At 42.4% G+C, this 72,089-nt stretch overlaps 3 protein-coding genes across 6 annotated transcripts in view; 1 reads left to right on the top strand and 2 right to left on the bottom strand.

The window, feature by feature from the left end:
• Positions 1-9,028, bottom strand: part of det1 (DET1 partner of COP1 E3 ubiquitin ligase) — an 18,570-nt gene extending 9,542 nt beyond the window's left edge. The window contains exons 1-3 of one of the 3 annotated variants that reach the window (XM_029757957.1): positions 8,742-9,028; positions 4,679-5,469; positions 4,191-4,544 (exon numbers count right to left, since the gene is read on the bottom strand). In XM_029757957.1, the coding sequence (XP_029613817.1) occupies positions 4,191-4,544; positions 4,679-5,407 (1,083 nt within the window). In that variant the 5' untranslated portion in view covers positions 5,408-5,469; positions 8,742-9,028. Of the gene's footprint in view, positions 1-4,190; positions 4,545-4,678; positions 5,470-7,782; positions 8,712-8,741 lie in introns of those variants that run through there. The other 2 variants (XM_029757955.1, XM_029757956.1) reach the window with 2 other exon arrangements.
• A 22,516-nt stretch (positions 9,029-31,544) lies between these two features.
• Positions 31,545-37,402, top strand: map1lc3b (microtubule-associated protein 1 light chain 3 beta). The gene is made up of 4 exons (XM_029757954.1): positions 31,545-31,858; positions 33,835-33,890; positions 35,041-35,147; positions 35,353-37,402. The coding sequence occupies exons 1-4, from the start codon at positions 31,819-31,821 to the stop codon at positions 35,525-35,527; spliced, it is 378 nt and encodes a 125-aa protein (XP_029613814.1). The 5' UTR covers positions 31,545-31,818; the 3' UTR covers positions 35,528-37,402.
• Positions 37,403-39,184: 1,782 nt separating this feature from the next.
• LOC115196925 (zinc finger CCHC domain-containing protein 14-like) lies at positions 39,185-69,488 on the bottom strand. Of its 2 annotated transcripts, none has more exons than XM_029757951.1 (13): positions 67,978-69,488; positions 65,275-65,401; positions 53,990-54,060; positions 53,808-53,879; positions 53,516-53,601; positions 51,113-51,210; positions 50,473-50,509; positions 48,845-49,124; positions 48,313-48,401; positions 44,797-44,921; positions 41,835-41,990; positions 40,566-41,729; positions 39,185-40,433 (listed from the first exon to the last, which is right to left on the bottom strand). In XM_029757951.1, the coding sequence occupies exons 1-13, from the start codon at positions 68,617-68,619 to the stop codon at positions 40,378-40,380; spliced, it is 3,003 nt and encodes a 1,000-aa protein (XP_029613811.1). In that variant the 5' UTR covers positions 68,620-69,488; the 3' UTR covers positions 39,185-40,377. The 2 variants fall into 2 exon arrangements, with proteins under 2 accessions (XP_029613811.1, XP_029613813.1); XM_029757953.1 differs by having other exon boundaries at positions 44,797-44,918.
• Positions 69,489-72,089: the final 2,601 nt, after the last annotated feature.

Below are 72,089 nucleotides of genomic sequence, written 5' to 3'. Positions count from 1 at the left end.
GATTCTGTTGAAAAACGTTTCTTAACCACGGATCAAACAAAACAGGGATAAAAATACCTGAATTTGTCCAATAGAAACTCTTGTTTGCCACTGTTGGACTAATGACTACACCCTAGATAAGCTAGATGCAGGCAAGAGAGTGTTATGCGGTATTGAATTTGTCACTGTCCATGTGTCTCTGTCTGTCATCTAAAAAAAATTCTCGACCTGTGTGCACCTACGTTGTAAACTTTCTTTCATAGGCTAGGTTGTAGTAACCTCATGATGGGCATAGAGAAAATTTGAGTATCATGTAGTACTCTAAACCTATCAATGTTACATTGAGCTGGGTAAATGGAATATGAATGACAGTCATCCAACATGCTGTAATAGAAATAAGTCCATGCTCATGGAAAAAAAATGTTTGTCCTCCCTCATAAACGGCACTGACTGACACGGGTCCACACACACCCACATAGTCGTGAAGAGGGCACAGCAGCGCCTCTACCCCCTAAGGAGGCTGAAAAGATTTGTCATGGGCCCTCGGATCCTCAAAAAGTTCTACAATTGCACCATTGAGAGCATCTTGACTGGCTGCATCCCCGCTTGGCATGGCAAATGCACCACCCTTAACTTCAAAGCGCTACAGAGGGTGGTTCGGACATCCCAGTACATCACTGGGGCCAAGCTCCCCTGCCATGCAGAACCTCTATATCAGGCAGTGTAAGGCCCGAAAAATTGACAAAGACTTCAGGCAACTAAGCCATACGTCCGGCAAATGGTACCGGAGCACCGGCTCTCAGACCAACAGGTTCCGAGACAGCTTCTACCCCAAAACATATGACTGCTAAATAGCCAGGTGGCTAAATAATCAATTAATGGTACCTGAACTATCTGCACTGACTATCTTGCACTGACCCTACGCACACTCACTAGACTATATATACACTATATACTAGAGGTCGACCGATTAAGATTTTTCAATGCCGATACCGATACTGATTATTGGAGGACCCCAAAAAAACGATACCGATTAAATCGGCTGATTTTTTTATTTATTTATTTTTAATAATGACAATTACAACAATACTGAATGAACACTTATTTTAACTTAATATAATACATCAATAAAATCAATTTAGTCTCAATTAAATAATGAAACATGTTCAATTTGGTTTAAATAATGCAAAAACAAAGTGTTGGAGAAGAAAGTAAAAGTGCAATATGTGCCATGTAAAAAAGCTAACGTTTAAGTTCCTTGCTCAGAACATGAGAACATATGAAAGCTGTTGTTCCTTTTAACATGAGTCTTCAATATTCCCAGGTAAGAAGTTTTAGGTTGTAGTTATTATAGGAATTAAAGGACTATTTCTCTCTATACGATTTGTATTTCATATACCTTTGACTATTGGATGTTCTTATAGGCACCTTAGTATTGCCAGTGTAACAGTATAGCTTTCGTCCCTCTCCTCGCTCCTACCTGGGCTCGAACCAGGAACACATCGACAACAGCCACCCTAGAAGCAGCGTTACCCATGTAGAGCAAGGGGAAAAACTACTCCAAGTCTCAGAGCGAGTGACGTTTGAAACGCTATTAGCGCGCACCCGGCTAACTAGCTAGCCATTTCACATCGGTTACACCAGCCTAATCTTGGGAGTTGACAGGCTTGAAGTCAAACAGCGCAATGCATTGCGAAGGGCTGCTGGCAAACGCACGAAAGTGCTGTTTGAATGAACGCTTACGAGCCTGCTGCTGCCTACCATCGCTCAGTCAGACTGCTCTATCAAATCATAGACTAAATTATAACATAATAACACACAGAAATACGAGCCTTAGGTCATTAATATGGTCGAATCCGGAAACTATCATCTCGAAAACAAAACGTTTTTCCTGTCAGTGAAATACGGAACCGTTCCGTATTTTATCTAACGGGTGGCATCCCTAAGTCTAAATATTCCTGTTACATTGCACAACCTTCAATGTTATGTCATAATTACGTAAAATTCTGGCAAATTAGTTCGCAACGAGCCAGGCGGCCCAAACTGTTGCATATACCCTGACTCTGCGTGCAATGAACGTTAGAGATGTGACACAATTTCATGTTAGCAGGCAATATTAACTAAATATGCAGGTTTAAAAATATATACTTGTTTATTGATTTTAAAGAAAGGCATTGATGTTTATGGTTAGGTACATTGGTGCAACGACAGTGCTTTTTTCGCAAATGCGCTTGTTAAATCAACACCCGTTTGGCGAAGTAGGCTATGATTCAATGATAAATTAACAGGCACCGCATTGATTATATGCAACGCAGGACATGTTAGATAAACTAGTAATATCATCAACCATGTGTAGTTAACTAGTGATTATGTTAAGATTGATACGTTTTTTATAAGATAAGTTTAATGCTAGCTAGAAACTTACCTTGGCTTCTTGCTGCCCTCGCGTAACAGGTAGTCAGCCTGCCAGGCAGGCTCCTCGTGGAGTGCAATGTAAGGCAGGTGGTTAGAGCGTTGGACTAGTAACCGTAAGGTTGCAAAAACGAATCCCCAAATCCCCCCTGAACAAGGCAGTTAACCCCCGTTCCTAGGCCGTCATTGAAAATAAGAATGTGTTCTTAATCTGACTTGCCTAGTTAAATAAAGGTGTAAAAAAAACATTTTTTTAAATTCAAATAAATTAAAATTAAAAATCGGCAAATCGGTGGCCAAAAATACCGATTCTTATGAAAACGTGAAATTGGCCCTAATTAATCGTCCATTCTGATTAATCGGTCGACCTCTACTATATACACACTCACTAGACTATATATACACACTATATACACACTCACTAGAATATATATACACACACTCACTAGACTATATATACACATACCATGAACACACTCACTAGACTATATATACACACACACACCATGAACACACTCACTAGACTATATATACACACACACCATGAACACACTCACTCACACACTACATTGACATAACACAAACGCATACCGACAACACACACATTACACACTTTTACACTCATAATTTGCTGTTGCTCTGCTGTTCTTTATTTAACTCTCATCTATCCTGATGCCTAGTCACTTTACCCTGCCTTCATCTACATATCTACCTCAAATACCTTATTATTATCTATCCTGATGCCTAGTCACTTTACCCTGCCTTCATCTACATATCTACCTCAAATACCTTATTATTATCTATCCTGATGCCTAGTCACTTTACCCTGCCTTCATGTACATATCTACCTCAAATACCTTATTATTATCTATCCTGATGCCTGGTCCCTTTACCCTGCCTTCATCTACATATCTACCTCAAATACCTTATTATTATCCATCCTGATGCCTGGTCCCTTTACCCTGCCTTCAGATACCTTATTATTATCCATCCTGATGCCTGGTCCCTTTACCCTGCCTTCAGATACCTTATTATTATCCATCCTGATGCCTAGTCACTTTACCCCGCCTTCATGTACATATCTACCTCACATACCTTATTATTATCTATCCTGATGCCTAGTCACTTTACCCTGTCTTCATGTACATATCTACCTCAAATACCTTATTATTATCTATCCTGATGCCTCGTCACTTTACCCTGCCTTCATGTACATATCTACCTCAAATACCTTGTACCTCTGCTTATTAATATGGTACTGGTACTTCCTGTACATAGCTCCATTCTTGTGTTTTTATTTTACGCTTCTTGTGTTAGTTTTTTTCCCCTCTGAATCGTTGGGAAGGACTCGTAAGCAAGCCTTTCACAGTAAAGTCTACACCAGTTGTATTCGGCATGTGACAAATAACATTTGATTTGGTTCCTATTCCACAGTCCCCTTATGTAGGATATAGAATAACTAATTCAATCAATCGCAGACAGTGGATTTCCAGATAGTGCTTTACACAGTTTCCTCTACCATTATACAGGTGGGACAGGCCCCCCTGCCTAGCTCTGTTATCCACTGCCTAGCTCTGTTATCCCCTGCCTAGCTCTGTTATCCCCTGCCTAGCTCTGTTATCCCCTGCCTAGCTCTGTTATCCCCTGCCTAGCTCTGTTATCCCCTGCCTAGCTCTGTTATCCCCTGCCTAGCTCTGTTATCCCCTGCCTAGCTCTGTTATCCACTGCCTAGCTCTGTTATCCACTGCCGAAAATAATTTGGTTGCAAATTACCACTAGAGATCCTTAATTAGGTGTACCTGGGAGGGGTCAGTGACTCGCAGGGTGACCACATCCTCGCTGGTGTATTTAATGAAGAGGTGGTGCTCATCCAGCAGCTGCATCTTCCACATCCTCAGCTGTCTCAGCTGGTCAAAGAACTGGAAGAAGCGTCGCTTGGCGGTGGCGCTGCCGTCCTTCTCAGCCTGTCTCCACAGGTAGACCAGTAGTCTGTGCTTCAGGGAGTTGATGGTCTTCTCCTTGTAGAGGCGGGAGAAGCCTGGCTGGCCCTCGGCCCGGGCCTCAGTGTACACCGCAGACAGAGTCAGGAGGTCGTCCTCGTAGCAGAACCGACCGATGGTCCGCACGTCCAGAAACAACCCCTCTGATGTCACCTACAGGATGACATTAGAACTATAAAAACATTCATTTAATTTCATAAAAGCATTCAATCAAGATGGTTTAACATAATAATCTCACTACCAGGTAAGCATAGGGTACAGAAGATGAGGCAGGCTGAAATATACACCTGAAAGACATGGATTGTCTGCTGCTGAACAGAAAGAACAGCCAGTATGTTACGGTAGAGGTAAAGTCCCTGGTTGTGCGAGAGGATGATCTTGTCACACTTGAAGGACCTGGTGTCACAAAGCCGGCCAGTGTGCAGGTCAATGACGTGCAGTGAGTAGTCCTCCAGAGGAGAGCGAGGGTTGGGAGTCACAGACTCGTTGTTGCGGTACACCTCAAAGAAGTGTGGAGAGGGCTCCTCGGGCACGTAGACCGCTGAACCCACGATCACATAGCGACAGTCATCAGTGAACAGGCTGCACTCTCGGTTCAGGTGCTCTCCATTGGAAGCCACGTTAGTGACGTGCAGGAGGGAAAAGAAGCGCTCAAAGAGGCGGCCGCAGATGTTGAGGGAGCGCTGGTCATTGCCGTTGGCCAGGGTCTCCCCATCCTGCCCCAGCAGCAGATCCTCCGCTGCATGGCAGCCCTGGTACTCATAGATCTCCAGGGAGGTCTGGTCAGAGGAGAAGGCTATGAAGCAGCGTCCATCTGGGGAGAACTTGCGTAGGAAGCAAGGAGGCTTCTCTACATTTACCACAGTGAAGTTTGGGAAAAGGTTCTGGTGGAAGCAGCGCCCGCGGTACCAGTGGGCTGCAGCCCGGCCAGAGAAGATCCGCCGCCGCTCCAGTCGATGGACCACATTCTGGTTCTGGATGCGCCTGGGTTTCAGAGTCGGGGAATCATCTTCCATTGTTTGATTGTTGCCAACTCCCACCAACTGGTAGCTACATCACAAATCTCTCTGTATGGCAACTAGTTAAAGAGGTAATACAAAACAATTAAATCAATACACAATTAATTTGAAAGTGCAACAGCTTATCAGCATTGTAACATCACACAGGTCATTTCTAACTCAAATTAGTTACATCAGGGGTGTATTCACTAGGATCCAATCGGAACCATCGGAAGCACACAGAAGCAAAGGAAAACGAAAAATGGAGGAACCTACCCCAATCTGTCCAATAGAAAAGGTTTCCATTGCAAATCATCTTGTTTTGGTGCAAAATGTTTTGCAATAGTGTCCGACTAATGAATACACCCCTGGGCTGCCCTTAGTTCGATTTAACGCTACGCTTCGTGACAGTTTGTAGTCCTGAATGACACATTTCCCCCAAACGGCATGTACCGTTTTTCAACAGCCTTTGAAATACATTTGCTCCCATTTGGTGGGTGTGGCAAGGTGTGGTCATTTGAAATTGCTAAACTCCTGGTCATTCTGTATAGTACTGTTTGTTTAATTAAACTTTGAATACCGTTCTGTCGTACTGAACGCACCCCAGGTGTAATGTTGTTCACTAGCTACAGATTGTATGCCTGATAATGTGATATAATCAAAGATTTGTGAGGTCCATTATTGGCTGTTACAGGAAAGCCCCATACAAACCACCTCCATAGATTTGTTTTAACTAACCTGTTCTTGGCGATACTTTTTTAAACGAATCGAGAATGAAGTATCTTAGAAATGTCAGTTTCCAATTGCAGGTGGTTCTACAAAACCAACAGAAAATTCAGAAAGATATTAAATCCATGTTTTTTATTGTGTGAGATATGTCTCTGGTATGTGTGTAGATATTTGTTTTGGTCGCATTGTGACGCGCAGTCATTTACTTCTACACATGGCTGTGACGCATAGAAACGACTACACCCTAGTTCCTGCAAAAAGCTGGGAAATGCTAGATGTGCAGCAGCTAAGATGGTGAGGAACCTCCTTGCACGGTACAAAACATGGATTTAATATCTTTGAGTTATCGCTGTTTTTTTTAAAGCTATAGCGGCCGTTTATAATAATCATTTGGTGGATGTTTATATTTATCCAACTACACATGTACAAGCGTGTATTATACATGTGTGAATTGGAAATGTGTTTCTGCATATCCCAACTCTCCTTGAGACACCCTTGGAGTGGGGTCACAGCCAGGGTCTGCCATTATCAATGGCGACTTTGGAGAAATTAGGGTTTAGGGCCTTGCTCAAGGACACATCAACAAATGTATCACATTGTCAGCGAGGAGATTCGAACTAGGAACCTTTCGGTTACTGGCCCAACGTTCTAACGCGCTAGGCTACCTGCCACCCAGTAATGGTCACCAAAAATATTTGGTTATTTCACATTATCTAGCGTACAATCTGTAGCTAGTCATTCACTAGCCCATTCATAGACACTAACTATACTAAACAAAATTATAAACGCAACATGTAAAGTGTTGGTCCCATGTTTCATGAGCTGGAATAAAAGATCCCAGAAATGTTCCATACGCACAAAAGCTTATTTCTCTCAAATGTTGTGCCCAAATTTGTTTAGTGTTAGTGAGCATTTCTGCTTTGCCAAGAAAATCCATCCACCTGACAGGTGTGGCATATCAAGAAGCTGATTAAACGCCATGATCATTACACAGGTGCACCTTGTGCTGGGGACAATAAAAGGCCATTCGAAAATTTGCAGTTTTGTTACACAACACAATGCCTCAGGTTTTGAGGGAGTGTGCAAATTGCATGCTGACTGCATGAATGTCCACCAGAGCAGTTGCCAGAGAATTGAATGTTCATTTCTCTACCATAACCCGCCTCCAACATATTTTTAGAGTATTTGTCAGTACCTCCTACTGGACTAAAAACCACATGTAACCATGCCAGCCCAGGACCTCCACATCCGGCTTCTTTACCTGCGGGATCATCTGATACCAACCACCCAGACAGCTGATGAAACAGGAGTATTTCTGTCTGTAATAAAGTCCTTTTGTGGCCTGGCTCCAATGTGGGTGGGCCTATGTCCTCCCAGGCCCACCCACTGGGGAGCCAGGTCATGTTCAATCCAGAGATTAGGGCCTAATTTATTTAAATTGACTGATTTTCTCATTAACTGTAAGTCAGTAAAATCTTGACATTTTTGCATTTATATTTTGGTTCAGACAGTTAGCGCCTATTGATGAAGGCATATATCTTCTTCCTGGCGGACTTTTGCTTGCGCTAAATGTTAACACGCATTGCTTGCGGTACGGTTTTGGAAACATAATATCTATCATATTAACGAGAAATAATAATAAAAAAGGTTAAATTACTACAAACCTTTACTAAAGGCTTTATAGGGTTAGTGTTCCCACACTGCCATATCTCCATGTTACAGCGTTTGTTTACGGAAGACTGCCGGAAGAGAGGTAACCACCTGTGCTAATTAGCTATCTACAGTGCTATATTGGCACACTCCACTTATCAAGACCCTTGTCAAATAAGGCGCGTCGTCGCCTGATTTTATAGTAAGCCTTGAGGTAGTACCATCCAGCACGTGTATGCCGCGTACAGAACAACTGAGAATTCGGGAAAATACGAGGTCAAAATCATGAAGTCAGTGATCTTCAGGTTGGAAAGTCGAGTTGGATGACCGTTCAAAACGATTTTCCCAGTCGGAGTTCGTTTTTTCCCGAGTTCCCAGTTGTGTTGAACGCGTCAGTAGAAGGTGTGTTTTTCATGCCGAACCCCTACCTTGAGATGACGTAGGCACCTTTTCGTGACTCTACGTCACGATTTCAATGGAAGAGTTGAACCACTAGGGGTAAAAATAGCTAGATTTACTCCTAAAATACCAAAATATATAACTTTTCCAAAACGAACTGTCAAAATAATGACCAGAATTAACGTGTTTCACTATAACTAAACCTAAAACATCTCGTGTTCGATTCAAAACGTTTTGAAATGCATAGTTATACATAATGAATATAACGGACGAATCATTTATTTGAATGGGTAAACCCGTTCAATTCATTATATTTCTATGCATTTAATCCTACCCGTTAGGCGAAATCGAGATAGATACAGTAACTTTTTTCAACTGGGCCCTTTTCTCCTTACAGTAACGTTACATACAAACTACCGTTAACTAAACAGTCTGAACTAGCTCGCTTGTGTTCCATATTTTATACCACGGCACAAGTTTCCCGAATCGCTAGCTAAACATCCATTCATTGGGAGCAAGTCATAGGCGGTTACAGAGCCAGCAGAATTCATTATCTAACAATAACGTTACTCACCTGTTGCTTGATGTGAATTTGTCAAGCCAGTAACATTATGCTATCTAGCTACAAAAACGATCAGATTATCAAATGCGGAAATAACGTTTGTTAGTTACAGTCTTGGGGCAGGCAGTAAAAATGCGACTATGTGGCAAGCTTGGAACATTTGTTCTGAACATGAATCGTGTTTTCTCAACACTGTTTCATGTTGTTAGCATTAGATAGATAGCTAGATAACAAGCTAAGAGAGAGCCAAGGGCAGCAAGAGATGTATCCTCTACAGTGGAACTGTTCCTCAATCCTCACAGCGCCACGGCAAACTCAGGTTGAAAATAGTATCGCATCACGTAGACGCCACACTTGACCAAAGGGGAGACTAAGGAAACTGACCTGCACAACGACTAATCAAAATCCAAAACGTACTTTAACCCTAACCTTAACCAAACCCTTAACCCTGACCCTAACCTAATTTTTACCAATTCTGAAATTAAATATTGGTTTGCAGGTCAGGAGTGTCTGTATTAAAAATATGAACTGGTAGTAAGCCTGTAGCTATTTAATGAAACAACCTCACTCACATATTCCTGATTAATTCTGTTTAGGAGTTTTCCTTGCCATGTGACCTGATCAATGACCTGATCAAAGTTTTTCTTGGTCTTGGTGCACTCCTGTCCATACTAGTAGGTCAAATCATCTGAACCCATTATAAAGTAGTGTATAGAGAGAAATTGGGCTTAATTATTAAATTGTCTACGAAACCCAAAAATGCATCTTGTTCTTAAGACTCCAATATTGGACAGAAAAAGCAGAAGGAAGGACAACAGAAGAAAGCCCTCATGCTTGACCTTGAGAGCATGATAATGGACTTATGTACAATTATCCCTAACCCACGTGTCTCGTAGATTACAAGTCGTTAATTTCCAGTAAGAGTGTGCGGTGAACACATAAAGATAGTGCTAAAAACAGTGGCAAGAAAAATTAAATAGTCCACTTTTCAAAGTACTGCAGTTTTTACCATGTAACGCAATGTAGGCCTTCTATGGTATTTTTTTGAATAGCCAAAAATAATAGCTGGTGCTCTACTACTCAGAGGGGATGTGTGTAGCCCATCAATAACTTCTTCAGGGAGAGTATCCTCTCCCACACTTTTCTTTTGAGTTTTTGTTTATCAACTCATTCATTTCTAATATCCCATACCCCTTTCACCTCAGCTTTTAGCAGCTGTTTGCAAAGTATGATTTGGGTTGAGAAAAGGACATGGCAGAAGGGGTATTCAAACGCTCTTGGGCTACTCTGGAGGAATACAGGGATAGAGCATACATATGTAGGATCTTAATTTGAGCCAGTTTGCTACAGCAGGAAAATTATCCTGCAACAAAAGGAATTATTATGTGAATTATTATGAGGATTATAATTAATGGCCATTTTTGTAGGTGTTGATACGTTTGTTGTTAGAGCAAATCAAGGCTAAAATTGATAGGAATTTTTCTGACCAGCAGGAAATGCAAACTCGTAGTGTATTTGAGTTTTAAAAAGGCTTATAAAGTTTGACATTTCCTGCTGGTCAGAAAAATTCCTATCAACAAAAGACTGATCAAATTAAGATCCTACAACTGTAGATCCATTTGCTTCCTTCATACACTTCACAGACACATGGAGGCTGTAATTCTGTGAGCGGACTGGGATAAGGACGAGAGACCTCAAGGGACCATTTCAGAGACTTATATTTACCAGCTAATGGAAAATAATCATATATAAAATAAATGTAGACCTGTAGAAGCATATAGTAGGCTAGTACTTTTGAAGGAAAATGACATGTTGATAGTTAATAATTGTGCATTTCTTGTGTCAATTAATCACTCTAAATAACATGTTTGCGAAATTCCTCTTGAAGCTGAAATAGCAGTTTGGAAAGGTTGCTCTTAGTACAAAGAACAGGCAGACATGCATTGTTTTACCATTTTTGTATGCCTATGTCACTAAAAGGTTTTATTTGACATTTTGGAAAAGCTTTTAACTTTACAAGGCACACTAAATTCACCGGCATTATAGAATGCTTTCTGCGTAACTCTACCCACCTGAACTTTTCAAGTCTTTGTGAATTTCTGCTTTTCAGAGAAGTTACGGCATCCTCATAGGTTAATTTCAATGCATCAACTTTCAGTAGTTTAACATGCAAAGAAATGAAGTAAAAGAGAATGTTACAAACTACATCAGTTACTTGGCATGCACACAGACAATCAGTTCCAATAGTGCAACTGTCTATTCATTTCATATAGGAGAGCATTACTTGGTTTTCAAAGGAAACACATTTTGTTGGATGGCTGTCATTATTGGATGATCATTAATAATTTGGAATGGAATGGAAAGCCTGCAGAATTTTCTTATGGAACAATTTGGTGTCAGGATAGTTGATAGTATTAATTGTTACATAATATGATCTATTTACAGTAGTTACAATATTTGATTATTTGGAATACAGTTATAAAATATTTATAATGAAATGGAATTCCAAATGTAATTTGTATGTGGTCACGTGTCCATGACATTTTAATATTCCTGAATTTCATTTCACCTATTTACGAAAGTACTTTCAGAACCTGCAGCTTCAATTTAACATTTTGTGTTTGATTGATTATTGAATGAAACTGCATCACAGGACATATTTATATTTCGGAATGTTTTTCAGAAGCCCATTTCCCGGCTGAACATAGTGTTTAGCCTCCAAGCTCCATCCTTGTTCTCGCATAATGGGTAACCCTACCGCTCAACATTCCACATTTTCCATTTTCTTCAAGTATGGCATGATTTAAAGGTTGGTTTACCACAGAAATCTCTCAATGATGAATTAATAATGTATTCAAAGTAAAGAGGAAGAGAAGGAGCACAGCCATATAGGATGTAGTCATGCCTTACTTGTTGTCACATTTATATGTGTGTTTGTGATTAGTATCATGTGTGTGCTCGTATGATTCATGCTATAATTAAGCAATTTGGCCCGAGGGGGTGTGGTATATTGCCAATATACCACGGCTAAGAGCTGTTTTTATGAATGACGCAACGCAGAGTGCCTGGATACAGCCCTTAGCTGTGTTATATTGGCCATATACCACAAACCCGGAGGTGCTATATTGCTATATAAACTGGTTACAAATGTAATTAGAACAGTAAAAATAAATGTTTTGTCATACCCGTGGTATATGGTCTGATATACCCCGACTTTCAGCCAATCAGCATTCAGGTTCAAACCACCCAGTTTATAATCTCAAACATGAAACTCTTTAGAGTGCTATTATATCCAGTTATAAGACTTTCCTGTTTTTCTTTATAGTTATATTTCTATCATTGATTTTCACTTTTACATCTCCCTATTATTAAGCTTTTAAGAAGCACATAAGGACTGTGTGAAGTGAAGAACACAACAGGCAAATGCCAATACTTTTATAGCAGGCCTTGGAGTTCAGGTCAGCTGGGGATGGATGAGAAGTTGGGGAAAGAAATTAGCCTTAAAAGGAGGCAGTGAGAGGTCAAGCAATAGTGCCTGGCCCTGGCTGAGCTACCCTCTTACCTCTCCTGGAAAGCTAAGCGGGCCTCAGTGAGGGACGTAACCGTTGCGCATGTCCGTGCCGCAACTTCTCCGTCGATTTAGAGGGTGGCAATTTTTGCCCTTTCTGAATACGGCTGAGAGAAGAGTGATGGCCACTTTTCTGTTACTACTTCTCTGCTGAGTGTAGGCTTGAAGACGCATTAGTGCAACTGGAACTTGTCCGTCTATTGCACACTTCCACTCTGACCCCAGCAAGAGTTTGATGTGACTATCCTGATTGTATACACTCTTTCCCTTTTTCTTTAAAAGTCCCCCTGTCTAAAAGTCTAGCAGTAGGCCCTGCTTTGCCAGAAAAATGATCCCTTGTTTGGAAGTATTAACCCGAGTCGAGGTCATTATCTGATGAGCACAGTTACCTGGAAAAGAGACACCTTGTGTCAGGTGTTCAGGGCTTCTTGGTGGGTCAGGGGTATGGATGAACAGATGCTCCGTCTCACTGAACACAATGAATTACTTATAGGCCGCTTAGGCAAACAAGGAATTGCTCTGCGCAGGTTTGCATAACACTGATATGGACATCTGCTAGTGCAACTTTTGAACTTGGCTGCTCTTTAGCGATAGATAACCGAACTCTTATCAGTTGTGCTGTAGTGCTGTACAGCTGATTAAAACCATTAGATGAAGACTAACCCCCTTTGAATAAAAAACAACATCCCAACAACCCCAAATTGACCCCTATGGCTTACTAAACCTTGTTGAATGGACATTATCCCTGGCGTGAAGACATTTCTATATTAAAACCATATTGTTGTTGTCAAACATGTTGTATCCTCATAACAGGAGCCCTGAAACCACACAGCACTCTGTTCCTGAAGTATTGGTTGTTGTATTTCATTATGTTAGAGGTGTACACATTCCACTCAGAATGATATGACCTTGTATCTGTAAGGGAAAACCACAACCACTAGTGTCTAATGGTCTGTTGACTAGACAGAAAACACTCCACTCAGGAGGGAAAAAAAGTGCTATCTAGAACATTAAAGGGTTCTTTGGCTGTCCCCATAGGAGAACCCTTTGAAGAACCATGTTTTGTTCCAGGTAGAACACTTTTTGATTCTGTGGAAAGGGTTCTACATGGAACCCAAAAGCGATCTACCTAAAACCAAAAAGGGTTATACCTGGAACCAGTGGGGACAGCCGAAAAAATCTATGTTTTACTTTTTTGTTAGAGTGTACAGACACTTACAGACAGAGGTATTTTTTCAGTATCCCTATATACAGCTAACTGCCCTGATACTTAAAGATGTAATTGTTCGGTAGCTCTGTAAAATGGCCCAGCCTTGTGAATCAGACACAATAGAGCCATTGTGAGGTTTCAGTGGGGCCTCAAATACATGTCAGAATAAAAAACGGTCTTTACTTGCATTTCAAAGGAAACATTTGTCAAGATACAATATGCACACACACCTCCATGAATAAACACCATCACATGCATGCACACGTGCACGCACAAACACACGGAGACACACACAGAGACACAAATTTAATGAATCAAGCATTTCAATCATTTTTGAGTCTGGGAAGAGAGCACAATAGTTCTCAGCACAATGGGGTAGCACATTTGTGTCTGAAAATACACCTGTTGTACAGCTTTTTCTAAAAAAAATCATGGACAGGTACAATGGCGGATTCTGCTTTTGCAGCTGTCATCTGCTATGTTGGTCAAATCCACATAAAGTCAAATCTAACAACATTTTTCAATTTCTTTGTTGAGCATAGACAGCAATTTAGTCCCACTTATTATTGCAGTGAAGGAGATGGTGCTGACTGGGAGAGGCTCTTTTTATGAAGGATTCGGACTAAAAAAGAGGCATAGAAAATGTATTGGGGGATGGGGGGGTTGTTGTTGGTCATCAAAATACAAGGCATTCAAATAGCACATGACATGCTAGGTTATTACATTATTAAAGTTGTTAAGTTCTTTCTGTGTCTCTCGGGTAGCTTTTGTATTGAATGTATAGACAATGGCTATGTTGTATTTTCTGCTAATTGAATCACTGAGTAGAACAGCATCTGGTGTCATGGAAATCAGAATAGTCATGAGTATTGAGATTCGTGGTAGAAACCTCAAATACAACAGATAATGCATACAAATCCGTGTATATCCTATTTCCCTCTGTTGCTATAATAGGGGCTAGATTTTCTCTGTCTGTTCTTTAGATCTGTTTATAGTACATGTAGAAACCATTCCCGAACAGAATGTGGCAGCATATGCTTATTTGTGTAGTTGACTCTTTTCACCTGTAGGTTATTTTTTGCACGATATTATTGTCAAATGTATTCGAAGCCTATCATCTCATTCTGAAATACATCCTCTATAGGACTTTTGTTATGAAAGGGGGATTTTTATGTCTTTCCTCCATTCGTTGACGTCACGCTCGTGAAATTGACAGGCCACCTGGGGAAGAGTCTGGATTTAAAGAGATACGTCCGTCGCATAAACTGGAGGTTGTGTTACCGCACATGGCACAAAGATGCACGGTCAATACATTCGGTTCCAGTTCCAGTTCCATCGGCGGCGCGGGCAACATCTGCAAGGTATACCTTAAGTCTTTCTCTGATCCACTCGTGTTGTTTTATGTTGGTTGAATAATAAAATAATGAATAAGGTATGGATGTGAAGAAACACAAGTATGTAAGGAGGGTAGTGTCTTCTCTTGCCTATATATCATGTTTTGCAAACAACAAGCGTGCGCAGATTTTGATTGACAAAGAAAAAAAGAAGCATTGCCACTATTATAAGCTTGGCATCGAGAAGGCTTTCTTTCTATTTAATGAAGCTGAGACTTGAGAGGGTGAGCTGAAATACATAGAAAGGAGATTAAGTATATGCCTATATGTTACTCACTGTAGGCTATCCTGGGCTAATGTGCCTCTGTTGAGTTTATCATTTGACTATTTCAGAAATGTGACTTTCATATTGATTCCTTTTTTCATACTCTACCACACTTTCAGATATTACGGGGGACGAGGGGTGAGACCACAAGAGATCAAGCCCGATGGGATGGTGATCACATCAACAGGTAGAACTCAGCGAGCACAACTTGTTTTCATTATTTGTAAAGGTGGCTATAGCATAAACTGTGGCTTTATATTTTCGCATGAGAAATGGGCAATGTGAATAATAACCTATTGTAAGATTATTAGTAGCCTAGCTTACGATATCCGTTAATCTCTCCATAAAAAAATTTGATCATTTTGTTTCTGTTTCACAATGTGAGATTGTTCTGGTTTCTGTCTGACAGTTAGAATGAGAATACTAAAGGCTTGGGAATAGGTTCTATTGATTATAGGAAAGCCCCCCGCTAAGAAAGATAATTTCCCTGTCGTGTTTACATAATGGCTATAATTAGTTTTGAAGAGCTCTTTATTACAGTTGTCCCTGACAAATCCAATATCAGCCAGTTGGCTACATCTTCATATTTTTTTTGTGATGGACAATCTTGTCCCAGGTTGCCTTTTATTCAGGGAAGCCTACAATACTTTTGTTTTAGGGTGACTCATTTATCGTTCTATTGTATATCTTATAGGCCTACTATAGACTAATATACTGTATGAACACATGCTCCCGTGCAGCCTCGACCATCAAGCTATAGCCACTTCAGTTTGATGGTTTAAATAATGATTCATTGTCATTTTTTTGCATTTGATAAGTAATTGAGTATAATGTCATGTCACAGAGAAGTTGTGAACTCGTTTTGGCATGACCATAGCCAAGTAAGCTACGCGTTGATGATCTCTGTAAGCTTACATAAATACGTTGTTTTTGAAAGACCATAGCAAGTAAATTACTTTATAATAGTCCGCCTTGGAAATCAAGAAAATATCATGAACATTTACTCACATTTCCAGAAAATATAGGCGGATAACACAAAAAAGCACGTGCTTGTCTATTTAGCTTGAAGCAACTTGTTAAAAACACGTTCGCTAACCATTTCAGCACCACCGGGGTGGACAGCTCCAATGTTGTGTAGGCTGTAGAGAAGGAAACGTTCCTGCTCGTGGCTAGTCATTTTCAGCACTGCGGTTTAGTCCTAATACTCAGGGCCATTTTAGACGAATGGAATATATATTTTGAACATTTTTTTTTTAGCCAAAGCGCAATAAAATGTTTCCATTCACTTGTTAGGCATACATGTTTTAGACTACTAATTAGGTTACAGTGTGGGTTGTAACTTCCTGCATTTATTAGATGAGGAGGTTGTTTAAAATGACTTAATATTTAGAGATGATCCTTATATCTTACTGCTCTATACAATTTGAGCATCGTATAGCCGCATTTCAGCTCTCATAGACTTCTGCACGGTGTCTATGTTGAACACACTGGCTGGCAGGTTGTCTGTAAATCGTCATGATTACACATTTACGTGGCGAAACACTCCCCATAACGGTGCCAGAAAGGATGTGCTACATATGCAGTCTGTACACAGGAAATACAGTAATTTACAGCAGGTGTTAAAACAAGACAGTTTGTGCATTGATCCAATGAATACAATTAGAGGCAGCTTGGTTACGACTTAATAATGTCCAACGAGTGCATGCAGGGATAAAGGAGAAGTCTGCAGCTGCTATCTCTAGGGGAAAACACCTGTCTGAATTCACTGATGTGTGAACCCCACACATGCCTTAAATAAAACCAAACCCCCACACCTACAAACACATCCAGACATTATCTGTTTCAACAGATTGTTTGAGACTGTAGGCTTATGTCTTTACAGCAAACAAATGTATTTAATATCAAATAAATCCAATTGTATTGTACAATAGCAACCATCTTCTGTTTGCTAAGATACCCAGGGGGTAAGTATTTACCCATTCCCCTCTTAGAACACATAGATAGCTCGCTGCCTTCTTTGTAGTACATTTGACTTATAATGGCTTCCCTTTGTGGAATGATTGGCCATCATGTCCATTGTTTTGGATCATAAATACTTTAAAGGAATACGAGGTCATGTTCTAAATGAATATGTGTGGAACCAGTACTATTGAGACCTTCAGACAGGAGCTCACCATGCTGTGGTGTTTTATCCCAAAGAGGGCAATCTGCTGTTTTTAAGGTGTACCTTCACACGAAACTTCCCCTCCACCTTCCATTTTTGCGGCTTTTAAGGGAAAATAAACAATGAATAGCACCATAGGGACATTTTAGAGGGACATCAAAACACAGCAGAATCTGTGTAAAGCGGGAGCCATTTGTCGCTGTGTTTGAAGTGCAATCACAATCAGCACGCATGGCAGTGACAGTGTTGTTCTCCCCTCAGCATTGATGCCCCACTGAGCAGCAAGGAAGGCTGAGACCACTGTTTGATCTGGCCTTTTCACTGGGGTCTGAAGAATGAACGTTTTTCTCCGCACAACACAGAATGAACCGGGGTGACCAGGTGCCCCCAAGCAGCATAGAGAGAACAGAGAGAGAGAGCAGTAGAGAGAGCGAGCGAGAGAGAATAACCAGGCTGAACATTAACATAGGGGCTTCTCCAGAGTTCTTACAAGCAGATGGCATTGAGACTGATCAGTTTTGTGTCTGAGGTAGGTTAATGTGATAATAAGATACGATGTACTGTCATCAGTTAGGCTGAGCTACTCTGGCTGAGCTACTCTGGCTGAGCTACTCTGGCTGAGCTACTCTGGCTGAGCTACTCTGGCTGAGCTACTCTGGCTGAGCTACTCTGGCTGAGCTACTCTGGCTGAGCTACTCTGTCGATAAAGACATTACATGAGTCATTGCATGCTCAAAAGCAAGCATGTTTGTCTAACCCGTTTTGCATGTAAATGATTTATCCTGACACAAAGTGACATCTAAAGTGCCATGCTTACGCCCCGTGTAAATGTGTGAAATGGGTTAACATTGCCTTTGTTTCTTTCTGAAGACAATTCTCAGAGACAGATCTCAAGGGTTCTGGCTGACAGGGTCTGTTTTTCTCCAACAGAGTGAGTGTTCATGGAAATGTAACATTTAATTATGGATCTGGAAGTGAGTCAGAGGAACATTTTCTTTGCAGAAAGACACAGATTGTAATATTTGCATGTTGCATACGTGTGGATTCTGCTTGGTCTCGGCAATAAGTTACCATTGAGGCTCCAAGATGTTAATGTGATATATTGTTAGAATTGCAACAGAATTGCAAACAAGAATTTCAGTTCTGGATCTGTCACTTAATTGTATTACGTTACAAAAAATGTGAATCGATTGAACAATTAAATTCCCCGCTTATTTTTCAAGGTCTCGGTTGTGTGAAGTGACATGCCGAGCATTGCCTTCTTCTCCACTGGTGTATTGTAAGTACATTCATCTATATATATGTATTTGGCAATGCCATTTTTCTATCACCTCTATTTGTGTCAGAGAGTTTCTGTGGATGATTAGTGTGCCTCTGTGTGAAGCTTGTAAACCCAGCCCATTCACTGGAACTCTATTCAACCTCAATTTAGATGTGATTGCTTTGGTTACCGCTACTTTCAATGAGTGTTCCTAAAGATATGACAGGTGTTATCCTACAGATGCGTTCTCCTTCTCTGGTTGCTATGAATCTTTGTTCTGAGTGGCACACAGGTGCACAACCCGGTTGGAGAAGCCGGCTGGAATACAAAAAGCCTTACAATGTCCTGGTGTACGAGCTACATATCAAACCAAAAGGCAGTCAGTGGGAGGTAGGGGGATGGGGGGCGAGGTAGGGGATGATGAAGGATGGGCAATCTCAGACAAGGGTAGAAACTCAACATCAGAGATGGACCCAGCGAGTGGCCTTAAGTCACAAAGCCCGTCAGGCACATACCTCTCCCCCACAGCTAGACCGCCTCTTCCCCCACCACTCCTACAGCCAGAGCTCCCCCACAGCTAGACCGCCTTTCCCCCACCACTCCTACAGCCAGAGCTCCCCCACAGCTAGACCGCCTTTCCCCCACCACTGCCACAGCCAGAGCTCCCCCACCGCTAGCCTCGTCTCCAGCATGCATCCACAGGAAAGCGCCATAGCATGGGGTCACTGAACTCTCCCTATGCAATCCTTTTACCCATGAGTGGTGATCACAGCCATGATCACATGCTGCTGACCCGTTGGCTCTGACAGAACACAATAGTGTTCAGTGTTCTATCAGTCTACCCATTCTAGCTCTCTGCTTCCTTTGTCATTTTTAGAGTAGCAATCATTTTGTGAAACTTCCACGAAAATAGGCTACAACTGCGTTGATGACAGCAGTGCGTCTTGGGGGGAGAAGCACCGAGCTGTTGTAACCTGCTCATCCAGGTTGGCTAAATGTGCTTGATGTCATTTTAAAGCCATGATTGATGTGTCCAGTTTATATGTACTGTTTTTCTATTGTATTGAATTGTACGCATGGTGGGAATGCTGATTCGATTTCAGAGTAGTTGGCATGAGGACTTGTACATGGTATCTTACAGTGTAGAGAATATTGGATGAATTGATTTGGCAGCAGCCGGAGTAGGCTATATGCTTCTGAGGTTTTGCCTGGGTGCTTGTGTTTTTCTCCTTCAGCCACTTCTTTGTTGCTGCCTTGGTTAGAAAGCAATATTGTCATTTGATATTGACTTGAAACCACCTCTGACATGAAAATACAGAGTAAATGTTGTGAGTAAACCCAAAATGCAGTTTTCCTTTATCTCTGATTGATTGAATTGGGTCCTTATCTTTCTGCGTTGCTGATGAGGATGCCATACTCAAAGCAGGCAGAGTGCACCTGTACAGCATCTAAAAGGCAAATGGCCTGTCATCATATGAAATATGGTGCACTAGGCTTCGGTAAAGACACATGCTTACTGTACTTGAGAATTTTTTTTGTCACTTTGACAGATGCAGAGGGGAGCAGAACACATTTCCCACCCCCACATCCTTCCAATTTCAGCAATGAAAAATGAAAGCCCATTTCCCACAGGGCTCCTAGGAAAGAGCAAGCACAGGTAATTAAGTGGAGCTACGCTCAGCCCCTTGTCAAGGCAATTACCACAAATCATATGCTCTTACTGGCTCTAATTACAGTGGATCTGTCTGTCCGCCTTTCCTGGCAGCCTCACTCTCCTCATAGCATTTTTACAACAATAGCAATTATGCCATGTACCATTTACATGTGTAACTTCTATAGTCAAAATAGATGTTGCTTGTAGGGGCTTACCGCAAGTCAATTGTCCTACAAGAGAAGGGGATTGGGGGGGGGGGGGTAAAATACATGTATTCATTGAAAATAAATATTGAATAAAGATGTACCATCTAGTATTTTAAGACCATTTTGACTTATCTGTGTCAGCTGTTGCAGTGTGACAGTATTTCTTTCTTTAATACTCTATTTTGCACTGGTTGATTCCACTTGTACGCAGATGCACACAATTCAAGCTAATTAAAGTAAATTGTAGGCCATGGATAATGTGCATCCCAAGCCTCTGTCTGCAGTGCAGAGCATGGCAGTTAATATGATAGTCTTAACCCATGACCAATGGCCCAGGAGATGTCCGTGCCGTGCAGTAGCCCCGTCCGGCCCTGCTTACATACCCCAATGACCATCATAGTTAGCCTTGCTAAGACAGAATCAATGAGGGGAGGGCTGGAGAGAAAGGGAGGAAGTCACCCCTGTGCCTCTAAGTAGCATACTTAACTCTGTTCAGTCAGTGCCTTGGGAGAGATGTTCAGCTAATGAATTTAAGGGGTGAATGAACAGCCTTTTAAGGTGCACGCACCATGCTCTCTGAAAGGACATAGTCATTTGATGAGACAATAATTGAATTATAAATTGAGGGCATGGAAGGTGTGGGCCACCTTAAGGTTTATGGATAGGCTCACAGGAGAGTTATCGGGTTACATGGATCATCATTTGTTCGCACAGTGTAGGACAGGACTGAGTGTACACTTTTTTTGAATGAGGTTTTTTGCATTACAGTACCCCCAACTTTTTTTCTAACCATGATGCTTACTGAAATGGAATGGAAGGATGAGTGTACAACATTTGAGCTGCATGTCTTCCAAGTTCTATTCCCATTACGCTGTATTCATCTTTTTTCCCTGGACCTACCTGTTCATCTTCAGTTATATTTAACCTGTAGCAGGCTTATCAAACCAGCAAGAGTTTTAATGCCAAAGGTCCATCTTTATTTTGAGACTTGTTCTCATGCTCTATGTGTTTGCCACTTAGCCTCCAGAGAAAACATGGTATCAGATTAGCCGAGTGAGAAGCCAATTAATCAAATGATCTGTGTACTGCTGCCCAGCATGGTTTGCTTCTGTACGTCTGTGCTCACAGTTATAGAGACAGAAAGATGTATTTGAGCACTGTAGGAAGCAAAATCTACATTTAACTGTAGCTGTAGAATCCCAATCAGATCTTTATCCCCCACCAAAAAATGTATGACAGCCAATGATGTAATTATTGTACGGTATTATAATAGAGTTTACATTTGGGCATTTGTCCAATATCGGGAATTAGTCTGTTAAAAGGTATTTTTTTCACTTAATTATATTTAGGAGACTGTCAGGGGCACCATAATTGAACATTGGTCCTAATTCAACTGGCACAGGAGCAGAATGTAATGCTGCTCCACACCCATTGGCTGGCCGTGAAGCTCCATTCTGCACGCTGTGTCTCCTCATTCTAATTGTAAAGAAGGAAAGGCGTCCATCCTCAGCTAGAGAGCATAATTGAACTAGCTTTAATAATACATCACTATTCAATACCAAGCCTATTATTTTCAGTGGAGTGGAGATATAAAAGAACTGCATTTTCACCTTCCATTTTTTCCCGGGAATCTTGAGTAAATGTATAAGTGCATGCAGAGACAGGTTCTGCCACTCAGAGTAAGAGTCGGTGGTATTCATGCGAACAGCGGTGCCCATTATATCCAATATAGTTTTTAATGGGGAAAACCATAGTTAATGCGAGCTAATATCCCTTGTACAGTGTGAGTCTGAAAGTAATACATCACCTCTCTGTTCTGTTCTGTAAGTCAGTGTCAGTGATGACCTAAAGCCACTAATGAAGCTTTCCTTCTGAGCCTAGCATTGGCCTGTCACTCTCCGTTCAATGCCCTGCCCAGTACAATGCCCTGCCCAATTGTTGCCTTCTCTTTGTGCGTGTTAAGCCAAGCAGATCCTTATAGAAAATGAATGGGCATGTAACTCTAACTTGTGACGGCTCCACCACCTCAAAGCATTTGTCGGTCTTGTCATTGTTACAGCAGGCAGGTGATTTTGATAGGGTAATTGTAAGTGAGAAATCCAAAATAAACACCTGTAGAAAGTATGTTATAAAAATTGTCTATATTGGTCTTGAAAATAGTATTTCCCCATTTCAAAAAGCCTATCAAAATCATCTGCCTGCTGTTACAATGACAATATTGACGTGTTTTGAGGTGGTAGAGTCGTCACAAGTCATGTTGAGGTTTTTTGTTGTTGTTTTCAGAAGGAAACAAGGCATTGGCTTTACCATCTACAGTTCTAAAGACTCACTGGTGCCCATAAAAGTTCATGGAGTTGTTTCAGAACAGAGTGGTAGTGAGAAGTGGTAGGCAAGTGCACACTAAATACTGGCATGAGACTGAACAGGTTTGGTTTTGGTAAGCTTTGATAGGGTTCTGGGCCCCATACACCTAGGACAGAGCTGAATGTCCCAGAGCCTTCCAGTGTGAGCGAGAAGCATTGAGGTCTGTAATACCTCTCCACTGAGCAAAAACGCAAAGCACTCCCAGATCCACTGGGTTATTTCATCCCCTTCAAATGTCACCAGCCTTTGTTGAGCTCACTAAAAGGTCTCAGAGTGTGTGTGTGTGCGCATGTGTCCATGTGTGCCCGTGTGTGTATGTGTGTGTGTGTGTGTGTGTGTGTCTGTACATGCGTGCATGCGTGCGTGTGTGTGCGCGTACCTACCCGTACCTACCCAGTACACAGCACCACTCTCCTTATGCTCTAAGTCTGCTTGTAATGAATCAGAAGCAGAGCCTTTGTTGCTGCTATTCCAGTCTCGTCCACCCTGTACATATGCAGATAAGTAGAGGAGCCAGCCAGGGACAGACAGACAGGAACAGACAGTGATCAACAGTTTGCTGAAGCCTCTGCTCACTATCTCCAAAATCCCTTGTTTCCACGGACTCGTCACTTCATTAGCTGCCTGATGGAATGCCCGGCCTGTTTATGCTGTGCTGTACTTCATCATCTCTTATGACATCACGCCGCTCAGACGTGACCGAATTCCTGGCATTAACACAAGAATGCTAGGATCAACAGTGTTAACTATCCTACAAGGACAATTCTGGCAAATGTTGCATTTCTTTCCTATTTCTTTTCCATCCGCCACAAGAAGTACGGTGTACTCTGAAAGCCTTGTACTGTAGGTATACACACACCACCAAAACAAATAGAAATGGCCTCATTCATGAGATTATGCTAACGCAAAGCACACATCAAAAGGATGTGTGAAAGGTAAGATCTAATCTGATTTGTGATTCATAACACATCATCACTCAGAATGTATCACCATCGTCTTTGGTGTCAATGAAAAAATGCCTCATAAAATACATAGCTCTCTGAATGTGTCCTTTATTCACAATTCCATTTTCTTTTCTCCCCCTTCTCTGAGCCCCGGTATACCTCCCTGTATTGGCTGAGCTTTAGGAAACCAATAGATGCACTTTTACTTTCATTCATTTTCTCTCTTTTATTAAAACTGGGAGCTTGTCCCTTAAATCAACTGTGTCTTTCAATTTTAGTGGACTTTTAGAGGCTGGGGATATGAGAACAGGTGATAGCCTTTCGAAATGAAAGCGGGTGGGTTTCGATGTGTGTGATATGTGCTGTGTGTGGAAAGGGCATATAGGCTACAGCTTTTACCACATTATTAACAGCTGCAGAGGGGGATCCATGTGTACACAACAGATGTACAGTTTTTCTTGGTTTATTTGCTTTATCCGTTTGTAAACAGGTTTATGTACCAACACAAATCTCTTTATAACATCAATATATACAATCCAATTATTATGGTTAGTCTAAGCATGTAATTGGTCTTGCATGCTATCTCAATTATTTGATCAATTGTAAAATATAAATGGAATATTGAAGAATAAATATGTTGTGCTGTAGCCTGGCTTTATGATTGTAAATGGAAAAAATGTTCAGGTGAATAACGATATGTTTATAATTTGTCATTATCGTACTCTATGCTTGCAGGAGAATGTGCACTTTGGTCCTGGACGCTGTGGAAGACTAGTGATTTTGTTGTTGTAAATTTAGCTCTCTGACAACAAGTCACTGTCTACCTCAGTGACCAGGTCCCACACACCATTATTTAAACAGCTTTTAGTTTAGTCACTGCACAAGATGAAATTTTAGTCCACCCACAACGCTTTTAGTTTCCTATTCATCAGAAAGCACATTTGGAGTGAGCCCTACGGACCTTCAGTTCAGAACGTAGAGTGCACTCATAGTTTATTGTTGTTTGCAGGCTGCAACAAACCTTTAAATCATTGTTTATCGTTTGTGAATTACAGCAGTTTTGTTTGTGTTGCAGCCAAATAAAATGTGTAAACAATAAATGCGAGCAAGAACTATGGTGTCACATCGTGATATGTTCATCTGAACCTGAAGATGTCACTGCATTTTCCAATCCAGTCACTGAGATCCTAACGCTGTCTAAGACGGTAAGTCCAGCCAGTGTGAACAATTCTACACTCTTCTCTCACTCATGAAAGTGTACATAAACGTATACTAATTATTTCCCTAATTTAACGGAGCCCAAACTACCCTGGAAAGGAGTGTGAGGTATACAAGTGTACATGGGATATAGATACCTTATACATAATTCCATGTGTGTGTTTGCAATTAAAGTATTACACTATATAATACATATGCTTGTAGCTTGTATATTGTGTATTGATTTTATACAATTTTCACCACAATGTAAGTCAGCATCACTACTAAGACCTTAACACTGTTCTCTCGCAATCTGTAAATAATCTATGATGAAATAAAGCACTTTTGATATGTCATGCACAGATTTTTCGAATATAAATGAATTCAACATCTCATTCTATGGTAATCAATTCAATCAAGCAAGGTTATGAATCTATTTAGTTTAAAGGAGGGAGAGTACATTTCTGAACTATTGTCATAGTAATTACCCCATGCCGTAAAACCTTAGATGGATGGATGGATGAATTAATATATCGATTGGTATACTAATAAAAGCATTCTATAATAGCTTGTCTGTGGGTATACATATGCATTACAGAGATTGAACAATGAGAGTGGGTGTTACCTTCAACTCTCAGTGAGCATGTAGGATGTTTCCATGGATACTGCCATAGCAACCCAAGCTGAATAACTAGCCTCGGCCTGAAGCTACCCAGCAGCACAGAATGGACTATATGATTTTAGAGGCCTTGAGGGTCATTGTTGATGACACTCAGCATCCCCTTTATCAGTCAAACACTAGGTCCCTGAAGATTGTTCAAAGGTCCAATGCAGCAGTTTTAATATAAATATCAAATCATTTCTGGGTAACAAGTACCTTACTGTGATTGTTTTTAATTATAATGGTCAAAAAGAACCAAAAATAGCTTCTTAGCAAACAACCATTTCTCAAACAAGAATTTTGTTAGGACTGTCTGGGAGTGGTCTGAGTGGAAAGGGGAAAACTGAAAACTGTTATTGGCAAAGAGGTTTAGAACTCTTTTTGTTATTGATTTTTTAAACTAATTTACCGCCTGGTGATTCACCAGGCAGCCTAAAACTCCATCCCACCAAAACATGCAGAAATTTCATGCAGTCTTTTCAAACAGCTCTTACACTAAAAGGGCATTCTCATAATTTTCACAATTGCACAGTATTATTCCAACCTGTGGAAATATATATAAAACACAGGACAATCTCATTTTGTACTAAACTGGGCCTTTAAAAACTCATTACTTCAAAGAGCAGTGGGTTTATTAGATATTGAATGGATGGCCATTTAGATGAGCATTATTTAGGTTGTTACTGTGACCTAGAAGGAGATAGTGGCAGGCAGGGTGATCCTCATACCCAGTAACAAGCTTCAGGCTGCTTTATATAGAAACTAGCACCAGCTGGTGAGCAAGAACTGGGTAAGGCCTATAATGATTCATTTAATTAAAGGGAGACTGATTTGAAACAGGGGTTTGCTGTTTGCAAATTAGGGTTGTAAAGCTACCGGTAATTTACCAAAGTTACCGGAATCTTCAGTAATGTTGGTAATTAACATTATGGTAATTTAGTCATTTATACTTGAATAATAAAAAAATAAAAATGTATTCATATAAAGTATTAATTTTGTCCATGAGTTTGCCATGAGTTTCTAGTAGATAGACCGTATGTTTGAAGATAAAGTAGCCTAATTTCTGAAAAAAGCATCTAATCAACAATGTCATTATTTTCAATTAACTCTGTAACTCTTCCAACTGTTTACTTTTTCCACAGCTGCCACCAGTTTCGTGCCAAGAACATTTACAACAAAGACATATTGACATAGTAAATAAATAAGTGTGCAAAAAAATAAATAATAATTATATATATATATATATATATAAAGGATATTGGTGTTCACTAAGTTTATATTTAAGATAATGTTTTACAGCTTTGTCATTCTATTTTGTTGTCATATTATTTGATTAAATCATGTTTTTTACATGATAAGGCCACTCAGAGGCCCAGAGATAATTACAGACACCTGTGATAATCTGAAGTACCCAAAAAGGCCACTAGATGTCATCTGATAAATTCCAAACAAAATTTGAAAGTTACCAAAATGCTAGTAGTTTACTCGTAAACTTAGAAAGTTTCCAGTAATATACCCTCCCTTTGCAACCATATTGCAAATACATAGTAACATTATCATTGTGTGATAGCAGGCACAGCACCATTGCACAAAGACCCTTTTTCTTTCTTTGGACATAAATCATACTTACACATGTCTATTAGTCAAATCAATGCATCAAATCACTTTTTCAATCTTGAGAAGTAACATGATTAGTAGGTGTCATGTTATTATTATAATAAGACTATTTGATTTTTTTTAATGATATTTATAGTAGATTTGCATATCAGATCAGGGTGCAGTCTGCAGTAATCAAAAGTAGGCCTACAACTTAAAGCTACTTTTGAGAAAGCTACTCTCACTCCCCTTCAATAGGCCTACTCCCCAGGTCATAGTTATAAATGTGTCCTCAATCAATTTTTCAAGGTAAAAAGGTTCAAATTCATGAATTCTATCCCTAGTAACAGTAGGTAGTTGTTAGCTCTGTCTCACCCCTTTCCTTGCAATACTCCCCAGATCAATCAACCTTACCTGGTGAAATAAATGTAAAATGAATAATCGCAAGACATTTTGCCCCGGGGGATGTATTCGGTCTTCAGCGAGGGCGGGAGTGCCGCACTGAAAATGTGTTATTATGTCCTCGCTGTCAAAATTTGAGTAAAATAATAGTAGTAAAATAATAGTTCTCTATCCATAATTATAATTTTTTTCAATGCTCCCTGACTGTCATAGGTCATTATTAGCAAGCTGGACACAAGTCAAGAAACTGTACGAATGTAGGTCCATTTTCATTTCCACACAGTTGCGATTTGGTTTTAGTCATTTTAAAGTATATTGAGTTCGTCCCCCCCACACATAAAAAAATATATAGAAATAAAAAAATACCCGAAGGCTATGTTTGACACTCCTGGCTTAGAGGATATGGTAGTCATAAAACTGTCAACTGGCTCCACAAAACATCTCAATCTGCAGGATGAGTGGCAGTCAGAGCTGATCGCAGAGCGCCATCTGCGGCTTAAGAACAGAAGCTGCACTATCAACTTTGGTCCCATTTTCAAATACACTATATATACAAATGTATGTGGACACCTCCTCAAATTTGTGGATTTGGCTATTTCAGCCACACCCGTTGCTGACAGGTGTATTAAACCGAGCACACAGCCATGCAATCTCCATAGACAAACATTGGCAGTAGAATGGCCTTACTGAAGAGATCAATGACTTTCAACGTGGCGCTGTCATAGGATGCCACCTTCCCAACAAGTCAGTTCGTCAAATTCCTGCCCTGCTAGAGCTGCCCCGGTAAACTTTAAGTGCTGTTATTGTAAAGTGGAAACATCTAGGAGCAACAACGTCTCAGCCGCGAAGTGGTAGGCCACACAAGCTCACAGCACGGGACAGCCAAGCGCTGAAGTGTGTAGCGCGTAAAAATCGTCTGTCCTCGGTTGCAACACTCACTACCGAGTTCCAAACTGCCTCTGGAAGCAACGTCAGCACGATAACTGTCATGAGCTTCATGAAATGGGCTTGGGTTCCATGGTCGAGCAGCCGCACATAAGCCTAATATCACCATGCGCAATGCCAAGCTTCGACTGGAGTGGTGTAAATCTCGCTGCCATTGAACTCTGGAGCAGAGGAAACACATTCTCTGGAGTGATGAATCACGCTTCACCATTTGGCAGTCTGACGGACAAATCTGGATTTGGTGGATGCCAGGAGATTGACACCTGCCCCAATGCATAGTGCCAACTGTAAAGTTTGGTGGAGGACCAACTCCATATTAATGCCCAGGATTTTGGAATGAGATGTGTTGACGAGCAGGTGTCTACATACTTTCGGTCATGTAGTGTACCTTCCAGTGCTACTATCAATAGAACCACCATGAAATGTGTGCACAGTGCAATTTGTAAGACACGCATATACAAGAAGTCCTGAATGTTTATGACATTATCTGTAGCACAGAATAAAGCAGTAGGCTAATAACATGGTAACGGTATGGTCATAGTTACTCATCATGAAAATATTGTTCAATGAAGACACCCCTTCATTTCAGTCATTAAGCAGACGCTCTTATCCAGAGCAACTTATATACATTTTCATACTGGTCCCCCATGGGAATCAAACCCACAACCCTAGCATTACAAGCGACATGCTCTACCAACTGAGTCACACAGGACCCTTGTTTCAGAGTAATACACCACACCAGATCTGGGTTTAAATACTATTGAAGGTATTTTGAAATTACTTTCACACTTATTTCAAAGTTTGGATATTTTTTCTTTGACAATACACCTAGTTGAAAATTTGAAAATGTATTTTGGAAATACACTTGAAAAGAATTGGCATGTACTCAAAACACAGTGGGTTTTCTTCTTCTTAAAATACAAATATTTAAATATTCGAGTCCCATGCTGTCACGGATCCCTCCGGAACTTTCATTACGCACACCTGGCCCCTATTCCCAGTGATTAGTAATTGTATAAGTGTGCCCTTGGTTTAACAGTGTCCTGTCGGTTATTGTTACAATGTCCGTTGGTTCGTGTGAGTACCTGTGCTGTGTGTTTTGGCTTTCGTGCCATTGTGGATTGCGCAGATGATTACAGGTCTCGTCCCGTGTGTTAATCATTGTGCGCTTGTGTTATTTATTGGAGGTACTCCTCGCTCTTTTGTTTTGGGGTTTCAACCCTGTGTTTTGTATAGTGTTTGTTTGGTACTCGTCCCCGTGCCTTTACACTGCACGCCGTAATTTGGGTATCATTTTTTTATATATATATTACGCATTCCTGCTCCTGTCTCCCAAATCATTCATACTGACGTGACACATGCATTTAAACCCAGGTCTGTCTTGAACTCACTGAAAATCAGATTTCCCAATGGCTGGCCCACCACCACAGAATGCACTGAGCTAGGCTGATAGCTCAGTCCCAGTTTCCAGTTGTTTTGAGCACGGCAGAAGTCATGCCACCACCATGGCCAATGTTGAAAGTTTATCCTTTTAAGCTTGGAAAAGAGACCTAGACTTGGGACCACACAATAGCTGAATAGCAGGCTAGTGATTGCTTTGCAATGCTTGCTGTTAGCCACTGACTCCCTCCAAACTACTCACTGTCGAATTTGTGATTTCCAACTTGTGTAATATTTATGTCCAATGAGCACCGATACATTTTATCTATAATTTCTCTTCATACTTTCTCTTCATATGACAAGGATTAAACAGGATTAGCCAGTATTGTCGACTTGATTCATGATAATGACTGCTTGCTAGCTAGCTAAGATTTTGAAAGTATGATGTTGACATGATCAGTCCAATCAACGTGATTTAACGTGATTTGACATCATTTTATCTGTGGCCAATGACCTTGAGCCTTCTTGGGCACTTCTAATGTAACTCTATGGCAGCTAGCTCTACCCTTAGATTTGGCGGTGACGTAGTGTCCCCATGAGTGACAGAACACTGAGCCAATCATGCAACTAGAGTATATTACCAACCCCTACGTATTAATGCCAAAATAGCATGCAAAACATGCATATCATTTTTTTGCTAGAAAGGTGGGGCTCTGCAAGAACAATTGTAAACTGCACAGGAAGAAGGGTTTCAGATTGCAGACTGGAAAAAGGGATCCTTGTTATCTGTTTTATTTCTGTCTTTTCTGACAGCATAGACCTTATTGCCACTAATACCATTCAGGCGGTGGTATTGTTCCTCTACTCTACTATTAAACCTGCTGTATCCAGCTCCTTCACTCCCCCTGCTGGATTTAAAGGAATTGACTGCTAAAAGAAAATGGCAGAAGATGTGGGGGTCTCTGAGCAAATTCATACTTCAGGGAGAATGGTGGAGTATCTGAATATAGTCCATGTTCAGAAATAAACCCTACCTCCTAGGGCCTCTAAGAAGTATTTGCCATATTGTTTATATCTATCCAGTTCCAGCACTTATGGTGTACAAGGGCTGGTAGGGTTGTTCTGTATGCAACCTGTAGTTTAAATCTCACACAACATATAAACCTATGTTTACATTGCCAAAGCAAGTGAAATAAATAATAAACAAAAGTGAAATAAACAATAAAAAATCTACAGTAAACATTACACTTACAAAGTTCCAAAAGAATAAAGACATTTCAAATGTCATATGATGTCTATATAAAGTGTTGTAATGATGTGAAAATAGTTACAAAGGGGAAAATAAATATAGTTTGTATTTCCAATGGTGTTTGTTCTTCACTGGTTGCCCTTTTCTTGTAGCAACAGGCCACACAGCTTGCTGCTTTGATTGCACACTGTGGCATTTCACCCAGTAGATATGGGAGTTTATCAAAATTGGATTTGTTTTCAAATTCTTTGTGGGTTTGTGTAATCTGAGGGAAATATGTGCCTCCGCTGGCTGGCCCACCACCATAGAATGAATGCACTGAGCTCGGCTGATAGATCAGTGCTTTCTGTGGTGGTGGTGGGGCAGCCAGCGGCAAATACGGAGCGTGGGTATTGGTCTCTCTCAGTGACGTCCTATATCAGCTGACTGGTTTGTTTCGCTATAGACTCCGCAGCAATCAGCAAAGAAGGAATAGCACAACATCAAAGGACTCAAATAACTTCTTATCGTTACAAAAAAAAACTGGGCTTTGATCGCCCAAAAATCTATAGCACCTACATTTAAATATATTTTCAATTCATACAGGGATCTTTTGCCTCGTTTACAAAACGGTTTGACCTGCGTGAAATATGCCTTCAGAGAAGACGTTCAAACAAAGGAGGACATTTGGTATGTAGCCTATTAGTACAGCAAGTTTTAACATTGAAGGTGTCTAATTGTATAGATTATTTCGATTATTATCAAATGTAGTGGCTTCTTATTTCAGTATCAGCCTTTATTTGGAGAACAGATGGTTTCCCAATTTCCCCTAGTAGGCCTAGTGTCTGAATAGTTAAGCAGCTCAACTTCGATCAGAAGCCAAATGCAATAAACAGTCTTAAGTACAAATGGGAGATACTTTATTTTATCTATTATAAAATATAGGCCTCCAATTGGCTTTTCACAGCGACAAATTCGTGACAATTAAAGGTGGTAGCTGTATAGGCTATTGGATCTGGCTCATGTTATGCAACCCGAACAGACGGATTGCAAATATGGTGTTGTTGTGTTTAGTTTGTATGCTGTGGCATATAATGTATGTCTCTGTAAAATGTAAGCGTGTGGCAGCGAAACGTTAAATATATTATCGTGTGCTCAGCTTGTTTGTGACGAGACGTTAAAAAAAACAACAAGTAGACGATATTACTCTTCTCGAAAAGCAGGAAAGTGCGCTGCATGATTGGGGGATGGGACGTATTGCGTAGGAAAGGAAGGCCCAGGGGAAAGGGACAAAAACAAATGTCTGTAACCTCTGTGACTTTATCATGTAGGCCTAGACCTAGATAACACGACAATTCATATTTGGACGGTTAACTTCGCTTTCCGCAAATAGGCTTTTATGTCCGATACATTTTTTCTGAGATTAAGGCCCCTTGTTTACTTGTATACTTCGCGACAGTTAGCTCTTTGGCGATAAAAGCCATGTAGCCAAAATATCGGTTAGTTACCATTTCCTGGATGAGTCTGCATTGGCGGCGAAGGTTTCATAGCTCTTTGAATTTGAAGTTGCCCAATTTTTGTCGTCACAGAAAAGTATCTGATGTCATGGCAAATTTCTTCAAAACAATTCAGACCAAACGTCAGTCTTCAACGTTTCCCCCCCAAAAATTGCGCAATATCACCACGTGAGATTGAGAGCACTGACTGAACACGTGCAGTGTCCCAAACTCAAAGAACATAAACATCTTACCAGTTACAATGTTGCTGTAACATGCTACTAGCTTACACTGCAGTAGTTACAACAGGAGATGTAGTTATTACATTGGTTATTATATTATTGTAGTTATACATAAGTGAAATCTATGGGTTGGAAAGTGAAATCTAAAAAGTTAATTTACCATCACATAGTGTGTAGATTTCACCATCTATATCAAAATACGTGGCTATGAAGTCATGAGTAGGCTTGATCTATGCGCTGAGGCTACAGACTGAAATGTGTCCACTTTCATAATAACTTTTTTTAACAGGGTTTGTGAAAATAGAGATGGTGTTAACAAGCTTTTAATTTCCCTTCTGTTATATTTCTTTCCAAGTGTTGAGCAACATATTGGTACACTGACTGGTAGCCCAGAGGTAGCCAGAGCTTCCTTGTTTCTCTAACTGCTCTGGCTTTTAACCGGTTAAATTGCAAGTTTGGGGGGATTTACATAAGAGAAAAGTGAGCTATGAGTCCTGTAAGCACCTGTTTCTCAAGTGCATTTCTGTATAGAAAGGCCACAATAAGAACATTTTACTGGAGTAATTGGGATCAGGCAGTTCAACCTTCCAGGCATTTGTGTTATTGTTGTTTTTTCTGTCAGCCCGTCAGAACAAACCCAGACCAGGGTTTGAGTGGTAACAAAGGGGCCCAAGGCCTTATCTGGTGCCATGGAAACAGTCGTTTTGGCCTTGTTGCAAATGGTCATGGGGGTGCAAAGTTCAGGTGGGCTGGATTAGTGCCGATAATGTTCACTTGCTGTTTCGTTTAGGGTCTGAGTTTATTCAGCACCTGGTGGTTGGCTGCACAGATTGTATTGTGTAAACATAGGAGGTTTAAGATAACAGGCTACCATATATTTTCCCATTGATTTGTCATCTCACCTGTTCTTTCTTCCTTGTATCCACAGAGCAGAGAGTAGATGATGTGAGACTGATTCGAGAACAGCACCCCAACAAGATCCCAGTTAGTATTACATCTATTGCCACAACAATCCTAATGTATACATGAACAGAAAATATTCCTCAATACAGACCCACCCTTGCTTCCCTCAACACACCGAGGGTATCCTCCCTAGCGGTTATTCTCATGAGGAATAGGTAGAAGGGTGTGGAACCGTCTCTGTGTTAGCCATGTATCAGGACCCAAGCAGACCACATAGCATATTGAATATCGCTCTAACCTTCCAACTGTTGCCGCGCTCCCCTCCTCCACCCAGATGTACACACACACACACACACACACACACACACACACACACACACACACACACACACACACACTGAGAGCCTAACAAAGCCTCAGTTACACTACATGACCGCTTCCTGAGCCTTTCCTTTGTCTCTCCAGGGTCACAAAGTGCTGAGTAATGCCCCTCCCCCTCTGACTAACACTAGCTGTGTCTTGGTATTATCCCCTCCCCCTCTGACTAACACTAGCTGTGTCTTGGTATTATCCCCTCCCCCTCTGGCTAACACTAGCTGTGTCTTGGTATTATCCCCTCCCCCTCTGACTAACACTAGCTGTGCCTTGGTATTATCCCCTCCCCCTCTAACTAACACTAGCTGTGTCTTGGTATTATCCCCTCCCCCTCTGACTAACACTAGCTGTGTCTTGGTATTATCCCCTCCCCCTCTGACTAACACTAGCTGTGTCTTGGTATTATCCCCTCCCCCTCTGGCTAACACTAGCTGTGTCTTGGTATTATCCCCTCCCCCTCTGGCTAACACTAGCTGTGTCTTGGTATTATCCCCTCCCCCTCTGGCTAACACTAGCTGTGTCTTGGTATTATCCCCTCCCCCTCTGACTAACACTAGCTGTGCCTTGGTATTATCCCCTCCCCCTCTAACTAACACTAGCTGTGTCTTGGTATTATCCCCTCCCCCTCTGACTAACACTAGCTGTGTCTTGGTATTATCCCCTCCCCCTCTAACTAACACTAGCTGTGTCTTGGTATTATCCCCTCCCCCTCTGACTAACACTAGCTGTGTCTTGGTATTATCCCCTCCCCCTCTGACTAACACTAGCTGTGTCTTGGTAATGTGACTCCTCCAAGCATGGTGTAGCATGGGGACAGGGTGCTCTATAATAAGGTGTTTCCTCTGCTTCCTTTCAGGTCATCATCGAGAGATACAAGGGAGAGAAGCAGCTGCCCATCCTGGATAAAACCAAGTTCCTGGTTCCTGACCATGTCAATATGAGTGAGCTGATCAAAATCATCAGGTACAGGATGTTACATCATCCTCTCTTCTCTGTATTTACTGACATCACTTTATCAGTCATTTAATCACTAAAGCAAATTCACTTAGTTGATCTTATAAATCATTAAAAATAAATGTGAGGATCTAATATACTATCTACTCTCTTGTCTATCTGTGTATGTGAGGATAAGATGTGCTAAACTCTGTCTGTATGTTTGCCCCACTAGGAGGCGCCTCCAGCTGAACTCCAACCAGGCCTTCTTCCTGCTGGTCAATGGCCATAGCATGGTCTCAGTGTCGGCAGCCATCGCTGAGGTGTACGATCGCGAGAAGGACGATGATGGCTTCCTCTACATGGTGTACGCCTCGCAGGAGACCTTCGGAACCGTGACCCCCCAGTAACAGCCTCCCACCACCACACCATAGCTCGGACAATGATACCACTTCCTCCTTCCCTGATCCTTCGTTCCTAAATACATACCGAACCCTTGCTTACAACCTTAGCCAAGACAATAGGAACCAGACAGACCTCTTCCCCCATGCCCTTAAGGGCCCCTTATAGATATTAAAAGCCATGTCCTGCACCTTCTCATACTCGTACTACCCATTACTCAAAACCTCTCCCCGTTCATCCATTACTCAAAACCTCTCCCCGTTCATCCATTACTCAAAACCTCTCCCCGTTCATCCATTACTCAAAACCTCTCCCCGTTCATCCATTACTCAAAACCTCTCCCCGTTCATCCATTACTCAAAACCTCTCCCCGTTCATCCATTACTCAAAACCTCTCCCCGTTCATACATTACTCAAAACCTCTCCCCGTTCATACATTACTCAAAACCTCTCCCCGTTCATCCAGCCATGTGTTTAGGAAAAGAGATTCAATAGTTATCTTTGGGTTGTTTGGTGTATAGAATGGATTAGTATAGCAGAGATGATTGCCAGTTCAGGTAGAGTTCGACTCAAACAATTTACAGCTTAAATCCCTGCTTGAGTTCATCATGGTTGAGTTCAGTTATACAAAAATCTCCATATTTTATTTTCCACTTGTTGTGTTTGCTAAACTTGAATGAGCTCAGTATTTTGGATGAAGCTTCAATCACAACAGCTGTTGAGGAATTTTCTAACAGTTTAGTTAAAGCGTTGAATCCAGTTTGACAGACATGGGACATACTACTTCCACAAGAACATGTTTCATCATGTGTTAAGTCTCCTATAATTGGTGACTCAGGCCAATAGTCTCAACCGCTGTGACAAAATGAGTGGTTCTTTTTCCTCTTTTTAGTCTTTCCTTTAGCAACTTGGTTGAATATTCTAGGCCAACTATAGGCTTCATTGTATTTACACGAGTATTTAAGGCTAACATGTTAATGTGCGTTCAGTCTAGTAGTTCCCCTCCCCTGTGTTGCTCTGTTGACCTACTTGATAAGGTTTGTGGGTTCAGAGTTTATTTTACTTGGCTCCTTTCAAAAAAGTCAATAAAAATGAAGATCCTTTTTTTTTTAAAATGATTTAATTTTTTTCCCCCGTGGCTTTGTTGTAAACGTCTCCACGTAGAAGAGATGTTAGGGACTCCTGGTTAAAAAGGAAAAAAATGCTACCGAAAACCTGCTATGATGATTGTAATAAGAAATTTGCCTCCATGTACAGCATGATGATCGAATTGCACGCGTGTGAAAGGGTCACTGATGTGGGATAATGCCGATGTCAGAAGTAGGGTGTGGGGTTGGTGGCTGTTTTGGACTGGGCGGGCATCACGGCCGGGTCTGTCCACCAACCAACTGTCCATCCGTCCCCCTCCTAGACCTGCCCTAGGGCTCTGAACAGTACTCATCCCAGGGTGGCATCACGCTTTTAGAATATTCAATTTGTTTAATAGAGGGTTATTTCCGCCTTTTATAATGTGTGCTGACTGCTGTGCTTTTCCTTCTCGCTGTCCTTTCAACTGTTGGAACTGTTTAAATGTTAGATGCCTTTTTATCTCCGAATTTTTGGCAGATAATCTTTCTTCTGTTTTTATTTAATGTGATGTTACTTCCTTGTACAAATGTCCATATGCTATACGTGTGTGTGTGTGTAATGAATACGAATGATTCTATGATCAGTTTGATTGAGGGTTTAATAACAGAGGAATGATGCAGTTTTATCAGCCCAACGTTCCTCTGCACGCGTCGCTGTTTGCCGCTCTCATTCTTCATATTCACAGCAATATTACACAGCCTTTTCTTGTATTTGTTGGTATTTTCTGAATAAAACAAACAGACTATGTAAAGGTATTCCCCATCTGGAACTCCTATCCTGACGTTTGAATTAGATCAAATACCGATCAGTGAGAAACATACAAATGTTGCCGTGAAAGGATGGAAACCGAAAACATTTTAATGTCTTTTACAATGTTTTTGATGCAGTATATAAAACAAACAATTCTTAAAACACACTACACCATACAATACAACAATTGTACATAAAAATGAACAAGTGATATGCCCTTCAAGCTCAAATCTGCTTCAAAATAGTACCAAATGTTTTAAAACTCCTTTTAAATGCACAAAATGTTTACTTGAGATCAAGCAACATGCATAGCTATTGACTAAGAAGATAGCTATGTTACATTCAAATAATACCAGCTAATTAGATTTGTCTTTTGGACAGGGGGGTGTCATGTATGTTAGACAACAACCTCATTGGAACCAAGTAAGGTGAACCAGTTCCAGAATCAAAAATATGGTGTCATTTTATTATGGCTATACATAGTAAATGGTTGTACCATGCAGGGTTGCTAAGGCATCCAGGATAAACAGCTTAGTGCACAAACATGATTTCCAATGGTCAATCATATCACTCTTTTTCATTTGAATGATATAATGAAAACTGTTGGTTTACACACAATGTTTGCAGCATGAAACGGGGTGTATTCATTAGGCACAATGTAAAAACAAATGCACCACCAGAGAAATAATCATGTCTACTCTGTGACCGTGGTGCGTGCTAGTTCTGTATGTGGCGTACTGTTACAGTAATGTGCTCACTGTAAGCTCTATTACTCCCATGAGAACTAGACAGTACAGATGTGGTAAAAAGGTTTGACCACAAAGCTTTGACACTTTTTTTATACAAAATACAACATTCCCTAGCATGCAATACTCTACAGATAGTCAGATACAATCCTTGATTGTGCCCTACAATTCCTTGATCTTCGGTCCTCAGACCAGATCACATCCAGCAGAATAGAACTACTGTAAATCTGTTTCCTGTTTCAACCAAAGGATCCTGATTTTGTCAAAGTCTTAAAGAGCAACAGCCCCTAAAAAACAACTTCTCATTTAGAAAACAGCCTATGTGGTATCAAAATGAGTCAGAAACATTTATTATACTGTCAAAATTGACTACTAAGTGTAAATAGGATCATTTTGGTCATAAAGTCAGTCTTGTCTAAAACAGAGTTTTGTAAGTGTTGTGGTCGTGACTGCATCACAATGTAAATGAAGGTTGGGTTTGTTTCAATCCTGCCCATGTGCCCACAGCTGACAGCACACAAGTAATCATCAATTCAGAGTGGAGCTGTATGCAACACAATTGTAATGCCTGTGGTAAATTTGGGTTGACTTTGGATATCCCTATGGGGCTAGTTATGGACCATCTGTAAATTACACAATATACAAGGGACAATATGTAAAAATTCCAATAGCTCTACATTTCAATGACTTAAAACATCAAACCAACTATAAATTGTAAAAATTTATATGCAAATATTGAAAGCATTTAATGAAAACGAAAAGTTCTGCAACATGAAAATATTGTCTAATTTATATTGTGTCATTTATTGACAGTCCCTAACTAGCCCAGAAGATAGGCTATCTAAAGTCAAATCAACTTTGCAGAGGTCGCGGAGAAGCTGGCTGAAGCAAATTGGCGAAATAATTTGGCTAACTCTTCCCACCTGCGAACACACACAAAAGACATCCACATCAAACCACACCCCAAAACCAACTCAGTTTGAATTCAGTCATGGCCTCTAGCATTTCTTAATGAGTCAAATCTAAAATGATGCCAAAGTAGGAAGTGCAGTTGCCCTTTAATGACCAATTTGAAGCAATCGGTGCAAGTGTTTATTGGTACATAAACATCATTTTCAACGAAATGTCCCTTATGACTGAATTGTGTCCTCCAGACCTGGCTAGGAACATTCCAGTGCAACACAACAAAACGATAATAACTTGTCCATCCTTGAGGACTACTGTCCTCATGTCACACTCACATCCAATGGACTGGGACCAGCCGGTCTCATAAAAGTGCTTTCACATGCCACACCATTGTGGCAACTCAAGGACACATTCACTGACATTCAATATCAAATCTTTTTCAAAAAGGATCCTCTTACATAGCACCACCTCATCACATCAAATACAAGTGTTATAAAATCAAACATACATAAGCTTATACATACAACTAAAACCTACACACATTTCGACAATGATTATAAAATTAGACTGCTCCAACTTCTAAACGATTAAACAACACAAATATCAATGGCACATCTTAAAATCTAAACTAAGAATGCTCGCACCATTTCTTTCACCATTAATACCTGCACTGTATAGGGCAAAGTACCCACAGCGAATGATGTGTAGAATAAAGCACTCGTTTCTCTTCCTCTGTGTTTCTCACAGACCTGCTCTGTCCCAGAGGAGAAGGATTTGGTAGTCAGTCAGTCAATGTGCATTATTTGGCAGTCATATTATACTGTAAGTCTTTACATTCACACTTCAGCATCCTCTCAGATACATCCAACTGTCATCTCCAGAGCGACTTAAAAGGACATCTCTGCATACCGCATGTGTTGTTATGAAAGGTGTAGGTCTGTGGAGTTTGACCGATTGACTGAGTGAGGCTGAGGTGTGTACCAAGTAGTGTGAGGAGTATTGCATCATATTTTCAACTGTGGGTTTTGTACAGCTAAATCATTTCCCATTCAAAAATACTGTATGCGCTCGGCCTCAGGGTTTAGACCTGACCATCTCTTGTATTTGGTATGATCAAAATCATATGTTACAGATGGACTGGGGTAAATAGCTCCTTCCAAACCGACTCCATGCTTTGACTTTCATCAGTCGAGTTAAGTGGCCTCAGGCCACCATTCATTCACCAATCATCAAAGTGTGTTCAAAGAGTTACTTAAATGAAAGGGACTCCTCCACCAGGAGGAGCATAAGGTGCTGATGTGCACAGGGGTCACAGGAGTTCCTTGTTCTTAGTCCCCAGAGTCCTGGCTGTCTGATTTGGGAGCATACTTCAGCCGGAACGTGCCTGCAAAACAAAATAACAATGGTGCGAAATATATCAAGTCCCCAAGAGGTTTCTGCAGATATTAAACGTATATATTTTTAATCACGGAATTACAATATCTATTTTAGTAGCTGTAAGGTTTCAACTTTATACCTTGCTGAGCAGCGTCCATGGGTGGCTGCTTGCATTCCTGTGCCCGGTGGCCGGTGACCCCACAGTTGTAGCAGGACAGGCTCCCTGGCTTCCTATGCCCTCCGTTCCCCACCCCCCCATGAGGCTTGTGCACGTTGGCACCGGCCCCCAGGAAGCCCTGCATGGGGGGCAGGATAAGCCCCTGCTGCCCCTGGGTGTCATGGCTGTGAGACATGCTGCTGTTGTAGAGGGGCGGTGCCACCAGGGGGTAGGGGAAGGGGGTGGCAGTGCTGCTCCCAGCCAGCAGGGGACTGAGGTGAAGCAGGGGCCCCAGGGGGAACACTGACGTCCCTGAGAAGGGGTTGTGGAAGTACCCTGCGTAGCTGGCCGGGAGGGCCCCGTAGGAGCCACAGTTCCCACTGCAGCCACAAGAGCTGCAGACGCAGACAGAGGAGTTAGGGGTGGAGCCAGAAGTGACAGCGTAGCTGCTGGTCTCCGTGGAGGTGGGACTGGAGCTGGGTTGGACAGCGGCGCTACTGTTCACACAGTAGGTGTTGCCTGGCACCGCTGCCATGGGAACACTGCTCGCGGTTCCCATGTGAACGCCACCCACAGACGGAAAAGCTAACTTGGAGGCAGGAGATGAGGAGGAAGAGGAGGAGGAGGCAGAAGAGTAGGGGTAGTGTCCAGTATGCCGTAGAGAGGGGGACACCTGCAGGTGTAGAGGGGGGTGTGAGACGTGGTGCAGGGTGTTGGAGGTTGTGGTGAGGGCGGAGCTGGTGTCCACCATCAAGACTGGAGGGGGGCGCAGCACAGTGACCCCAGAGGGCCCCCGGGGCCCAGCAGAGTCCTGGCGAAGGGGAGGGGACCCCATACTGTCCACACCCAGGCCAGGGAACACTCTCTCCAGTCGCACCCCAACAGCCACACCTGAACCCAGGGGCTTGGCACGCTCATCAGGGCAGAAGAGAGGTAGCCGGGGCTTACAGGGGGGACCCAGGATGCGTCCTGGTGAATGTAGGCTTAGGGAGGGAGGAGGGAGACTCATGTGGGAGGGGCAGGGAGTAGGATCATTCTGCACAGGCAGAACCTGAGCAGTGGGCCGACTAGGCCCTGTTGTAGCGGTGGGGTTTAGGAGAACGTAAGTCCTGTCCTTCTCTCCTAGTTCTAGTCCTGACTCCATACCTGGATAGGGACAGGATGACACAGAACAAAATGTTATCAGTGATATACCAACTTATTGAAGACCATTTCAGTTAGCATAATAACTGCTAAGGGAGATAGACTCACGTCTGTGTGGCTCCTTGGCCCTGTCGAAGGCCCCTTCCCGGGACAAAGACAGAGAGTGAGGGGTCATGGGGCTGGAGGGGGCGCTGGAATACCCTGAAGAGGAGCTGCTGTCCCGGGTGAGAGGGTGCACGCCCGTCTCTACCTCCACACACAGCTCTAAACAAAGAAACTGTGATCAATGAAGCTGAAAGTGTACAGTTGAAATTTACATACACCTTAGCCAAATACATTTAAACTCCGTTTTTCACAATTCCTGACATTTAATCCAAGTAAAAATTCCCTGTCTTAGGTCAGTTAGGATCACCACTTTATTTTAAGAATGTGAAATGTCAGAATAATAGTAGAGAGAATGATTTCAGCTTTTATTTTTTTCATCACATTTCCAATGGGTCAGAAGTTTACATACACTCAATTAGTATTTAATAGGATTGCCTTTAAATTGTTTTAACTTGGGTCAAACGTTTGGGGTAGCCTTCCACAAGCTTCCCACAATAAGTTGGGTGAATTTTGTCCCATTCCTCCTGACAGAGCTGGTGTAACTGAGTCAGGTTTGTAGGCCTCCTTGCTCGCACACACTTTTTCAGTTCTGCCCACAAATGTTCTATAGGATTGAGGTCAGGCCGCTCCAATACCTTGACTTTGTTGTCCTTAAGCCATTTTGCCACAACTTTGGAAGTATGCTTGGGGTCATTGTCCATTTAGAAGACCCATTTGCGACCAAGCTTTAACTTCCTGACTGATGTCTTGAGATGTTGCTTCAATATATCCACATAATTATCCTGCCTCATGATGCCATCTATTTTGTGAAGTGCACCAGTCCCTCCTGCAGCAAAGCACCCCCACAACATGATGCTGCCACCCCTGTGCTTCACGGTTGGGATGGTGTTCTTCGGCTTGCAAGCCTCCCCCTTTTTCCTCCAAACATAAGCAAGGCTCAGCAAGGAAGAAGCCACTACTCCAAAACCGGCATAAAAAAAGCCAGACTACGGTTTGCAACTGCACATGGGGACAAAGATTGTACTTTTTGGAGAAATGTCCTCTGGTCTGATTAAACAAAAATAGGACTGTTTGGCCATAATGACAGAGGCCATAATCTCCAAAAAGTACAATCTTTGTCCCCATGTGCAGTTGCAAACCGTAGTCTGGCTTTTTTTATGTCGGTTTTGGAGTAGTGGCTTCTTCCTTGCTGAGCCTTGCTTATGTTTGGAAGAAAAAGGGGAGGCTTGCAAGCCAAAGAATACCATGTGTCATTATGGCCAAACAGTCCTATTTTTGTTTAATCAGACCAGAGGACATTTCTCCAAAAAGTACAATCTTTGTCCCTATGTGCAGTTGCAAACCGTAGTCTGGCTTTTTTTATGCTGGTTTTGGAGTAGTGGCTTCTTCCTTGCTGAGCGGCCATTCAGGTTATGTCGATATAGGACTTGTTTTACTGTGGATATAGATACTTTTGTACCTTTTTCCTCCAGCATCTTCACAAGATCCTTTGCTGTTCTTCTGGGATTGATTTGCACTTTTTGCACCAAAGTACGTTCATCTCTAGGAGACAGATCGCGTCTCCTTCCTGAGCGGTATGACGGCAAAGGACCTTGTGAAGATGCTGGAGGAAACAGGTACAAAAGTATCTATATCCACAGTAAAACAAGTCCTATATCGACATAACCTGAAAGGCTGCTCAGCAAGGAAGAAGCCACTGCTCCAAAACCGGCATAAAAAAGCCAGACTATGGTTTGCAACTGCACATGGGGACTAAGATCATACTTTTTGGAGAAATGTCCTCTGGTCTGATGAAACAAAAATAGGACTGTTTGGCCATAATGACCATCGTTATGTTTGGAGGAAAAAGGGGGAGGCTTGCAAGACGAAGAACACCATCCCAACCGTGAAGCACAGGGGTGGCAGCATCATGTTGTGGGGGTGCTTTGCTGCAGGAGGAACTGGTGCACTTCACAAAATAGATGGCATCATGAGGTAGGAAAATTATGTGGATATATTGAAGCAACATCTCAAGACATCAGTCAGGAAGTTAAAGCTTGGTCGCAAATGGGTCTTGCAAATGGACAATGACCCCAAGCATACTTCCAAAGTTGTGGCAAAATGGCTTAAGGACAGCAAAGTTAAGGTATTGGAGTGGCCATCACAAAGCCCTGACCTCAATCCCATAGAAAATTTGTGGCCAGAACTGAAAAAGCGTGTGCGAGCAAGGAAGCCTCCAAACCTGACTCAGTTACACCTGATCTGTCAGAAGGAATGGGCCAAAATTCACCCAACTTATTGTGGGAAGCTTGTGGAAGGCTACCCGAAACGTTTGACCCAAGTTAAACAATTTAAAGGCAATGCTACCAGATACTAATTGAGTGTATGTAAACTTCTGACCCACTACGAATGTGATGAAAGAAATAAAAGCAGAAATAAAACATTCTCTCTACTATTATTCTGACATTTCACATTCTTAAAATAAAGTGGTGATCCTAACTGACCTAAGACAGAGAATTTTTACTAGGATTAAATGTCAGCAATTGTGAAAAACTGAGTTTAAATGTGTTTGGCTAAGGTGAATGTAAACTTCCGACTTCAACTGTAGTAGGCTACCTGCAGAACGTTGTAAGGGTCACGCTGAGAAGATGTAAGTCAGAGGACGCTGGTGGGAGGAGCTATAGAAGGACGGCTCATTATAATGGCTGGAATGGAATAAATTGAACAGTATCAAACACATCCAACATATGGAAACCATACATTTGACTCTGTTCCGTTTATCCCATTTCAGCCATTAAAATGGGCCCATCCTCCTATAGCTCCCCCCACCATCCTCTAGTGTACATGTTGAGGGATTGCCTATGTAAATAAATGTGTAGTCTACATGCCAACAGAGTACCGATCATGTCTTTGTGTAACCTTTATTCCGAATGTCAAGTTTACTTGTATAGAAATTATAACCGGTCAGCTGAGTTGCATACTGTACCTGTGTTGCTACTTGAGTAGACGTGTGCCACTGGGCCTATGTGGCTGGATGGAGTAACCCTGGCGATGCCACTGCAGGACACAGGGAACTGGGACATCATATACCTCTTCTCCATCTTCTCCCTACTGATAGGAACACAGTCAGTCATCACAGAAACATCTTTGTCATCTCCACATAGCGGACAGCCCCAGTATGATCTGGAGACAATAGCACTATTGAAACCCTAGAGGGTGCTCTAGTCTAGCCGTCAAGATTACAAAAGCACAGCATCAACACCCTCTGTTTCACCAACACACCAGCAACAAGTTGTGTGAGAAATTATTTGAGATGAACACCAGTGCCATGAATGTTACAGAGAATTGCTAGATTTTTTTTTGAACAACTTTTGAGTCAGTATTCTTACAAATACAGTACACGGAGGAGGACATATGACACATACACAATTTTGACAACTCACCATATTATATAGCTAGTGAAAATCGTGTTAATTTAGCTGCATTGCCAGGTGGAGAAAAAAAACTGTCTTGACAGTGTAATGAGTGATCCCGAATAAGCTCCCATTACGCTCACTGATAGTCCGACAGATCTATGGAAAAGCACCTGAGGAACTTTCCACTTCCTGTCACCAACACACATGGTCGTACCTGGCTAAACCTGGCTAATGGAAACATGCTGATATTAGCTGTGGAAACAGGCTGATTGATAGTGTTCTCTCTCAGTACCACTCCTACGCTAGAACAGGTGACTGGCTTTTCCATCCGATTTATTCTTTCCATCTTCCCTTTAGGTACAACTTATCTGGACGTACCAATCTACCCCACCGGAATGCTAGTTAACCATTGACAACCAAATTACCATTCATCTTTATACCATGACATCCCTTACAAAAAAGATTGCAGTTACAGTGTAGTATAACTGCAGTTAGAGTACAGTATAACAGCAGTTACAGTGCAGTATAACTGCAGTTAGAGTGCAGTATAACTGCAGTATAACTGCAGTTATAGTGCAGTATATCTGCAGTTAGAGTGCAGTATAACTACAGTATAACTGCAGTTATAGTGCAGTATATCTGCAGTATGTTGTGTCCAAAATAACAGTTTATTTTAATATGGTAATTTTGCAGTGTAACTGCAGTTACAGTGCAGCATAACTGCAGTTACAGTGCAGTATAACATTTTTACATTTTTTACATTTTAGTCATTTAGCAGACGCTCTTATCCAGAGCGACTTACAGTAGTGAATACATACATTTCATACATATCATACTTTTTTTCTGTGCTGGCCCCCCGTGGGAATCGAACCCACAACCCTGGTGTTGTAAACACCATGCTCTACCAACTGAGCTACAGGGAAGACCCCTGCAGTTCAACTGCAGTTCACTGTAGTTATTCTGCAATTATTGAGTCCAAAATACCACAGTCAACTGCAGTTACTGCACTTTTACTGCAGTTTAAAAACTGCAATATTTTTTTGTAAGGGATTGTTGAATACAAATTTCTGGCTTGAAGGGCATTCTAGAGTATTATTTTCTTATAACGCACGGTATATTTGCAATTCAATGACCATAGTTAATTTTGACATGTTTTGTTTGAGCTGCTTTGAAAGCCTTAGTGTAAAAGGGATAATCAACTGGTGGCTCTCAGGGAAATAATGCAGCTCCATGGAAGGTTAGTTCCACTCCGCTACCGCGTGTCGTTCATAATATTCCATAGAACACATAACCTCATGTTGATTGTACCTTACATAAACACCATTGCCAAATCTCCTGTGTTAATGTTTAATAAAATAAACAATCAACAGACACACCTTTTCCAAATGCTACAAAACTATGAAGTATAACTATCTAAATAATAAAATTATGAAACATTAGTTGTAAATAGAGTATTTTTCCATCTACCATCCATCCAGCCATCCATCCATCCATCCATCCACCATCCATCCACCCACCCATCCATCCACCCATCCATCTACCCATGCATCCATCTACCCATGCATCCATCTAACCATCCATCTACCCATGCATCCATCTACCCATCCATCCACCCATCCATCCGTCCATCCATCCATCTACCCATCTATCTACCCACCCACCCATCCATCTACCCACCCATCTACTCACCCATCCATCCATCTACCCACCCACTCATCCATCTACCCACCCATCTACCCATCCATCCATCCATCTACCCACCCACCCATCCATCCATCCATCTACCCATCCATCCATCTACCCACCCATCCACCCATCCATTTATCCATCCATCTACCCAATCATCCATCCATCTACCCATCCATCCATCCATCTACCCATCCATCCACCCATCTACCCATCCATCCATCCATCCATCTACCCATCCATCCATCCACCTACCCATCCATCCATCCATCCATCCATCTACCCATCCATCCATCTGCCTATCCATCCATCCATCTACCCATCCATCTACCATCCATCCACCCATCTACCCATCCATCCATCCACCCATCCATCCATCCACCTACCCATCCATCCACCTACCCATCCATCCATCCATCCATCCATCCATCCATCCATTTACCCATCCATCCATCTACCTATCCATCCATCCATCTACCCATCCATCCATCTACCTATCCATCCATCCATCCACCCATCCACCCGTCCATCCATCCACCCATCCACCCACCCATCCATCTACCCATCCATCCATCCATCCATCTACCCATCCATCCATCTACCCATCCATCCATCCATCCACCCATCTTCCCACCCATCCATTTATCCATCCATCCATCCATCCATCCACCCATCCATCCATCCATCTATTCATCCATCTACCCATCCATCTACCCATCCATCCATCCATCCATCTACCCATCCATCCATCTACCCATCCATCCATCTACCCACCCATCCATCTACCCATCCATCCATCTACCCATCCATCCATCCATCTACCCATCCATCCACCCATCCATCTATTCATCCATCCATCTACCCATCCATCCACCCATCTACCATCCATCCATCCACCCATCCATCTACCCATCCATCCATCTACCCATCCATCCATCCATCTACCCATCCATCCATCTACCCATCCATCCATCCATCCATCTACCTATCCATCCATCCATCCACCCACCCACCCACCCACCCACCCACCCATCCATCCATCCATCCATCTACCCATCCATCCATCCACCCACCCACCCATCCACCCATCCATCCATCCATCCATCTACCCATCCATCCATCTACCCATCCATCCATCCATCTACCCATGCATCCATCTACCCATCTACCCACCCATCCATTCATCTACCCATCCATCCATCCATCCATCCATCCATCCATCCATCCATCCATCTACCCATCTACCCATCCATCCATCCATCTACCCATCCATCCATCTCATTAAACACTGAACTACCTGTGTCTACACAGGAGTATGTTGGAATGGGCACATCACTGCTTTTATGGGGCTGGGGGACAGAGGGCTTGATAAGGGGTCTGGGTTCAGGGTTCAGACTCACTTCTGCAGTTCCAGCTGCGTCTTCAGCTTCTTCTTGGCTCCCTGGGTGAGATCATACTTGTTCAGATCCTCCTCTGTGAGTCCAAGGAACTGCAGGAAAAAAGAGCACATTTAAGAGCACAGATAGGGGCTACTAGGGAGAATGTGATTGTTAGGGGAAGACAGCAACTGTTGTTTGATCTATTCTAATGTCTATTGTTGGGGCTTTCTAATAACAGACATGTAACCTCATTCTGACATGTTATCATTGATATTGCACTTGTCCAGCCTACTTGCTTCTAAATATCCTTTGCTGTTTTGATGTTGTTTTTTAATATGTGATTTTGTCAGTATTGTGATTGCTGCAAAATTAATCCCTCTTTGAGGACATCAACGTTTTCTGAATCTGAACTCTCTCCCTGCATACACCCCATTTCCAAGCCAGAACTTTTAGTTATATCCTTATCTCTTCAGCTTCATAGGTGTCTTAAATGCCACTCATCTTCTGTAACCTAAACCCACCAATCAGAGACTCTTCCTCAAAGCCCACCCACCTCCTCCATGGTCAACTGCTTGAACACTGGGTAGTACTTGTGCAGGCGGAGTTTCCTCAGCCAGTCCAGGATGCCGTTCTGTTCTGGGATGCTCTGCAGTGGAGGACCAGGGTTCTGGAGGTGGCCGGGAGGGAGTGCGTTGTCCCCCCCTGCTACCCCCACCCCGCCGGGGGGGAGGATGGGCACAGTGCCCTGGGGGGGCAGCTGGGTCGGAGAGCGAGTCTGAATGGAGTTGTGAACGCTCATGACTGTCTGGATACTGGCTACACCACATAAAGCCCTGAGAGAGGGGGGCGGGGGGTGAAAGAGGATAGGAAACATGGAGGAAAAATAGGGAAATGTTTGTGACAGAAAAACGATAGTGAAGAGACATATATTGCTAAGGATGGAATTAATGTAATTAAGATATTAAGATAATTATACAGTTTGCAGATTTGGATAGGCATCAACAGTCTATATCAAACTTAGTGAAAGGGTATACTACATTGCCAAAAGTATGTGGACACCTGCTAGTCAAACATCTCATTCCAGAATCATGGGCATTAATATGTAGTTGGTCCCCCCTTTGGTCCCCCCTCCAGCCTCCACTCTTCTGGGAAGGCTTTCCACTAGATGTTGGAACATTGCTGAGGGGACGTGCTTCCATTCAGCCACAAGAGCATTGGTGAGGTCGGGCACTGATGTTGGGTGGTTAGGCCTGGCTCGCAGTTGGCATTCCAATTCATCCCAAAGGTGTTCGATGGGGTTGAGGTCAAGACTCTGTGCAGGCCAGTCAAGTTCTTACACACTGATCTCGACAAACCATTTCTGTATGGACCTCACTTTGTGCATGGAGGTATTGTCATGCTTAAACAGGAAAGGGCCTTCCCCAAACTGTTGCCACAAAGTTGGAGCACAGAATTGTCTAGAATGTCATCGAATGCAGTATTGTTAAGATTTCCCTTCACCGGAACTAAGGTGCCTAGCGCAAATCATGAAAAACAGCCCCAGAACATTAATTCTCCTCCACCAAACTTTACAGTTGACACTATGCATTGGGGCAAGTAGCATTCTCCTGGCATCCGCCAAACCCAGATTCGTCCGTCAGACTGCCATATGGTGAAGCATGATTTTCACTCCAGAAAACGCATTTCCATTGCTCCAGAGTCCAATGGTGGTGAGCTTTACACCATTCCAGCCGAAGCTTGGCATATCGCACGGTGATCATAGGTAGTGAGTGCTGCAACCGAGCACCGAGTGTCTACACGCTTCAGCATTCGGCAGTCCCGTTCTGTGAGCTTGTGTGGCCTACCACTTCACGGCTGAGCCGTTGTTGCTCCTTGACGTTTCCGCTTCACAATAACAGCACTTACAGTTGACCAGGGCAGCTCTAGCAAGGCAGAAATTTGACGAATTGACTTGTTAGAAAGGTGGTATCCTATGATTGTGTCATGTTGAAAGTCACTGAGCTCTTCAGTAAGGCCATTCTACTGCCAATGTTTGTCTATGGTGATTGCATGGCGGTGTGCTCGATTTTACACACTTGTCAGCAACGGTGTGGCTGAAAAAGCCGAATCCACTAATTTGAAGGTGTGTCTACATACTTTTGTATATATAGTGTATGTTGAGTGTTAAAGAGGGGAGCCCACCTGTTGGCTCCTCTGTATTGAAACAAGCACCCAAGACCTGTAGCACATGAAAGAAACATAGATCAGTCAGCCACATAATCAACAACCTCTAAATAAGTATACTCTATGAATGGTGATATATACAGTACGCAAAACTCATTTTTGAATCTTGTCTATTGTTTATTGACTTCTTGATCTCTTTACAAGTTAGGAACAAAATATCAGCTGAGGGTCACCAGTTTTTCCAGTTTCATTTAAGAGCAGTGTGATATTTCAGCACTTTACTGGGGCCTGTGGTACCACATTACAGCAGAGTAAGATAGATTTTTATTTCACTGCATCCCAAGGGTCTCGCAATATCAGCCAAGGGGTGAAAGGCTAGCTGCTCCAGACACAGTCAGACAGACATCCAGGTCTCTCCCACTGCCACTGCCCTGCCTGGGGAGACGGAACTATAAATAAACTCTAGGATGAAGTCACCATTCGCCAGGCCTACCAACACAAACATGCCAGTCCAAATTCCCACACAAATCTAAAATAGAACCCCCCCCCCCCAACACCTCTCAAACCCCAGAGATGAAGTGCCACTCCTCTCAGCCAAACAGAGATGGGGACATATACGTCCCATGAACACAGAGTAGGGTTAGGACAGGAGTCTTACTTGCAGTGGGGGGGGAGGAGAGGGCAGTGGTGGCAGTGCTGAAGAAGAGTTCGGCTTGGTAGTGTTTGAGAATGTGGGCTGGAAGCACTGTCAGGCACCTGTACAAGGAACGAACATATGAGATAACGTTACATTCCATGCTTGATATGATTCCTTCCCTCCTTATCTCTTGTCTTTGACAGTAACACCTGGAACTAGGTCAAAAACAAACATTAAAACAACATGGTTTGTTTTCAAAACAAAACAAATCAAATCAAATTTAATTTGTCACATGCGCCGAATAAAACAGGTATTACAGTGACATGCTTACTTACAAGCCCTTATCCAACAATGCAGTTTTAAAAACTACCTAAAAAAACAAGACTAAGAGATAAAAGTAACAAATAATTAAAGAGAAGCAGTAAAATAACAAAAGGCTATATACAGGTGGTACCGGTACAGAGTCAATGTGCGGGGGCACCGGTTAGTCGAGGTAATTGAGGTAATATGTACATGTCGGTAGAGTTATTAAAGTGATAGATATTAACAGAGAGTAGCAGCAGCGTAAAAGGGGGGGTGGGGGGGCAATGCAAATAGTCTAGGTAGCCATTTGATAAGATGTTCAGAAGTCTTATGGCTTCGGGGTAGAAGCTGTTTAGAAGCCTCTTGGACCTAGACTTGGCACTCCGGTACCGCTTGCCATGCGGTAGCAGAGAGAACAGTCTATGACTAGGGTGGCTGGAGTCTTTGACAATTTTTAGGGCCTTCCTCTGACACCACCTGGTATAGAGGTCCTGGATGGCAGGAAGTTTGGCCCCAGTGATGTACTGGGCCGTATGCACTACCCTCTGTAGTGTCTTGTTGTTTGAGGCCGAGCAGTTGCCATTACAGGCAGTGATGCAACCAGTCAGGATGCTCTCGATGGTGCAGCTGTAGAACCTTTTGAGGATCTGAGGACCCATGCCAAATCTTTTCAGTCTCCTGATGGGGAATACGTTTTGTCGTGCCCTCTTCACAACTGTCTTGGTGTGCTTGGACCATGTTAGTTTGTTGGTAACTTGAAGATCTTAACCTGCTCCACTACAGCCCCGTCGATGAGAATGAGGGCGTGCTTTGTCCTCCTTTTCCTGTAGTCTACAATCATCTCCTTTGTCTTGATCACATTGAGGGAGGGGTTGTTGTTCTGGCATCACACGGCCCTGTACGCTGTCTCGTTGTTGTCGGTGATCAGGCCTACCACGGTTATGTCATCGGCAAACTTAATGATGGTGTTGGAGTCGTGCCTAGCAGTGCAGTCATGACTGAACAGGGAGTAAAGGAGGGGACTGAGCACGCACCCCTGAGGGGCCCCTGTGTTGAGGATCAGTGTGGCGGATGTGTTGTTACCTACCCTTACTACCTGGGGGCGGCCCATCAGGAAGTCCAGGATCCAGTTGCAGAGGGAGGTGTTTAGTCCCAGAGTCCTTAGCTTAGTGATAAGCTTTGAGGGCACTATGGTGTTGAACGTTGAGCTGTAGTCAATGAATAGCATTCTCACATAGGTGTGTCCAGGTGGGAAAGGGCAGTGTGGAGTGCAATAGAGATTGCGTCATCTGTGGATCTGTTAGGGCGGTATGCAAATTGGAGTGGGTGGTGGTGTTGATGTGAACCATGACCAGCCTTTCAAAGCACTTCATGGCTACAGACGTGAGTGCTACGGGTCGGTAGTCATTTAGGCAGGTTACAAGTGAAGTCACTTGCCAGTTGGTTAGCGCATGCTCGGAGTACATGTTCTGGTAATCCGTCTAGTCCTACGGCCTTGTGAATGTTGACCTGTTTAAAGGTCTTACTCACATCAGCTGCGGAGGGCGGGATCACAGAGTCGTCCGGAACAGCTGATGCTCTCATGCATGTTTCAGTGTTACTTGCCTCGAAGCGAACATAGAAGTAACTTAGCTCGTCTGGTAGGCTCGTGTCACTGGGCAGCTCTCGGCTGTGCTTCCCTTTGTAGTCTGTAATAGTTTGCAAGCCCTACCACATCCGACGAGCGTCGGAGCCGGTGTAGTACGATTCGATCTTAGTCCTGTATTGACGCTTTTCCTGTTTGATGGTTCTTTGCAGAAACATAGCAGAATTTCTTATAAGCTTCCGGGTTAGAGTCACACTCCCTGAAAGCGGCAGCTCTACCCTTTAGCTCAGTACGGATGTTGCCTATAATCCATGGCTTCTGGTTGGGGTTATGTACAGACAGTCACTGTGGGGACGACGTCATTGATGCACTTGTTGATGAACTACAGTAACTACTTGGTTGTTACTCATTATCATACATATGTAGAATGAAAATATTATATATCATAATACATAGTGTTAACTATGCACCACTGTTATCAAGTGAACATATTCAGGTGGGCTACCTTGGTCAGTGACAATGCTGATGGACCTTACCTGGGGTCCAGCTCAGGGGCCTGATCAAGGCCAAGGGACTGAAGCAGGAACTTCTCTAGACCTTCATCAGGGAAAAGCTGGGAGACCTGGGAGAAACACAAAATAGGATATTGACCTTCACATAACTATTCAACAGACGGCAGGATGGGTACAGTGGACATAAAGACAGGTTTTTTCCTCCCTTCAAATTCTGTAAATCCTAGCCTGAAAAAAGGTAGATGCTAGTTAGCAGAACAGTCGATAAGAGACACAAGCGCTCAGTCCCCTCTCTGTGCTTCAGCCACTTTCTTACCTGGGAGAGAAAGTTCAGCACCTCCTGGTGAGTCCTGCTCACAGTGGAAACAGAGGAGTCTGACCATGTGACCTGTGGGATAAGGAGAGAGTGAGTAGACAGGGCAATAGTATACAATAACTAACATACAGTACATACTGGAACTTGTGTGTTCCTGTGTGTGTGTGCGTGTGCATACCCACCTCTAGCATATATTCACTTGGTTTCTCCCCCTTGTGAGTCACTCCACTCAGCTCTATCCTCTCTATGTTCACTGAAAAAAATAATATATGTATATTATTTGGATTATCTGATATTATCTGTTAGCAAACAAAGAACATCAAGTAAGACATTGCTTTGGTGTCTCATACTTTTCTACCATACGTAGATCTACCACATGCTAGATGAAAACGTAGTTCCTGTTAGATCTACTGTCGAGACTGTTCTTTTGGCACCAAATGTACTTAAATGACATATCTGAATTCATAGAGAACTTCACAGGGAATGATGTCACCTGGTGTCTATTTAAACACATTAAACACTTTCAACTGGAGAACAGAGGACAGCGAGATAGATAAAAAAGACTAGAGAGAACATACAGATAGAGAAACAAGGTAGAAAAAAAGAGAGCCATGGAGAGAAAAAGCGACAGGAGGATGATCTAGATTTATGTCTGGACTAGTGGCACATTTTAGGGATCCTGCCAGTGACATTTTAAAACATTTGGCTGAACTCCGTATCGGATTCAGAGAACACACACACACACCATCTGAAATCTCATACACAACACTCATAAACACACATACAGTAGAGTGCGCGCGCACACGCACACACACACACACACACACAAACACACACACACACACACACACACACACACACGCCTGTTTGTTAAATATACCCTGCAGACTCAGCACTTCCTCCGGTGTGTATTAGCACTGGGAGAGGCACTAGCTAGCTGAATGAAGCTCTGTGCTGAAAGGGGATCAGAAATGTAGAAATATTGTGAAAAACACGGCAGGCAAGTGTGAACTCATCTGAAGTGTTCTGAGTAGCAGAAAGCCTATAGGTCTCACTGTAAGTCTAAACTGCTTTACTAAAGGCTAAAACGTGTGTGTGTGTGTGTGTGTGTGTGTGTGTGTGTGTGTGTGTGTGTGTGTGTGTGTGTGTGTGTGTGTGTGTGTGTAAGTGAAAGAGCGTAGGAACACTGTGTGTAAAAGAGCCAAGTGGGGAAAGTGAATGTGATGTGAGTGAGTGAGAGACAGCAGAGGAACTATGTCATGCTGTCTGGCCTGGATTCTCCCTTCCTGTGTGAGCTCCCTCTCCTGCAGTCACGGCTAGAAGGGATCCAGCTTTTGTAAAAAATAAAACAAACATTTTTTTGGGGTATTTTAGCTAACTCTAACTATTTTCCTAACCTTAACCTAATTCTCATAACCTGTCTCGTTAATTCTCCTAACCTGCTGTGAAAAGTCATATCTGACGTTAATTTTACAAAAGCTGTATCCCTTCTAGCCATGACCCTTTCCTGCCCATACAGAATTATACAGTAGCCACAGGCTCAGCGATAGAGCAGTCCTGCCCTAATACCACGCACTCTCCGTCACGGCAGAGTTTACACATCAGGCCCAGCCCCCTCCATCCTCACGCAATAGAAAATGATAAAAACTCCCCTAGAACAAATCTAAGCAGATATTTCTTTTAAATTGTTATCGTGAACAAAAATATAAACAAAATATGCAATAATTTCAAATATTCTACTGAGCTACAGTTCATATAAGGAAATCAGTCAATTTAAATAAATTCATTAGGCCCTGATCTATAGATTTCACGACTGGGAATACAGATATGCATCTGTTGGTCACAGATACCTTAAAAAAAATTAGGAGCGTGGATCAGAAAAACAGTCCGTATCTGGTGTGACCACCATTTGCCTCATGCAGCGCGACACATCTCCTTTGCATAATGTTGATCAGGCTGTTGATTGTGGCCTGTGGAATGTTGTCCTACTCCTCTTCAATGGCTGTGCAAAGTTGGTGGATATTAGCAGAAACTGAAACACTCTGTCATACACGTCAATCCAGAGCATCCCAAACTTCCCCAGCATGCCAGTGGCCAATGAAGGTGAACATTTTCCCGCTGAAGTCAGTTACGACACTGTCTGCAGTCAGGTCAAGACCCTGGTGAGGACGACAAGTACGCAGGTGAGCTTCCCTGAGACGGTTTCTGACAGTTTGTGCAGAAATTCTTTGGTTGTGCAAACCCACAGCTTCATCAGCTGTCTGGGTGGCTGGGCTCAGCAATCCCGCAGGTGAAGAAGCCGGATGTGGAGGTCCTGGGCTGGTGTGGTTATACGTGGTCTAAGTAGTGAGGCCGGGTGGATGTACTGCCAAATTCTCTAAAACGACGTTGGAGGCAGCTTATGATAGAGAAATTAACATTCAGTTCTCTGGAAATTAACTCTGAGGAACATTCCTGCAGTCAGCATGCCAATTGCACGCTCCCTCAAAACTTGAGACATCTGTGGCATTGTGTTATGTGACAAAACTGCACATTTTAGAGTGGCCTTTTATTGTCCCCAGGACAAGGTGCACCTGTGTAATGATCATGCTGTTTATTCAGCTTCTGGATATGCCACAGCTGTCAGGTGGATGGATTATCTTGGCAAAGGAGAAATGCTCACTAACAGGAATGTAAACAAAATTGTGCTGAACATTTGAGAGAAATATGTTTTTGTGAACATTTCTGGGATCTGTTACTTCAGCTGATGAAACATGGGACTTTAAATGTTGTGTTTATTTTTTGTTCAGTGTATGTCATTGTAAGTCAACTAAATATGTAACTACATTTCACATTGTTTTGTGATTTGGTATGGTATGATCATCTGTAGACAAATTGTCATTAAAATAACTGTCCAGTGTTTCTAGATTTCTATGAAATATTACTTATAATTAATTACAATATGAGTGAAATAGTTGTCCTTCCCCAAAAAATGTAATTAAGTATGGCATACCCCAACAACAGAATGGTGTGGGCGTATAACGGTCATGAAAAATATGAACTCAAATATTCAGTATTCAGTAGACCGTTGATTGCCCATCTCATCCTCCTAAGGAGGTTGACATCATCCACTATGAGGAAATAGCAAGCATTTTTTAAACAGTCTGTTTGAGATACAAGTTTGAGTTGGGGTTGGGCCAAGATCAAAGCAAAGCAGTGCGACAAAAACAACAACACAGAGTTACACATGGGATAAACAGTCAATACCACAACAAACATCTATGTGCCGTGTGTGCAAATGTTGTAAGGTTAGGGAGGTAAGGCAATAAAATAGGCCAATAGTGGCGAAATAATTACAATTTAGCATTAACACTGGAGTGATAGATGTACAGATGATGATGTGCAAGTAGAGATACTGGGGTGCAAAAGAGCCAAAAAAAGAAATAACAATATAGTCAGATGACAAGAGAGCAGCTGGTGCAGCAGTGTTCTCTGGGGTAATCAATGTCTCCGTCAGTGCCAAAAAGTGTAGAGACTGATGGGCACTAGGCATTCCACATGGGTTGTGCACGCTGGGTACACTAAATTAGAGGGGTTGCCGCTTCGGGGTAGGGGAGCATCTGTAAAACCTACATTGAAGAGGAGCGAACTGGGGTAGAAAACACAAACATACAGTGCCTTCAGAAAGTATTCACAACCTTGGACTTTTCCACATATTGTTGTGCTACAAAGTGGGATTAAAATGGATTTAATTGGCATTTTTTGTCAACGATCTACACAAAACAATTTTTTAAATTATTTGTAAAACATATATGAAAAATAAAACACTATACAGTATATACAAAAGTTTGTGGACACGCCTTCATATTAGTGGATTCGGCTATTTCAGCCATACCCATTGCTGTCAGATGCATAAAATCGAGCACACAGCCATGCAATCGCCTTAGACAAACACTGATAGTAGAATGGCCTTACTGAAGAGCTCAGTGACTTTCAACGTGGCACCGTCATAGGATGCCACCTTTCCAACAAGTCAATTCGTCAAATTTCTGCCCTGCTAAAGCTACCCCGGTCAACTGTACTGTTATTGTGAAGTGGAAAGGTCTAGGATGCAAGTATATTACTCGCTAATGTTCAGTCTCTGGACAATAAAGTAGACGAGCTCTGGGCGAGGATCTCCTTCCAGAGAGACATCAGGGACTGTAACATACTGTTTCACAGAATCATGGCTCTCTTGGGATATAGTGTCCCTGTCCATACAGCCAGCTGGGTTCTCAGTACATCGCGCAGACAGGAATAAATAACTCTCTGGGAAGAACAAAGGAGGTGGTGTATGTTTCATGATTAACTACTCATGGTGTGATTGTGATAACATACATAAAATGTAAGTATTGTTGTTCATCCGACCTAGAATACCTCACAATAAAAATGTCGACCATATTACCTCCCAAGAGAATTCTCTTCGGTTATAGTCACAGCCATGTATATTCCACCTCAAGTCAATACTACGACAGCCCTCAAGGAACTACACTGGACTTTGTGCAAACTGGAAACCACATATCCTGAGGACGCATTTATTGTACCTGGGGATTTTAACAAAGACAATTTGAAGAAAACACTACCAAAGTTCTGTCAACACATTGACTGTAGTACTCGTGCTGGAAAAACGCTCCACCACAGCTACTTCCCCTTCCGAGATGCCTACAAGGCCCTCCCCCGCTCTCTTTCAGATCACGACTCCATGTTGCTCCTCCCTTCCTTTAGGCAAAAAACTGAAACAGGAAATACCCGTGCTATGGTCTATTCAACACTGGTTTGACCAATCGGAATCTATGCTTCAAGACTGGGATATGTTCCGAGGTCTTGTTCCCGGACAAGCTGAACACCTTCGCCCGCTTTGAGGATAACACAGTGCCACCAACATAGCCCTCTTCTAAGGACAGTGGGCTCTCATTCTCCGTGGCTGACGTGAGTAAGGTATTGAAGCGTGTTAAAACCTCTACGGGATCGGTGTCCCTAAACCGGGACGGTTGTTGCTCAATATGCGATAATGTGACTAGAATGATGTTGTAAACAACAGCCAATTCTTATATGAGCAGAAAGCTTAAATTCTTGTTAATTTAACTGCAGTGTTCAATTTACAGTTGCTATTACAACAACAAAAAAATACCATGCTATTGTTTGAGGATAGTGCACAACAACAAGACATTTTTATCACGGCAACTGGTTTGATACATTCACCTCTGAAGGTAAATACTGTACTTACATTCCGTAATGTTGCCCCCCCCCCTTCTCCCTTCCTGCCTGGTCATCTAGATGTGTGAAGGTTAGTGTCTTTTCTGTAGGGAAGATAATGGTCCATCATGTATGACATTCCTGGGAGTATGTAAACTTCATTTTTTGATTACCACAGCATTTGTGTATGTTCTCTATAGTTTTGTACTTGAAAATGTATAAATTGACCAATTCGGCACCTTTGGGCAAACTCCTGGCAGACTTGATACATTATGTTGTGTAGTGTTGTAATTCTTCACTGGATCAGTCTGAAACTGGTTGAGAGAATGCCAAGAGTGTGCAAAGCTGTCATCAAGGCAAAGGTTGGATACTTGGAAGAATCTCAAATATAAAATATATTTAGATTAGTTTAACACTTTTTTGATGATGATGATTCCATATGTGTTATTTCATAGTTTTGATGTCTTCACTATTATTCTAAAATGTAGAAAATAGTACAAATAAATAAAAACCCTTGAATGAGTAGGTGTGTCCAAACTTTTGACTGGTACTGTATGTAAGAATGCTGTTCATTGACTATAGCTCAGCCTTCAACATCATAGTACCCTCCAAGCTCATCATTAAGCTCGGGGCCCTGGGTCTGAACCCTGCACCTGGGTCCTGGACTTCCTGATGGGCCGCCCCTGATGGTGAAGGTAGGCAACAACACCTCCACTTCGCTGATCCTCAACACAGGGGCCCCACAAGGGTGTGTGCTCAGCCCCCTTCTGTACTCCCCGTTCACCCATGACTGCGTAGCCATGCACGCCTCCAACTCAATCATCAAGTTTGCAGACGACACAACAGTAATATGCCTGATTACCAACCATGACTAGACAGCCTACAGGGAGGAGGTGAAGGCCCTGGTGGAGTGGTGCCAGGAAAATAAGGTCTCCCTCAACATCAACAAAACGAAGGAGCTGATCGTGGACTTCAGGAAACAGTTGTGGGAGCACGCCTCTATCCACATGGACTTGAACTTGTTTAGTTGTTGGAAGTGTGCGCTTAGCATTTTTCTGCTTTTGTTGTGTAGCGCTGTACTTTTCGTGGCGTCATTACATCAACTACCTACGTTATATAGGTATGCACCTCTGCTTTGACATCGGTTTTGCACATCGCCGTTAAACTAGACATCGGTCCGATGCCGAAGTTGGCATTTTTAGCTAATATCGTCCGATTCCGATATGCTTAGCGATATATCGTGCATCCCTAGTTAGGACGCCTGTATCTTTGTAGTGACTTGGTGTATTGATACACCATCCAAAGTGTAATTAATAACTTCACCATGCTCAAAGGGATTTTCAATGTCTACTTTTTTATTTTCACCCATCTACCAATAGGTGCCATTTCTTTGCGAGGCATTGGAAAACCTCCCTGGTCTCTGTGGTTGAATCTGTGTTTGAAATTCATGATTTTTTAATGACTACCTCATCTCTATACCCCACACATACAATTATCTGTAAGGTCCCTCAATCGTAGATTGGTAAAAATAAAAAAGCAAACATTGAAAATCCCAAGCATGTTACTGTAATTTCCGGACTATAAGCCGCAACTTTTTTCCCAGGCTTTGAGCCTCGCGGCTTAAACAATGACGTGGCTAATATATGGATTTTTCCCGCTTTAAAAATGTTTTCCCCAAAAAAAAACATTCTGTGACGTGCTCAGTTTTTTGGCGGCATGAAGCTTTCATTAGACCAATGAAATTGCCGAACGGGTTAAGGTCAAACAACTTTTTTGTTTACTGTTTAGATTAAATCGAGCGCTCTCAAACTTCCCATCATTCTGATTACGGTAGTAATTTTGTCACTCTGATTCCTGGGGGCACAACAAAGTATTTGCAGCCACTCGACATCAGTGTAAATCGTGCATTTAAGGTGGCGCTCCGTGTTCAGTGGGAGGCTTGGATGACAAGTGGGGAGAAATCCTTCACTAAAACGGGCCGCATGCGAAGAACAACTTATGGTCAAGTCTGCCAGTGGGTCCTGACAGCGTGGAGCATTGTCAAAAAATCCACAAAAAAAAAAAATCAACGGGTTTTGAAAGGCTGGACTGCTGCGTGTTGAAGAGGGCTCAGCGGGGGATTTGCCTCCGGATGAAAGTGACGAGAGCGACAATGAAAACGATCCAATATCGGATGAAGCAATTCTGAGGCTATTCAACTCCGACACCGAAGGAGATGGTTTCAGTGCACAGGAGGAGGAAGATAGTGACCAATGACTTTCTTGGTAGGCTACTGTTTACTGCAAATGTTTTTATTTTTTGTTACAAGCCGTGTTTCGTTAAAGCCTATTTATTTTTGTTACAAACCGTGTTTCGTTAAAGCCTATTTATTTTTGTTACAAGCCGTGTTTCGTTAAAGCCTATTTATTTTTGTTACAAGCCGTGTTTCGTTAAAGCCTGTGTAATGTTCATTTGTTTCAATGTACCGGTAGGCACCTGCGGCTTATAGACATGTGCGGCTTATTTATGTTCAAAATATTATTTCTTTTTTAATTCAGTGGGTGCGGCTTATATTCAGGTACGCTTAATAGTCCGGAAATTACAGTAAACACTATTATGGCACACAGTGTGAGTCGAGGCAATTTATTATGTGACTTTTTAAGCATATGTAAACTCCTGAACTTATTTAGGCTCGCCATAACAAAGGACTTGAATACTAACTGGCTCAAGACATTTCATCTTTTCATTTTTTATTCATTTGTCAACATTTCGAAAAACATAATTCCACTTTGACATTATGGGGTATTGTGTGTAGGACAGTGTCAAAAAAAATCTAAATATAATCCATTTTAAATTCAGGTTGTAAGACAACAAAATGTGGAAAACTTCGAAGGGGTGTGAATACTTTACCAAAGCTACTGTACCAAAGCTACAAAAGAGCAAAATGAGATCATCAGAAAAAATCTAAGGAAAGATACTCAAGTGAGAGAGTGGTGTGGAGCCTTCCTCTCTTTCCCTCCTCGAACAACTCAACAGAACAACTCAGAAGAGTGTCTTTGTTTCAGAGACAACATTACCACTTCACAATACTGCCACCGCTGAAAAAACAGGGGAGACTGAAGTACCTGCATTCATTTCCCTGCAGAGGTGAAAGACACACCTCCCAGCACTGATTGCTGATTGCTTGGAAGAGGTGAAGTCCTTAGTTGGTAAAGCAAGGCTCTTGCAATGCCAGGGTTGTGGGTTTGATTCCCATGGGAGACCAGTATGAAAATGAATGTGTTCACTAATGTAAGTTGCCCTGAATAATGAAACTTATTTTAGTCCACAAGAACTGAGCAATCAAACAGCATTATTAAGTATGCCCTAGCAACACAACAGCTACTTATCGAATAAAAAATATACTTGGTGATGAACTTCCGACAGTCATTGACCAACGTATGAAAAAGAGAGGCGTGCGCCTGCAGCAGTTACACTCAGTATGGATGACTCAGAAATAAGAAATCATTATTTTTAACACACATTAATTAATATAGTCAGGTAGGCTAAGTTAACCTTTTATAGAATGGCATTACATCATTTGCAATTTCATGTGTGAAACATTGCTACAGCAACATGTTAACACCACATTTAGACGTGAGGAGAAAAACACTATTTCACCACCACATGTGAAAATGCAATTCCACATGTGAAAGTGAGATTTTCACATGTGGAGTTTTATTACATGTGAAACTGCAAATGTGATTTTTACATGTGATTGTTTTTTACATGTGAAGATGCAATTCCACATGTGAAAGTGAGATTTTTGGCCATCTAATTTTCTTACATGTTTTAGTTTTATTTATTTAGTTTTATTTATTTTCACCAAAGAAAGCATGTGGTAGACAACAATACAGATCAAAACAAAACTGGGTGCAGGTGTGGTTGGAAGCCCAAGGGCTTATATGAAAATCATGTGATTGTTTTTTACATGTGAAAATGCTATTCCACATGTGAAAGTGAGATTTTCACATGAGAAAGTTTTTCACATGTAAAACTGCACATTTCACATTTGAGGTGTAAACATGTTTTTCTTTTCACATGCGAAAAGGTGGTGTTAATATATGAACTCTAAATTTAATACATTTGAAAATATGGTTTCATGTGAAACTTCAGCTCAACATGTGAAAAGGGCAGCCACCCAGCCCCCTGCTGATCCACCCAGCCCACTGCCCATCCCACTGCCCATCCACCCAGCCCATTGCCCAGCCCACTGCCCATCCACCCAGCCCACTGCCCAGCCCACTGCCCATCCCACTGCCCATCCACCCAGCCCACTGCCCATCCACCCAGCCCACAGTGCCCATCCACCCAACCCACTGCCCAGCCACCCAGCCCACTGCCCAGCCCTCTGTCCAGCCACCCAGCCCACTGCCCACAGTGCCCAGGTACCCAGCCCACTGCCCTCTACCACCTTGCCTCTCCCTCAGCACCCTGCCCTGCCCTGTGCCCAGCAGGCAGCAGCTGCTGGAGGCTCCACATGCCTGGTGCCAGACTCGTTAATCCAGGGCATTCTGCCATTCTAACAGATCTGGTTACATATTGCACCCTGTGAAAATACACTGTCACACAAAGACACACAAAAGTAGATATTCTCTTTTGTGCATTATCAGCATCTTTCGTGTTGTGTATTATGATAATGACACCAAAACCAAGATTGCATTACAAAATAATAGTCATTCACTATCTGCATGTTTGAATAACAAGTGCACTCTTGCCACTGTGTGTGTGTGTATGTGTGTATGTGTGTGTGTGTGTGTGTGTGCTTGGAGGTATGCTTGCCCTGCTTTGTGCTGCTGATGACAGGCACGCAGCCCTAGCCATGAAGTAGTGTAGCTAACTCAGCATTGGGTTACCAGAAAACGAAAGGGCCAATCCTATTGAGTAACCGAGAGACCTGCTCCTTTCAAAGCAATATTAGACCCCAGCTTAACATGCTCCTCTAACTATCAACTCTTTAACCCACAGGCACACTTCAAAAAAACGATCAACCCCCTTAATATTTGCACTACCTTCAGATAAAAGACAATCCTGCACACTGACACAGTGTGTGTTACAGTACAATCCAGTGACAATCCAATCCTCAAACAATCCAGTGACCTGTCACTTCTACCTACAAGATAGTGCACAGTGAATCAAAGATGAGGAATCTAGAACTTAGAACTTCTACTGCACTACCATCTACTGCCTATTTTGAGAACTTCGGAGAAAAGACACATTGCTGAGGTCATCATTTCCCATTTTCCCCCCACTCCGTCCCACCTCCAGACTAAACTTTCCAAAACTGGAGAAGAAAACGTGGCTCGTGAATTACAGAACATGTGACCACTCTTGGATTCAACATCTGTGTGTTGGTCCAGCCAACAAGAAGAAAAGAGATAGAAAAGAAAGCAGACAACCAAGAAACATACAATATTTATAGCTGTAGTGTCTGGGACCTTCAAATAACTCAATGCAAGTGTTCAAGTGTATATTCCGGTCTGTTTACAGCCTCACAGCAAATATTTCAAAAGATTGTACTAAGGAGAAGTAGACAACAGCCTGCTACACTCTGATTGAATAGCATATATACTTTAGTATTCCTCCTCATAACAAATACCTAAATACTAAAGTGATACTCTAGTAGAGTAAAGGTTGTAAACATCCTTCCACATAGCAGTAGAAGTGTTCAGTAGTGTGTGAGAGGTACAGTATGTACAGTGTAAAGGAGAGATTGAAAAATGACAGAATGAGAAGTGTGAAACAGAGGATGATGGCAGATTCCTGCAGCAGCTGCTCCATCCGGACCAGAGCAGCGTAGCAATGTGTAAAACATAACACTGATGCCCTTCACTGCACCACGGCGCTCCCTCAGATCGAGAACTAGATATATGACCATCTTTCTCCCTTCCCATTCTGATAGGGGGAGGGCAGTACGGCAAGCATGCCTCCACATTCCTCAATGAGCCTGGTTTGTGGATTTCGGTGTTTCAGCGTGTGGTTTCTTGTTCTGGGTGCATGTGTGAGTGTCTGGCACAAACCGAACTGCTTATTCTAAAGACACATACTGACTGACTGACAACGTATTACCTTTGAACTCAAGATTCCCATACTAGTGTGTGACGTTGTCGGAGAGAGCCTTGACCCTTACTGTCACCGGGATGTCCTGTCCTGTCTCGTACGCAGACAGGGTAGATAAGTGTGACAGATTTCTGTGTACCGTATAAGTATGTCAGAGCAAAGTTCTGTGTCTCACCTTTGCCCGGTTTCCCAACATGCACCTTGACTGGCAGCTCCTTGCATGAGAGAGATGTCATGTGAGGCATAGGTTCTGGACCAATCCCCTCGTCCACTCGCCCTGCCCCATCCTCTCGGTGCGATGTCTGTGAAACAGGGGTCAAAGCTCAGGTCAAGTAGTCAGAAATTCATACCATGGTCAGAAGTAGTTAGAAGTTTACGGATGTCATCTTTCAGCACCTTGACAGCCTTTTCAGACTGTCTCTCACATTCTACCATGACTCAAAGAGGTAAGAGACAGGGTCACACATATATTATTTCAAAATCACTGAATTCATTTGAAAATGACCTCTGTTGACCTCTTAGGGAGTCATTTTTTCAGGACTTTTTATCTACAGAACATAATAAATCACTGTTTTCACATAGACAATGGTATGGTGCTGGAGATACTGAATATAAGGTTAAAAAGTGATGAAGTGCCCCTTTAACCTCTTATAGAGATGGAAAGCTGGTCTTTCACAAAATGTTAGAGCTCTTTCACAGTAGCCTTCATTGTCTTAAGAGTTACACGTTATGACCATTGACAGTGGGCATTTACACACTAAGCATGTGTCTGTCCTGCATGTGTCTGTCCTGCTTGCTCTGTGATTAGGTACCTTGAAAAGTTGTCAAGAAGACAGCTAGGGGAGAGTAATAGCCACTGTTACTCTAAACACTTGTCTGTACAACTAACCAACTTCCTGGAAAGGTGAGCCGTTTGAAAAGGACTGTTGTTAGGTGGTCTACTCTTATGTTATTTCAGGACAATTTATCCTGCTCGTCTTTACTTGTATATGCCCAGTAAACATATTGCTTCAGTAATAATTGACCGGTAAAATGTATTTTCTAGAGTTGTGCAGTTCAAACTGATTGGTCATGGGAATGGCTTGATTCCAAACCGAATGTGTATACAGTTGTGTCTTTCTTTCCTTTTTGAAGCACTCTCAGTGGTGAGGCTGATGTGTTTAACAGCAGAGGTCACACAGCACACATGCTCACCCAAGCAGCAACAGAAACACACACAGACAAGCTCTGAAACCAATTAGGTATGCTTTACAGTGTGCTACTGCCACATCCGCATCGACTCCTGCCAAATCTTCTATTTTTCTAGAGGAAAAGGGGAAATCCTGCTGTTAGGAGAGATGCTAGCTACATGAGCTGAGGTTTAGAACTGAAACGGGCATGACAGTGGCAAAGGTCCTGGCAGATAACATCCTGAAACACCACTAAGGAGTTCCTCCTGCCTTTTTCCCTGAAGGCTTAAACCCCAAATAAAGTAGTACATTATCTAATAACAAATGTGTGAGCTTTTTCATTGACTTTCTTCTCATCCCTCATCACCATAAGTTTATAATTTACTGAATGATTAATATGTGAGTGTGGTTTATATTTCATGTCTGATCGGGTTAGGGTGACCGTAAAGGCTTCTTCTTCGAACAGTCAGAGAGAGCAGCAATCAGAGCTTCCTGGTGATTCACCGGAGGGTTGACTGATTTCAGTGTTGAGAAATGTGCTGGCCTGCACTTAACGGAGGCCAAGACCAAAACAACACTAAATACAACCAACCACTTTCCTTTGAGCAGGCAGGGGACTTTCCTCTCAGCCACGAGTTTGAACGGCCCTGTGTTTGTCTGCTGTGTGTCTCTGATTTAAACCAATGACAAACAGGCCTTCGTAGTGATCCTAAACCTGTGTGCCAATGTGTTCAAATCCAACTGATGGTTTACGGTTCCTTTTTCATTTGTAACATTATATTTGGCCTTTTAAGTGTCCTTTACTCTCTTTCAAACACACACGCCAGTGCAGACACGCATATGCACACGCACACACACACACACACATTTCCAGATGTATCTAGAGGTTGTTTTTGTAAATAGTAATATTCCTGATGTTCGTCATTAAACTGTCATAACATCATTCAGAACGCTTTGCAATCAATCTTAAAACCAAAGAACGCTGTATATTTTGTTAACAAGGAAGACGTGGTTTCCTATTCCCACATTGCTGTGTTGACATCCGGTTCTCCAGAGAAGTAAAAGTAATGCTGAATCTACAGGCAGACATTGTGAGTGAATGTTCAGGACTCAGGGGGACCACCAATGGTCGGGGACAACCGACAGACATGTCCCTGGGGGGCCAGTGAAAAACATGTTTGTTTAGTTAAATGAATTCCTTTCAGGTCACTTTCCTAAGAGTTTGTCTCAACCTGACCTGGAAACAGGGGAAGCGCTATAACGGGGAAAACCCTCACAAGTAAAAGGAGCAGGTATATTACAGTGTTCTTACAGTGTAACAACACTCTATTCTCAATCGGTTATAAATAATGTAGGCCTACAGTGTAACCACAAAACATTTTCCTTCATATGATCTTCTCATACCAAACCGGGTACAAAGCTGTCCCACAAGATGCATTTGTGAAGGATGTGAAGGCCCTTGTACAACATCATTACCAGAAACGAGCGGACTATACCTAGACTATACCACTATACCAGAACCAGGACAGTGTTGGGTGCTGTTGAATGATTATGGTTGGCCTCCTAGCACTAGCACTCACTAACTCTTTTGCTTGTTAGGTATCCTACAACTTTGTGTTTTTGATGGCTGCTCAAACTTGGAAGTGGCACAAGACCATTCATATGTATAGCCGTCAAGTAAGTGACAACAGGGACAATATATTACCTACCTTATGACAACATGGACACCCGGCCTGACTGGAGTTGAGGGTGGGCGCAGTGATGTAGGTAGGGATGCTAGTTGCGGGAGACAGGGTGGCCAGCGCGCCAGTCCCGCTGCAGCCTCCAGTCCCGGCCTGCTGCTCTCCACAGGTGACCTGCAGGATCTCCTGGATCTGGGTCAGCTCCTGTCTTAGCACCTGTTTCTGGTGAAAGCTGAACGCCGGATGATTGGATGCCATGGTGAAGAGGAGAAGGAACTGCTCCCCCGTTCGTCCATCGTTGAGCTGCAGGCCATAGTTGTTGATGACGCTGTCGATGTGCGTGAGCGTTCGGAAGAGAACACCCGCCGCATCTCGGTTGTCGGAGTTGAGAAGCGCGAGGGAGATGAGCAGCTTGCTCCTCACGACGTCGTCGGTGATGTTGGTAAGGTTCGAGAGGTCAGCGGGGTTGTTGGCTTTGATCTCGGCGTCCCTGAGGGAGTGATAGTCCTTGCGGGCTAAGTCTTCCAAGCATGACCCGAGGAAGCGTAGTTCGATTGGAACACAGAGGTCCAAAAGCCCACAAAGGAACTCAGCTCTCTGGGCCGAGTTCAATATCGAGAACCAGTGGTAGACCCCTTCCCTTTGAACGGAGCACCGATTTTCAACCATTTTAACAGCGACTCACAAATTTAAAACATATATTATTTTGTTGCTTGTAATTAGGCCTAAAAATAATAAAATGGCAAGACTAAAATGAGTAAGCCAAAACTCCATCTAGGCCTACTATAACAAACTTGAAACAAAAGAGTGCAGAAATTCGGGTGCCGGAACAGTTATTTTGTGAACGTTCACCTGGTTATTCTTTTGACAAAAATCGTATTCAGGACCACTTGAGTTTTCGGAAACACAAGTTGGGCCTACCGCACGCCCGCTTTATTTGTTTACAGGCCAGTCGCAACATTGTTGAAATATGCATCCAAAACGTTGTTCAGGTGAAAGTCTATAAACAAAAGCATGAGTCTGGGTTTACTGTACTGCGAGGCTCAGCGTAGTGCCAACTCTCCAGTCATCCAGGTTTTCTCTGCCAGTCCCCGGAGGTCCCCACGTCAATCGATTATGGAACAGATCATGCACATTCCTCCATGAAGTAGATTGAAATGAAAAATACCATATAAGTATTACACACAGAGATACTTTACTTCCAGTGTCAGAGGCGCAACTCTCTGATTTCCCCCTGTAAAACAACACTTTTCGATGGGAATCCGCATGGCATTCGTTGAACTTCTGAGAGCGTCGGCCAATAAACAAGACCATAAACTGTATGTATGAACTGCAGCCAGCTACCTTAGGGTTAAAGTTTAAACGTAAACTATTTAGTTAAATCCTATTGGTCGTAAGCATAATAAGTGGCGCATCCAGATTTGTTCCAGAGAAATAACGACAAGGATTATCTTTTCGTTAAACTTTTTCGAAATGCAATTCAAGGAATACGCCCACTCCCTTCCATTCTGTCATAACCCTGAAATCGAGAAAAACAGCTGTGTGATAAATTATCCCAAACTCTGCCAGATAAGCCCATTAACTGAAAAATAGCCACTTCGATTGGGTGAACATCTTGTCAGTAATCCCAGCTGCTGTTGTGATTGGTCAGAAAAGTATCCGCACTACACATCTTTTTCATATGCGCTCATACATACAACTCTCCGATTTGGTCAACGAGGTACTGTACTTTTTAAAGAGCAAGTCACCCTCTAAAGCCTAGGATTTGAGGAAGTGTATCGTTTTAAAGACATATGCATATGGCATCTTTTGTCATCAAATATATTTTCAAACTAATATTAAAGCCGAGCAGCAGAAAAGAGAGAGCAGAACAGTGATGACGTTTGGGAACTTCTGGAATTTCCATTTCCATAGCGTCACTCTGGAGGTGTGCATTGTTTGGTGCATGGCCTTTATTTTACAGTGGATCTGTACTCTAGCTTGTTCTGACTATGGCGTAAAAAAAAAGACATTTTGAGAAATACACTACACGACCAAAAGTATGTGGAAACTTGCTCGTCGAACGTCATTCCTAAATCATGGGCATTAATATGTAGTTCTATCCCTTTTGCTGCTATAACAGCCTCCACTCTTCTGGGAAGGCTTTTCATGATATCAGTGGTTCCCAAACTTTTTATAGTCCCGTACCCCTTCAAACATTTAACCTCCAGCTGCGTACCCCCTCTAGCATCAGGGTCAGCGCACTCTCAAATTGTGTTTTTTGCCATCCTTGTAAGCCTTGGCGTTTCCCCAAGCATTGTCCCAGCCATATCTGCGGCAACAGGAATAATTAAGTCCTCCACAATAGTATGGGGCTTGCCTGTCCTAGCCACTCGGTAGCTCACAACATAAGACGCTTCTAGACCCTTCTTATTAATGGTATCTGTTGCTTTTATACATGTCTTACTACTCGAAAGTCGCCTTTTTTCTCGCTAAAAAAACTCCTGTGGCTTATTTTTCAAATTGTCATGTTTCGTTTCTAAATGTCTGCGATATAAATGTACTGTTTGAAAATGTGAATTATTATTAAAAAAATTATGTAAAAAGAAAAATATTTTTAAATGTGAATCACATTTTATTTCGTGTACCCCCGACAGCATTGTGCATACCACTGGGGATTGCCCAGTTTGGGAACACCTGCACTACATGATGGAACATTGCTGTGGGGACTTGCTTCCATTCAGCCACAAGAGCATTAGTGAGGTCGGGCACTGATGTTGGGCAATTAGGCCTGGTTCACAGTCGGTGTTCCAATTCATCCCAAAGGTGTTCGATGGGGATGAGATCAAGGCTCTGTGCAGGCTAGTCTAGTTCTTCCACACTGATCTCGACAAACAATTTCTGTATGGACCTCGCTTTCCCCAAACTGCTGCCACAAAGTTGGAAGCACACAATCGTCTACTATGTCATTATATGCTGTAGCGTTAAGATTTCCATTCACTGGAACTAAGGGACCTAGCCCAAACCATGAAAAACAGCCCCAGACCATTATTCCTCCTCCACCAGACTTTACAGTTGGCAATCGGGGCAGGTAGTGTTCTCCTTGCATCCGCCAAACCCAGATTCATCCGTGGGATTGCCAGATGGTGAAGCGTGATTCATCACTCAAGAGAACGCATTTCCACTGCTCCAGAGTCCAATGGCGGTGAGCTTACACCACTCCAGCCAATGCTTGGCATTGCGCGTGGTGATCTTAGGCTTGTGTGTGGCTGCTCTGCCATGAAAACCCATTTCATGAAGTTCCCGACTAATAGTTATTGTGCTGACGTTGCTTCCAGAGGCAGTTTGAACTCGGTAGTGAGTGTTGCAACCAAGGACAAATTATTTCTATGCGCTACACACTTCAGCACTCGGTAGTCCCATTCTGTGAGGTTGTGTGGCCTACTACTTCGCGGCTGAGCCGTTGTTGCTCCTAGACGTTTCCACTTCACAATAACAGCACTTACAGTTGACCGCGGCAGCTCTAGCAGGGCAGAAATTTGACAAACTGACTAGTTGGAAAGGTGGTATCCTATGACAGTGCCACGTTGAAAGTCACTGAGGTCTTCAGTAAGGCCATTTGATTGTCAACGTTTGTCTATGGAGATTGCATGGCTGTGAGCTCGATTTTGTACACCTGTCAGCAACGGGTGTGGCTGAAATAGCCTTATCCACTAATTTGAAGGGATGTCCACATACTTTTGTATTAATAGTATATATTATTGCAAACATATTTCTAATGTGTGTAATGCATTCATATATTGTTGAAAGATGCACTTGTTTGATGTTTGAGTATTTTCTAATGGAATGTCTTTCCTTGACCTCATAGCAGATTGACATTTATTCTCATGAGTCCTGTCCTGGAGGCAGGACTGACCAACTGGGCAAAAACTGATTGAATCAACATTGTTTCCACGTCATTTTAACCCCCAAATAATCAATATGATGATGTTAAATCAACATTGAAAACTAGTTGGATTTACAACCAGTCATTTTTTTACATTTTAGTCATTTAGCAGATGCTCTTATCCAGAGCGACTTACAGTAGTGAATGCATACATTTCATTTCACGCATTTGTTTATGTACTGGCCCCCCGTGGGACTTGAACCCACAACCCTGG

This window comes from Salmo trutta, chromosome 7 (assembly GCF_901001165.1).
Source record: "Salmo trutta chromosome 7, fSalTru1.1, whole genome shotgun sequence".
NCBI lineage: Eukaryota > Metazoa > Chordata > Actinopteri > Salmoniformes > Salmonidae > Salmo > Salmo trutta.
Note: the sequence above shows the minus strand (reverse complement) of the source record. Positions and strands in the feature narration are given on the sequence as shown.

What these genes read in the sequence shown, in the direction of transcription:
- map1lc3b (XM_029757954.1), top strand. Translation starts at nt 31,819, where the DNA reads ATGCCTTCAGAGAAGACGTTCAAACAAAGGAGGACATTTG. An exon ending in AGCACCCCAACAAGATCCCA is followed by an intron (nt 33,891 to 35,040) that starts GTTAGTATTACA and finishes GCTTCCTTTCAG; the next exon opens with GTCATCATCGAGAGATACAA. An exon ending in GAGCTGATCAAAATCATCAG is followed by an intron (nt 35,148 to 35,352) that starts GTACAGGATGTT and finishes TTGCCCCACTAG; the next exon opens with GAGGCGCCTCCAGCTGAACT.
- LOC115196925 (XM_029757951.1), bottom strand. Translation starts at nt 68,619, where the DNA reads ATGGTTGAAAATCGGTGCTCCGTTCAAAGGGAAGGGGTCTACCACTGG. An exon ending in GGTGTCCATGTTGTCATAAG is followed by an intron (nt 65,402 to 67,977) that starts GTAGGTAATATA and finishes CCTGTTTCACAG; the next exon opens with ACATCGCACCGAGAGGATGG. An exon ending in AGCAGTTGACCATGGAGGAG is followed by an intron (nt 48,402 to 48,844) that starts GTGGGTGGGCTT and finishes TTTTTCCTGCAG; the next exon opens with TTCCTTGGACTCACAGAGGA.